The 72,089-nt window shown below is 37.1% G+C and overlaps 3 protein-coding genes and 1 non-coding gene across 4 annotated transcripts; 1 reads left to right on the top strand and 3 right to left on the bottom strand.

Moving 5' to 3' along the window:
* Window positions 1–7,516: 7,516 nt before the first annotated feature.
* TRNAR-CCG (transfer RNA arginine (anticodon CCG)) lies at window positions 7,517–7,589 on the bottom strand. The gene has a single exon. It is a non-coding gene; the product is annotated as a tRNA-Arg (tRNA).
* Window positions 7,590–15,119: 7,530 nt separating this feature from the next.
* LOC143546033 (uncharacterized) lies at window positions 15,120–18,316 on the top strand. The gene is made up of 7 exons (XM_077037805.1): window positions 15,120–15,471; window positions 15,646–15,705; window positions 15,802–16,050; window positions 17,070–17,146; window positions 17,238–17,314; window positions 17,870–18,002; window positions 18,083–18,316. Exons 1-7 carry the CDS (start codon window positions 15,120–15,122, stop codon window positions 18,236–18,238), a joined length of 1,104 nt encoding a protein of 367 aa, XP_076893920.1. The 3' UTR covers window positions 18,239–18,316.
* A 191-nt stretch (window positions 18,317–18,507) lies between these two features.
* Window positions 18,508–21,492, bottom strand: LOC143545945 (uncharacterized). The gene is made up of 3 exons (XM_077037734.1): window positions 21,109–21,492; window positions 19,802–20,203; window positions 18,508–19,152 (listed from the first exon to the last, which is right to left on the bottom strand). Exons 1-3 carry the CDS (start codon window positions 21,490–21,492, stop codon window positions 18,610–18,612), a joined length of 1,329 nt encoding a protein of 442 aa, XP_076893849.1. The 3' UTR covers window positions 18,508–18,609.
* Window positions 21,493–53,975: 32,483 nt separating this feature from the next.
* On the bottom strand, window positions 53,976–56,434 carry LOC143556042 (protein SOMBRERO-like). The gene is made up of 3 exons (XM_077045502.1): window positions 56,165–56,434; window positions 55,363–55,661; window positions 53,976–54,759 (listed from the first exon to the last, which is right to left on the bottom strand). The coding sequence occupies exons 1-3, from the start codon at window positions 56,334–56,336 to the stop codon at window positions 54,121–54,123; spliced, it is 1,110 nt and encodes a 369-aa protein (XP_076901617.1). The 5' UTR covers window positions 56,337–56,434; the 3' UTR covers window positions 53,976–54,120.
* Window positions 56,435–72,089: the final 15,655 nt, after the last annotated feature.

The raw sequence follows: 72,089 nt of genomic DNA, 5'->3' as shown, positions 1-72,089 counted from the left end.
AAAAGAAGACCTTGCGCATCCCCGGGATAGGCGCATAAAGGCCGCGCGTAAGCGACACACAACAAATGAGACAATAGTCTTATCCAAATCAGGATAAGGACAACCATGATTGTACTCATCAGACAACCTTCCAGAAGGTATCTTTTAAGGAATAAAGAATGTGCTGATGTTGACAGCTGCCAATGAAGGGTGGACAACTCAGCAAAGCCCATGTGTCACCGCGTGATGGCACGTGGGTCAGTTGAAATACCTTGGTCAGAGAATAATCAATGAAAAAGCACCAGGTGTCCTAAGTACACGTGGCGCGAAGCAATAGGAAGAGGCCAAAAAGGCCCTAATTGGGTCTAAGCCCAATCATTGGAAACCCTAATACTATAAATACCACACCACCTCCACAGTTGGAGGCAGAGGAAAATATATTCTAAGTCCTTTACCCATTTTTACATTTTGATTATCCTCTCTTACAATATCTTATTCTCACACCGGAGGGTTACCCCAAAGAGGACCCCTCTGTCCCTTTCTGAGGGGTAAGCTCACGGTGCTGTTCGTTTTGTAGGTGGAAGAACTCGTATCTCGAAAAACCATCGGTGATATAGCACACTCGTACCCGAGGAACGTTGATCGTATTCAAGTAAGTCGATCCACGCTTCTTCAGGTACTATTGTAAAGTTACTTTATTTTCTCTTTCTTTCTGACATATTTATCTTCCTCATTCAGTTGCTCTTTTCTTTCTCCCATATTCAAGAAACATTATGGTTCGGGTTGTCTCTCCCAAATTCAATTTCTCTATCCCAACTTAGAACAAAATCGTCAATCTTTCATGTTCAATTCAATTTACAATGAAGAACAAGAGCAATAATCAAATAAGGATTTTCAAGGTTCGGTTTTAGTTTTGATTCAATTTACCATGAAGAACATGAGCAACCGGCCATGGCAACGATTATGAAGTTGATTTTTTCGACACATGCAATGAACCAAAACCCATATACAAACAAAACCTCTACGAAGAATAAGCTAAAGTCTCCGTTTCAGAAACAACTTGGTGATTAAAACTCCAAATGCTAAGAATCTAGATGCGAAAAAAAAAGCCATGGGCTATGAAGATCAATTAATGATAAGGTAATAGTTTTTTTTTTTTTTTTTTTTTGAAAAAAAAAATTGTGGTTTGAGCTTCTTGATTAGGAGTGTTCACGGTTATTTTCGGTCAGTAGGCTTCAAATTGTAGTGAATGGCTTGGTTTACGATTAAAAAAAAACGAACGGAAAACACCAGACCAGTCCATGGTTTTTTTTTCTTGGGGGTTTTGGTTCTGTTTTTGTTAGGCTTTTTGGCTGGGAAAACGTGAATCGATAACCAAACCATTTAAGGTTCGGGTATTCAGTACTTTGGGTTCGAGCTAGTTTTGGTATAATCTAATTTGGGTTCGTGTTGCTTCGAATCCCTACTCTTAATGATTTAATCCAAATTGGCCAATATCAAACAATTACATCTAGGGCATCACTCTTTTGTAGCTTATATGTGTTTTTTTAGCGACAGATGTTACAATTATACTCTATTGTACATTAATAATTCTAGACTACTTATTTGTCCATGTTTAAATCCGTGACCTCCTTTCAGTAAGCAAATGCCCCATATTGGCTTTTGCACCATGTATGTATTGTGGCAGTCTTTTGTATGATGCATATTTTCAGTTTGTATTTATTTTGGTAGCTTGTAAGAAGTCCCAAAAACATAACCAAACTATAAGTAAGGGCTTTCTATTATTGAAAACCAAAACCAAATCGTTGAAAATAAAAATCAAATTGTGTAATTAAACCGTTAATAACAATTTGATTTGGTTTGATTTTTATTTTCAACGATTTGGTTTTGGTTTTCAATAATAGAAAGCCCTTACTTACAGTTTGGTTATGTTTGATCTAAGAACCGTAAAAACCAGACTGTGAACTTCCGTTGTCTTAACCTTCAAGATTTACCACCTTAAAATTAAGACAACTTTAACGAAGAAGATGAAGCTTTTCGACAAAGAAGAGGTATTATTATTATTGTTATTATTATTTATTCATTTTGTTATAAAGACTGATTTGTCTTAGCGTTTTAAAGGGAGCTAAAAGTTTAAGCTCGAGCTCGGCTTGGTTTATAACCGAGCTGGCTTAGCTCGATTTAGCTCAAAAATTTTTATTAATAAAAAATGTAATAAATTTCAAACAAATAAGTCATGTTTAAGAAAAAATAATTCATAATTTAGGTAATAATAGACAAAATTCGTAATTCACTGTTTAATTTTAAAGAAAGTGGAAAGCGAAATGAAGTATAAATTAATGTGTTTCCAACAAATAAAATAGGAGTGATTAGTGTACCTGCCAAGTACACCTCCTGTACTTTTCCCTCTTTCTTTGTCTTTCTCTTTACCTTTCCCTATATTATTAATCCACACTATAAATTACTACTCACCTCACCACCTTCATTATCGATCACAAAATGAACAAACTCTTTCGCCGTCTCGCCCGCTCTCTCACCCGCTCCTCCGCTACCGTTCCGGAGGGCTACCTGCCCGTGTACGTAGGAGAAGAGATGGAACGCTTTGTTGTAAACACAAAACTACTCAACCACCCGCTTTTCATTAATCTTTTAAACAAGTCGGCTCAGGAATACGGCTACCAACAGAAGGGTGTTCTACGTATCCCATGTCACGTCATCATTTTTCGGCGGATCATGGAAGCTTTGAGGGTGGGAGAAGAAGCTTCATATGATCTCCAACGCCTTCTGTCACAGCATGACCATGTATCTTGATTGGAGAGTGAGATTAGTTAAGTTGTATATTAAATATTAATTACTTTCTTGTGTTTAAATTTGATGACAACTTAGAATTTATGCATAAAGATGTTTGGATTGCTTGTTTTAAGTGGTTGTTATTTGTTTATCACTTCGTTGTGTTTTTCTTTCTGGTTTGTTGGTTGTTCGTTTCTTTGTACTGCTGGACTTCTTGCTTCTTGCAAGTTTTTTTTTTTTTTTTTCCGTTTATAATATTGACCTTTTCACATAAAGAAAAATCAAATTAAAACAAGGTTAAGCACGAGAGTTTGGAACAAATACAAAAGATTAAGAATTGACTTGTTTTAAACAAGCCAGACAAAACCGATGAAAAGTAGGGCAACACCAATGAAAACCATCGTATCTGCTAGTTAGAGGCGACTCACTTTATTCAATCTCTTGAATTTTCTGTTGGAATTTTTTATTTGATAGTTTTAAAATTTCATATGCAAAAAATATGTGTTGTCATATTCTCATGTGTTTTATCTTAGAACAAAAAAGGTAACGATTTTATAATCCACTTTGAGTCGGCTTCACTACTAGTAGACCATCTTTAGATATTGGCTTAACCGGTTGGATTAGTTTGGTTTTCAAAACATTAGTTTTCAATGATTGTTACGCATTAGCAAGCGACGAGTAGCTGGGCCGACGGATGAACTGATAGAGCAACCGGTACGAACAAGTGGCATGGTTGTTAAATTATGTGTTTTTAAACCGGCCTATGTTTAGAAAAATAGAAAGAAAATGTGTTACATGTCAAATATTGTAATTTGGTTGCATTTAAAACATGATTTAACTTTATTATAAAAAAAAGTAATATGAGTTGGGAAAAGGTAAGGAGGTTGAAGGCGACAAGTGTGGACGGTAGGGAGGGTGGGTCATGTGAGTCGTAGTGGAAATGAGAATTTTGTGTAAAGATCTTGCTATTTCGGTTTCTATCATTTCCTTTTAATGTTTTCATGTATTTATGTTTTACTTAAGAAAAAGTTTCACCAAAATAGTTAATAATTTAATATATGAGATGCAAATACTTGTATTTGTAAATTTTTACCGTGGTTGATTTATAGGTACAAATTGTCAGATTGTATAAAGGTAAAAGATCCAATACAATAATGTTTTATTATACATTACATACAAGACAACCTATATCTATGAAAATCAATCCATGAACTCACTTCATGATTTCCAAATCGTTAATCTATATCCAATTAGTCATTAATTCATCCAAACAAATAGATCTGGATCATCAATTGATCAATTTTTTACTAGTTCTTAAAAAATAAAACTTTTTTGAGCGTAATTATGAAAAAAAAACATATCTGGATTTGAGCGTAATTCACGTACATACTGAAAAGTGATTATTATACAGTAACCCTTTCCAAGAGAATTACATAAAACCAGATTTATGATTGTGATTTTGTTGCATTTTTAAGGTTTATAGGAAACAAATAAGAGTTTGTTACAAACACTTTCCTTGTGTAGCCAAGACCCGCTGCACGAGATATACCGAACAATTAGTTTTAGAAAAAATAATAATCTAAATCATTTTCCATTAAATGCACTAAAAATATGTACAGATAAAAACATGTCTAAAGCATGAATACATAGTCACATACAAACACAGACACAACAGTTGGAAACACGATAATAATATAGTGATCGGTTATAAATGAGAAACTTATTGAAAATATAAGTCGCAAGACACGAAATATGTGATCCACAAATTTGTGAACTTTCATCATAGTCCACGTTTTTGGGTAAAAATCTGTAATAATGGGCCCATTTTAGGTCTTTTCGCTTTCCTTCTTTTAAAAGTATATTTTTTTTTGAACGGCGACTTTCTCAGTTAAGTGATAACGCGATCGCATTCGCGGCCCCATCACTCTCGGTCCAGACTATGTTGACATTATCGGGACCCACGCTGGAACCTAAGGATCATTTGGCATTCCCAGTAAAACCCCTGCTCACCCCGCCCGAAGGCACGACATGTTTTATGCATCAGGGAAAATCCGGTCGGCATCAGGGATCGAACCCGGGTCTCCCCGTGTCTTCCCATCCTTTGTCTGACAGGTTCTTTTAAAAAGTATTAAAATGATTTTTATTGTAAGTTAATAATGATAATAATAATAATAATAAAGTTGTATTTTAATAAATTTTAGCTAAAAAAGCAAGGGGGTCTTGGAACCGGCTTGTTGATATAAACTTGAGCCTGCTTGTCGAATGATGGTGGAAGTTCAAAACACAATCGGTTTGCATTAATCGTCAGGCCTGACTCATAGGGTGGGGTAGGGAGGTCAACGGCCCAAGACTCAACTGTCATTTTTTATAATTGCATAATATTAGTAGTTAAAAAAGAATTACCATCATTAAATTATCAATAGGAGTAATTTTTATAATCGCATAATACTAGTAGTTAAAAGAAATTTTTGAACGAACAATAGGATTGGTGGTTCATTGGTAAAGACAAAACATTTAAAAACATCAAGGGGTTGAAGAGTTTTTAATTCAAGCCTCCTGCATGATAGAAATTCGTCGTTAAAAATATTAAGAATGATTTAAGTTGTAGTGTTTTTTAAAGAAATATTTATAGGATTTAATATTGATAATTACTTTACTGTCATTAACAAATAAAAATAAATAGGCGAAGGTTACATGAAATCAAATTAAAATTATAGTTGAAGTATTCAAATTATCACAATATAAATACGCATTGAGCCTTCCTTGCTTTCTTCCTATTTTATGGTGCATGGTACGTGCTTGACGGTTCTTGTAAAACGAAATGGATTTATTTATTGGATTAAAAGCTAAACATAATTAGCAAGATATAAGTTAGTAGCTTGACACCCGTGTATTAAACATGTACACGGATAAACTGTTAACGGTTAAGCAAAATACAGTAAACAATACTATTAGCATATATTATTAACAGAATTATAATTAAAATTAAAATTAAAATTATAAGAATTAAAAAACAAAGACCGTTGCAAATAAGAAAAAATTTTGTTGTAGCATTTGTTGTTGTATTAGACTATATGTTATTGTAAACAATACAACTCTCATATATTATGTATGTTAATAGAATTACAATTTACCAATAAAATTACATGAATTAAAAACATAGACTACACAAATATGTTACAAATAAGAAAAAAAGAAAAAATTTCTTGTATACTACATTTGTTGTATAAAAATTTTTCTTGTATACTAGATTTGTTGTTGTATTGGACTATTGGTTAATTTACCTTGTTTATCAGTAAGAAAAATCTTTATATCGTGTCTACTTGTAACTCTTACTAATTCCACATATAGTTGTTAATGTGAGAAAGCAGGTTCTTTCAAGAATAGGCCAATCTTCTAAAGTGATTAACCTTAGCTTTTGTTTATTGCCATTACAAAGCAATCTGCTAATGGAAAATGCTATCTTGGAAATTTAAATGCAAGTTTATTATCTGTATGTGTCAATGCTATTTTTGAGATATAACTCTATACCCAATATTAGTTTATGAAACAATCTTAGACTTCTTTAATGACACGAGGGTGGAAAGGGGTAGTGGGTTGAGCTGGGTGTGTGCCCCTCCCTCAAATTGGGTTGCATAGAGTAGAATTGAATTGAAATAGTTGGTACAATATTATTGGTTGGCTGATGAAATTAATATATGCTGTAATTTTAATGTTGAATGGTGGTCACAACTCACAATAAGACATATTTCTTTGGCGCAACTTCCAGTTTTGCAAGTTATATGTTTCTTTTCATATATACTCGCATTGTATAAGCATTGCTGATTCATTATATGGTTTTGATTATAGTTTTTCTACATTGGAATTCGAGTGAGTGGAAGTATGGAAGGGGCACAAACGCTAGAGCTAGTCAGCTACAACCTAACAAATAAAAACTATGAGATAAAAATATGCTTTGCTCTTGATGAGAGTCGAACTCAAGACCTCCCGCTTACTAAACGGGTGCTCTAACCAACTGAGTTACAACTTACAAGAGCTGTCTGCAATAAATCAATGTTCTGTATTGAAGAAATTATAGAAAGCACATGTAGAAATGGTTATATTATGAGGCTCGATAAATATTCCAGAAATTGTGTTACAAAATACCATCTCTTTGTTGGATAAGTTACTTGATTATCTATTTATGTAATGCGTCAATTTTCACAAGTTACTTGATACCGTCTCCTTTGGTGGGCTTAGGGAGTAGTGGTTTCGCGGTCGGTCAAGCCGCATTAAAAGCTGCTTCAGGTAAGGTGGCAAAACATGAAAAGGCGTGTCTTGACAACCAACATGTATTTATTCCTTTTGCTTTTGACACTTTTGGTTTCCTCGCGCCTGAAGCTGTGGAGCTACTTACCCGTGTTCAGCGGGTCATGCATAGTAACGTTATGACTCCAAGATCAGCAAATATAGTTTTTAAAAAATTGGGTTTTGCGATTCAAAAAGGGGTAGCGGCGCAGCTTGTTGCCCGCTTGCCTTCTGTTTCGATGTAATCCAATAAACAATCAATAAATTTATTATCATATTCGGATTAATACGAACTTTTTATTAGAAGTTTAACTTTCATATACTTTTTAAAAACTTTTGTAATGTCACTTATGCTTTTGAACTTACTTACATGATTACTTACTAAGAACTAAGAGTCTAAGACCACAAAAAGCAACAAAGCATCAGTAAAATGGTAGAATTAGAATAAAAATATTTAAACCGATCACGATGGGACTCGAACCCACAATCTCCCGCTCCGGAGGCGAGCGCCTTATCCATTAGGCCACGCGATCTTTTTGCTTTATTTTTCTGTTTCATTAACTAAAAGTGAGCATAATTGGAAAAGGACTAATAAAATTCAAATACTTTTGGAAAAACTGAAAAGAATTTTCATACACTGGATATCTACAAGAGAGAGTTTAAACGCTAAATAAATCAAACTGATCGAAATGTGTATGCATAATGTATTATATCTATCATATTTGAATGCAATAGAGGTTAGATCAAGAGAAAATCATGTCACGATACATTAATTTCAAGTTATAAGTTATTATATGACAATATCCATGTATATATCAAACAAATGTTACTGATAACAAATTGTATTTCATGTATATGTCGAATCGCCGTCACTAATGATGGCTGTCATCATATTAGCGTTAAGACTCGCTAGCTTCATGGCTATTGGTAGAATTCACATATGCATCTATATGCATCTACTGTTTTAACATCTCTTTATTGCTATTGTCTGAATTCACATATACACTATTCTTAACATCTAAGGTCTTCTTGAATAAAAATGCTAACAAGTTTGGCCTTATATAGGTAGTCAACTTTCAAAAATTTTAGGGGCGGTCATTAAGAATACCTATAAACTTTCATTGTATTAGCACTACTAAACTTTGTTTTTGCGTGATTAGATCTATAAACTTCTATAGCTTAAAAAAAAGAAAGGAAAAAAAAACCCTTTTAATAAAGTTTAAGATCTCAGCATGCAAAAGACTATTTCATCAACTTTTGAAAGGCTTAGGGATTTAGTTATACAAAAAAAAAGGTTTTAAATTGATAATTAAGTGCAAGAATTGAAAATTGAACTATTAACTAAAGAAGGTAAAGTGTTTCAATCAAAATATAGTCTAGGGATTATACACAAATGCAACAAAAGTTCATGGTCTTTTCAACAATTGCCTAAAAAAGCCCTTATAGATTGTACGTGTGTGGGTTAAACTACTATTGTTCAGATCACCGTTGATTCACGGTCTAGGTTGAAGCAAAAAAACAAAGAAAATGATACATAAAGAGCATATAGTGATGTAGCCTAAAGCGTCCACAAACGCATCTAGTCATCTGATATATCAACAACACCCACAAACATACATAGAAACTTTTCCCAAGTATTATTATTCCTTCCCACAAACATCCTTATAATGTCTACATCACCACCGTTTACTTCGAAACCACAAAAAAGGTTAACACACCCAAGTTCGTAGTTATCGATTGCTAGATAGACCATTACTAAAAACATCAACGACAGTGAAATGCAACAATCTATGTGGAGATTTGTCTTTTAGTACCATGTCACCAATTTATGGACTGAATAATTATGGATGGTTTTCACTAGACATGAAGATATAATCTGGTTTGTGAACCGAATTGTTTATTAACCCAAATCGAATCCAGTCCTGGTTTCAAATGGGACCATCTGTTTGAGAACTCCTCCGTTGAAACTAGTTAAAAATAACCCGAACTAGTTTCAAGTCGAATTAATACTTTATACAAGTTGCAAGCAAGGATAATAATTTGGGTACGAGTGGTAACTTTGCTAATAAAATAAGTCGGGGTTTAGTTATACTCGGGCTGTTCAGGGGCCAAATGCCTAAACGAACATATTTGAAGTGCTCTACGCTCCCGTTTGTGCGGTTAATTGGGCTGTTGATCTTTCAGGGCCGGCTTTGAGAAAGCAAAAAAAAATTTGGGCCGAAGATGAATTTTTTTTTGTGCCTTAAATAAATGAGTATTTTGTTGGGTTTAAAAAATTTAATTTTGATATGGACTTACTTGGTTATAATTTAGGTTGTGTAAAAAACATTTGTATAAAAATAGGATCAAACATGTCTCAAATGAGACTAGAACCCATAACCTTTTGGTTGGACGTAACAACCCTTTGCCACTAGACCAAGCTAGTGGTTATGTAATTGAGTTTAAACACTAAATATACATATTACTTTAATAAAAATACATATAATGAAAAAAATAGCAACTATGAACTTCTCCTCGTTAAGCGGTTCACCGAAGATAAACGAATCATTCCTGATCAATCTTCTGTATCGATCATGATCATAGATCTCGGCTGTAGTGCTTGTTGGGTTAATACCAAATCTACTGTATAGTGAGTTCATCAGGGTCTTGTACACATAGGATAAAGCTTCATTACCAGCTTTCTTAGCTTCTAACCTACTTGAATATAGTGAGCTAACAAACTCCTTGAAAGGGCTTTCCCTTTCCTCATAGATGTAGCCTGAGAGTGGGAGCACGGTGTAGCCAAGATCTCTTGCATACTTTAATTCTTCGCTATAGTAAACACCTAGAAATTCACCTGTTGGAAAGACCAGTGTCTCGTTCTTTTCCCGATAGGGAAGAAAGGGTTTATTGATTGTCTTCGGACAGACCACATAAGCCTCTATAAAGCCACACAAACTATCTAAATCCTTGTCTTTTAGATCTCCACGGGTCTAACGGAGTGTCGGGCCTGTGGCTGTCGACCACCCAGCCACACCTTATGGTCGGCCTTGCCATATTTTTTGGGAATGAACTTCAATTTGAGTGTTAAACATAATAAATTGGTGGTTGAAAATGTCAAAATTAAACGGTCGGATCCTATGGCAGTGGAGGAGATTATTGATGATCATAATTCATATGATTGAAGAACATCTCCGAGATGATGGGCTTGATGATTCGGAGGGTGTTGTTAAGGATTGTCCTACGGCATGTGACAACACACCAAGGAGGTTGATGCTATGATTAGGCATGTGACAGCGTGGAGATGAACTTTAAGGGCATGGAAGATCTTATTTGCAAGGTTATAAAAGACGTATAAAGCTCTAGACTGATGTTTAGTTAACAAGGTCACTTTGCTTTTGTTGGTTGTTTGTCTTGGGGTTTTTGCTAGTTTTCCACTAGCTTTTTATGAAATATGTCGTTCAAAAAATAAATAAATAAATAAATAAAGGTAAGAGGATATTTATCAAATAATAAGCACATAATGTCAAATAAAAATACTTCCAAAATGATATTTCATTCAAACCATGCAATAACCACACATATTAACTAAAAATGTCATATGAAATAAGCACATAATCAATCCATATATTAAATAAAAAATGTCATCTATACGGGAAGACAAGCAAAATATACATGCATGCATGCGTATATACATACGTACGTACATAAAAATAAAAAACACCATCTTGTTCATGACAAAAACAAAACTTATAAGAGGAAAACTGGACTTTTTTGATCAATGTACATTCACGATAAGCAGATTAACCTTTGTTTAAACTAATTAGGCCTGCAAACGAAGCAAACGTTTAGCAAACTGTTCGTGAACCTTTCAGTAGGAAGTTCGTTTATGCTCGTTTATTTAATAAATGAATGAACATGAATAAAAAATTCGTGTTCGTTTAATTAGTTTAACGAACATGAACGTTCATTTATGTTCGTTTACATATTAATAGAAATTAGTTATTTATTATCTAGATGAGTTATCTACTTAATGGTTATACATTTGTTGGCTAAACATTTTTGTTTTAAAATATTGTTTTACTAAAGAATCTATAAATTTATTACTCAAATAATACAAATTATAAATACTATCTTATTAAAACATAAATTTGTATGTTGTGACTTGTGAGTACTTGCGCATGTATTGCTTCAGTGATATAAAATATTGTTGGCTAAACATTTTTGTTTTAAAATATTGTTTTACTAAAGAATCTATAAATTTATTACTCAAATAATACAAATTATAAATACTATCTTATTAAAACATAAATTTGTGTGTTGTGACTTGTGAGTACTTGAGCATGTATTGCTTCAGTGATTTATTATGTTTTACCACTTGTACTTGTGTGATTAGTTTGCAACCATTGACCGTAAGAGCTATGATGATCAATTAAGACCATGCCCGAAAATGAGGGGTGTAGGTAAAGGAAAAGATAAAGGGCATACATTACGTTTGGCTGCTTGGAACGTAGGATCCCTAAATGGTAAGTTGCTAGAGTTGGTAGATGTGCTTAAAAGGCGTAGGATTCATATAGCATGCCTTCAAGAGACTAGATGGAAAAGGAATAAAGGAATGGAGTGTAACGGGTATAAGTTGTGGTACTCGGGTTCTGAAGGAGCTAAGAATGGGGTGGGGTATAGTGGCTAAGGAACTTCACACTAGTGTGGTAGAGGTGATAAGGCATAATGATAGGATTATGGTGCTAAGATTAGTACTAGGGGAGGAAGTAGTCAGTAGTTTTCGCTTATGCACCACATGTCGGACTAGGGGATCAGGAAAAGAGAGAATTTTGGGATTGCTTAGACGTAGTTGTGAGGGGAATACCTAGAGATGAGAAGATTTGTATAGGAGGTGATTTCAATGGACACATTGGCAAGGATAGCAATGGCTTTCAAGCCATACATGGGGGTTTCGGTTTTGGTGATAGGAATGAGACTAGGCTAGATCTTCTAGACTTTGCGGTGCCTCATAATCTAGGTATTGTAAACCCGTTCTTTAAGAAAAGAGAATCTCATTTGATAGCCTTTAGTAATGGGGGATGCAACACGCCAATCGACTATATATTGTTAAGGTAAGGAGACCGGCGTTAGTGGAAGGACTGCAAGGTGATACCAGGGGAGATATTCGTGATTCAGCATCGACTGTTGGTGGCAGATATAGGCTTCAAAAATAATTTGACGAAACGAGAGAGGAAATGCGCTCCGAGGATTAAATAGGGAAACTTCAAGGATGACATGCTTCCGTTGTTTAAGGGTAGGCTTATCTCGTCGAACTTGTTTAGACTAGATGGGGACTCGAATCAGATGTGGGAGACTATGGAGACAAAGATTACTCACGTGGCGAAGGAGACTCTCGGGGTTACAACAGGAAAGAAAGGTGGGCATAAGGAGTCTTGGTGGTGGAATGAGGTTGTACGAGACAAGATTAAGGAATAACAAGAAAGCTTTAGGGAGTTTATGAGTTACACGAATGAGTTACACGGATACTTGTTAAGGAACAAGACATCAAGCTTAGATGACAAACTTATTTCCATAACCTTTTCAACAATGGGAGGGCCTGACAAGAAGAATACGATAGCACAACCACACAACAACAAAATAACTGCTACTGTCGACGTATCACACAGGAAGAGGTAAGGACTGCACTTAAGAGGATGGGAAGGGCTAAGGCAGTTGGCTTAGATAATATACCCATTGAGGTGTGGAAATTCCTGGGAGAGGAAGGGGTCGCGTGATTAACTAGATTGTTCAATATTATCTTCAAATCTGGTAAGATGCCAGATCATTGGAGGAGCAGCGTCGTAGTCCCTATTTATAAAAACAAATGAGATGCCCAATGTTGTGGGAACTATAGAGGTATCAAGCTACTAAGCCATACCATGAAGCTATGGGAAAGAGTTATTGAGGTTAGAGTTAGAAGGGAAAATCAAGTCACGGTTAACCAATTTGGTTTCATGCTAGGGCTGTCTACTACGGAGGAAATACGCATCCTTAGAAGGCTGATGGAAAAGTATAGGGAGAAGAAACATGATCTACATATGGTATTCATAGATTTAGAAAAGGCGTACGACAGTGTGCCACGCCAACTGCTTTGTGAAAGCCTAGAGGGTAGAGGGATTCTGGGGAAATACATAGAGATAATCATGGATATGTATGCCAAGACTGCAACTAGTGTCCGTGCGCCCCACGGGGGGATACTGAGAAATGACATAGTTCGGGAGAGATTAGGGGTGACTTGCATATCAAATAAGATAAAGGAGGGGATATTGGACATGTGAAGAGAAGACAGATGACGGCTCCTGTTAGATTGGTAGAAAATATTACTATAGAGGGGAGGAGGGGTAGGGGTAGACCCAAACTAAAGGTGCGTTTTTTATCCGTACCCGAATAACAAACCCAAATCGAAACGACCCGAGACCCAAATAACTCAACCCGAATTCACCCGAACCAATTAAACTCCTAACCCGAACCCGAGATAAAATATTCGGGTCAGTATTTGGGTTGAAATACCCAGATTTGGGTTGACCCGAATAACCCGAAGTATAATACATCAATGCATGTATCTCTAATTTTATAGGGTAGTTTAGCGGTGAAGTAGCACAGTGACCTTATGTATTCTTGTTCGGTTGTTCTCAAGACTCCAATTAATATTGGATCTATCACATCCCAATGTATTAATAACCATAAAGCATGTAGAGAATGTATATTCAATTTAAAAACTTAAATAGTATAGTATTTAAACCAATATTTATTGGGCATGTTTCTTCAATCTACACAAATATTAATCCACATGCTACAACACTCCATCTCGTCTAATGCATTCTTGTATGATAAATTTCATGTTTTGCTAAATAATATATGCTATTGTTGAATATGGTTGTATATTATGGTTTTATAACAGATTGGAATATGGTTTTTTAATTTATGATATTTTAAAGGTGGATTTTTTTTTAATTTGTTAAACCCGAAACCCAACCCGAATTTACCCAACCCGTATAACCCGAAACCCGAACAAACCGAACTTATTTGGGTCGGTTCTTGGGTCAAATGGTTTTGAGCTCAACCCGAACAACCCGACCCAAACAACCCGAAACCCGAATAAATAACCCGAAGAACACCCCTAACCCAAACTGACTTGGGATGAGAGGATTAGACATGATTTGATAGATATGCACCTCTCCGAGGATATGGTTGAGGATAGAAATTCTTGAAGATATATGATTAAGGTTAAAGACCTCTAGGGCAATGCATAGTTTTCTGTTAGAAATGTATTTTAGGGTTTTTCTTTCCCTTTTTATGTTTTGTGTTGCTTTGTTTTTTGGTCATGTTTTCTTCTTGCTTTTAATTCAATCTAATGTAATATGTTTAAGTATTCATCTATTTATTTGCAAGGTCCGAATGATATACTATTATAATATTTTATTTTTTTACCTTATTTTATAGTGTTTCAATATCTATCACTATTATCAACTTTTTCATGTATTTATTTAATACTAGACTACTATTATTAGTATTATTATAACATATTAATTTGTTAATTTTTTCCTTTCCTATATAGGGGTCTAGTGCTACACTTATGTTTCCTTTTATACGGCTTCATACATTTACTTTTAGAGCTGGAGGTCTCTCTGGAAGCAACATTTCTATTCTTTGGATAGAGGCACGGTTCGTCTACATCCTACCCTCCCAGACCCTGTTAATAGCTTTGCTATTGGTGAGATTTTTACTGGGTACATTGTTGTTGTTTGTTTATATTTATTTGTGTTTAATTACACTTCGTCATATATGCTCATTTACGTTTGTTTATTTTTATTCAATTATGTTAATTTATGTTTGTAAACTGTTCGTTTAGTATTTATACAAACGAACATAAGCGAACACGAATACAAACACAAAATATGTGCTCGATTGAGTATTTGTTTAAAGTTAAATAACGAACTTGTTCGTGTCCGTTCGGTTCGCTCTCCATGGTTCGGGTTTGGGTAAAAAGCAGCATAAACCTTGAAATGATTTATTTATCCACCACACAGGTCTCTCCTTGAATGGCGATGATTTATCTCCGGTGTAGTCCATTTTCCGGCCCATACAACTCCTTCCACTGGAATCAACTTCCGTTGAAACTCCGGCAACGTTCACGGCCCAGAGCCCTGACGGAATGGAGAGAGTACGAAGAGGCCGTTAAGGAGAAAGACCTGGGCAGAGCTCTTCGTTTCCTCCAGGACATCCCGCAGCCGCCTACTGATGATAACCCCTTGGGATTGGTGGAGCTGCAGAGAGATTGGGAGGTGCTGGATACATGCTTAAATGCCGATGATTTGAGGCTTGTTGCTGCTGCTTATGCTTTCCTCAAGGATAAGGGCTTCTTAAATCATTTCGCAAAGTACCGCAGCATCGGTAATAATATTATTTCCCAACATTCCATTTAATCATCGTCTCTTAGCTTCTAAACAAGTTCCCAGTTGTAGCTCTTGTTCTATAAAGAGTTTAGATAGAATGCTTTATATACAATCATGCATATCTCCATTACCCATAGAATTTAAGACTTTGTTTTAAACTTGAGAGAATCAGTTCTTGAGGGACCAAGAGATGTTACTCCAACTGTTTTGAAGTCTTCAACTGGGTTGGAAGGTATGCAATCCCTTTGAAACTTGCATGATCTGTGTCATTGTTTGTTCATCTCTTAACTGCAATAGATTGAAACAAGTTTTATACTTGATGGTACAGTTTCCAAACTTTCACCAAAGAAATGGGGTCTTTCTACAAGCTCTAGTGTTGTTCTGGCTGCATTTTTTGCTGGATTATCATATCTGGTTGACCATGGAGTTGACCTCCGACCACAGCTGGCGGCAATATTGGGTTTAGCAATGGCAGACTCCATATTTCTTGGTGGCACATGTTTAGCCCAGATAACAAGTTATTGGCCTCCATACAAGCGGCGTATTCTTGTACATGAAGCAGGACATCTTCTTGTTGGTGAGTATTAATCTGTAATATTATTATTTTCTAATGTTAAAGAATTGTGTTATGTTAATGATTAAAGAATTGTGTTATGTTAAAGAATTTTCTATATTAAAGAATTATTTTCTAGATAGTGATGTGGCCCATCGAGTTTAGGTAGGATGGTGTAGATGGAGAGCAGCCACAGGTGTATTGTACGATAGGAGATTCCCAACTAAACTAAAGGGAAAATTTTATAGGGTCGCAGTTAGATCTGCAATGCTATATGGAACAGATTGCTGGGCCATCAAGAAGGCACAAGTGCGGAAGATGGAGGTAGCAGAGATGAGAATGCTACGCTGGATGTGTGGGTAGACAAGGTTAGACTGTATAAGAAACGATGTGTTTCGGGAGAGATTAGGGGTAGCTAACAAATCAAACAAGATAAGAGAAGGGAGACTGAGATGGTTTGGACATGTGAAGAGAAGATAGACGACGAATCTTGTTAGATCCATAGAAAACATTACTATAGAGGGGGAGGAAGGGTAGAGGCCGACCTAAATTGACTTGGGATGAGAGGATTAGGCATGATTTGCTAGATCTAAACCTCTCCCAGGACATGGTTGAGGATAGGAATTCTTGGAGATGTAGAATTAAGGTTAAGGACTTTTAGAGAGAAAGTAATACCTTAGGAGCTTCTCTTTACCTTATTTTTGTCACACGCCATTATGTTATTTTCTTGTCATATTATGTATTTCTTATTTGCATTTTATTCTTATTATTTCTATCTATTTATGCGTTATTATGTGTTATTTGTATTACTATTGTTATATTATTGTTGAACTTTGATTTCCTTTTATACTCCCTCATACATATGGTTTTTAGAGCTGAGTGTCTCTGGAAGCCACCTCTCTATTCTATTGGATAGAGGTACGGTGTGTCTACATCCCACCCTCCCCGGACCCTACTTATAGCTTTGCTATTGGTGGGATTCCACTGGGTATGATTGATTGATTGATTGATAATGATTAATTTCCTGTTTTTGGAAATTGTAGCTTATCTAATGGGATGCCCCATTCGAGGGGTAATTTTAGATCCAATTGTTGCAATGCAGATGGGGATTCAAGGGCAGGTATTCTAATATTAGAATTTTACCTGCAATTTTTTTTTTGTAAGAAGTTAATTGGAGCGTTGATGGCATAATTGTAATTTCAACTGTGCAGGCAGGAACACAGTTTTGGGATGAGAACCTTCAAAACGAGCTTGCTGAGGGCCGACTCACCGGTGTTGCCTTTGACAGGTGCTTCTTTATTTATGTAATTAATGTTTCAACATTGACACATATACACACGCTCATACATATAATCATTTAAGTATCAAAATTAACGCAATAGGTACAAGTGTTCATTGGTTCTTGTGGGTTTCCACATAAAATTGGTTGAATGACCCTCTATATCTATGTGTATGTGTCTAGAAATCTCTCTATATACACACACACATATGTATATGCATAATATTATGTATATATACACATACACACATATCAACATATGTAAAAGGGCAAACCAACATATAATTTATCACCAAATTTATTAATTACTTGTAAATTAATGATTTGGTACTGGTTGATGCTATATAGATGTCACGTAAGTGAAAATTATTAAAAACAAATTTATTTACAAGTTTGAAAAAAATTATCTTTTTTTTTGTTGGAAGAGTTCGTATTTTAAAATGAATTATTAAATGTCGCATCAGATGCCACAAGGCGTATACGTATACATAATATAATGTAACTTGCTTGCTAAAACTGAATGACTGATAATATAATTAGTTATCGTTTGCAAATTTTATTCAGATACTGCATGGTGCTATTTGGCGGGATAGCAGCCGAAGCTCTCGTTTATGGTGAAGCTGAGGGTGGAGAAAATGATGAAAATTTATTTAGAAGCATTTGTTTGCTTTTGGAACCACCATTATCTGTTGCTGAGGTAACCATTTGATCATTTCGGTCGTTTGCTCTTTGTAGATGATGATAATTGATTATGGTTTTGTTATTGTGTTGAAACAGATGTCGAATCAAGCAAGGTGGTCTGTTTTACAGTCGTATAATCTGTTGAAATGGCATAAACATGCACATAAAGCTGCTGTAAAAGCCCTTGAAAATGGCGGTAGTTTGAGTGTAGTTATTAGAAGTATTGAAGAAGCAATGGCTTCCAAAAGATGATTTGTTTTATAGAAAAGGGTATTAATATAAAAATATATAGTCTTAACATGTTTGTAAATAATTTAACACCCAAGTGGGTGGATTGTAGACAATTTTCTAAATCTGTAAATACGAGATATGTTTTAATCAGTTGAAATATTCAATCAGAAAGGCTTAATTGATCTCAATGCAGATTCTAAGTTCTGGGCGACTCGTCATTGGATGCGTTGGGTACTAATGCAACCCGGTTCGAATTAGCATAAAATAAACTTTTGAAAATAGTAACAATAGATGTAAAGTTGGATACATTTCCTTAAACTTAAATGAAAATAATAACATTCCCTATATATTAAACAAAGTTAAATGGATATAAATTCTGAGCTTCATACAATTTATTGGGAGGGCGGGAGGAACGAATGAGGCGATAGACCATGGATATTAAACGCAATATCATCAATGTTCCATAACTCTTCAAACCGAGTCCTATAAACATACGGTTGTTGGTCTTGTAAGCACAAGTCCGGAAACCGAAACACCGTGGCTACAGACCGTCCTTGGTGCGCCACCATCAAACCCTCTACCTCCTTATAATCTCCAATACTACTACCAATACTCGTTTCCCAATACATTACTTCTTCGATCATTTGATCATCAGAAAAGATGTTAGCATTGTTAATATTATCATACCCGACTATGGCTCGAGTGAGTTGTGAGTCCTCCATGTATACAAGAAGCCCGCTTTTTTGGCTGAAGTAACCATAAAGTACATGTCTTAACACCTCTACCATGATAGGGCCCGGTTCATGGTTTCGTGCAATTAAATCCTCTGTCGATGCACAGACTTTCAACACGAAACATTCTTCTTCTCCTATTTTCTTGTCCCCTAAACGTTCCGCCTTTGCAAATAACATAGCTGTGCTCTTTGGATCCAGCCCCTACAAGTTTTCATGATTTCATTAAACTCGTTAGTGAACTTATTGTCACACAAGACTGTGCACACAATTTAGAAGAAAACATTATATTTCTAAAATGGTTTCTTGCCATCTCGGCATATAAGGAAGGTCGAGTTTGGAACATTTTAGAAGGGTAAAATTGACATTTAGCTATTTTTAATCGTTTATAACAGTAGGATTAATCAAGTATGCCTAAATAGTTAAATAGCAAATGTTTCACCTCATTTGTGACACGATTAACATTATGAATGAAATAACAGAAAACCGTGAATATTCTAATTTGGGAAAGCCAAAACCAGACCCAAAATGATGAAATTTGGACACAAGTAATGCCCACTAAAAAGATGATTTTGTCATTGTTTACAGAACTAGACTGTACAGTAAGGTCCACTAATCGGACCGATGACATTGTAAATAATTTAAATAAATATTTACACTTTTGTTAAGTTAAATAAATAAAATATGAAGTCTAAGTAGTAAATAAGATTTTGGGGATAATTTTTTTAAGCCGGTTCACGGTTCACCCCTAACCAGAAAGGCAGAAACTAGTTACTAGTCCAATGCCCATTATGAAAACATTGGTTTTTCCATCTAGAATAACAATATGATCTCAATTGTGTAAAGAAGTGACCTGAATAATACGTCGTAAGGGGCGTTTTGGACCTTTCGCGATCTGTTTCCCAAGGGAAGGAGTGTGACTCCAAACAGTATCCCCATCACTGCCAGCCAAGACCTTATTGCCCGAAGAAAGTACGAGCTCAAGAGACCACATTCCGGGCACCATATGCCACAGAACAAAACAACCATTGACATTGTCAGTTTCATGTGACCGGCTGCCACTTTTGGTGACACTTTGTCCACGTATTGATGAAATCTCGGTTTCACAACATGTCATTTTAATGGTCCCTGTTGTGTACATGTTTTTATAGTAACCCGATTGCTGCGGATGATTGTGGGCCCCGGTTGACATCATCTTTAAGCACCCTGTTGCTGCTAAGTATTGCTGTATTATGTATTGTGCAGTAGACCTCTCCTACAAACATATATTGGGTTAGGACTTAGAAGTATGGACACTCCTTGAAACCCAAAATGAATAATAATTTATTAAACAACTTGCTTTCGAGTGGATATGTTTAACCCGCTTAATTGAACCGGTTATGTTTTATTTAACCTGTTTTCATTAGACATATCGACTGTCAACCTAAGTCAAACCATACAATCAACTCGTTTAAGTTTATAATAATAAAAAATTTACCACGGTCAACTTGTTAAGTCGCTTAAAACCAAAATAAACACATATTTTATCAGGGTCAATTTGTTTAATTTAAAATAAATAATATATTTTATAGGGTCAAGTTGGTAAACCGGTTTAAAAACTAGAATAAAAGATATACACTTTATCAGGGTCAATCAGTTTAACCCGTTTATTACAACTCAACTACCCGTTCAACCTATTTATTACAACTAGACAACCCGTTTAACTCATTATTACAACCCGGCAACCCACTTAACCCATTTACTACAATCCAACAACCCGTTCAACCCATCCACTTCAACAAGACAACCGTTTAACCCCATTTTAAACAACCAGACAATCAACTTAACCTGTTTACTACAACCCGTCTAACCCATTTACTACAAGAAGACAAGTGGTAACCCATTTAACCCATACATTACTATGCAACGACCCATATATTACAACCCACTTACAACATAACAAACCTATTTACATTTTACAACCCGTTTGATCAGTAGTTCATATTCAGGATAAGCTACAAAGAATATTATATTATAAGCTAATAATCTAATATGTATCAGTTAACATCTATAACCGACACACCAGTCATTTATAAAAACACTACTTTTTTTTAATTAATTATTATTTATATAAACTTGCATAAAGGAATGAGTAATATTTGTCAGAAAGATAGAACATACAAATGGAATATCTTTGATGCTGTACTGAAAATCATTGCTGCTGCTGCTGCAACAATTATTATCAACTGAAATAGGTGCAAGCGGGCATCCCAATACTCCCAGCAACAAAACCCTTGGATTATTATTATTATTATTATCATTCTGGTACTTTTCACTGACACCAATACCATTATCTTCTTGATCAGAATCATGACACTTTACTTTCGATGTTTTTGCGAGTCCTAACAGCGTTCTCCTCCGGCGGCTTTTTCTTTTGATCTCCTGCGGCTGATGGTTGCGGTACTGCGGCCATTCTGTTAAGGGAGACAGTGGTATGGGTATGGGTATCTGCTGCTGTTGTTGTTGTGTTGATCTTCTTTCGTTTGATTTAGTTGCAGCATCCATGTTGGTAAGTGTATCTATCTGGTTTGGAATGTGAAATCATGTGATTCTGAATGAAGAATAAAGATCATGTGTTGATCATTCAATGATTTGCTTTACGGGGAACAACAAAAGAGTAAAGCATCTGCTCAGCTCCCGAGGGACTGCGACTGCTCCCTCTCAATGGATTTCAAAACCCATCTCATGATGAAATATAGAGAAAATCCCCTAAATAGCCTATCAACGTACTAAAATTTCAACATTTTCTCCTAAACTTAATATTTTTTAAAATGGTTCTCTTTAACTCATCTTTGATCATGTATTAGGAAATCTAACACGTCTTTGACGACTTGTTAGCATAACACGTCGTCAAAGACACGTTGGATTTCTTAACACATGGTTAAAGACGCTAACACGTCGTCAAAGACGCGTTAGATTTTCTATCACATGGTTAAAGATGAGTTAGGCCTCCAAACACGTAGTCAAAGATATGTTAGCATCAAACGCGTAGTCGAAGATATGTTAGTTCTTTTGTTTGTTTTTTTAATATTATATTTTTATAACTAGTTTTACTTATATTTGTTTTTCTTTTATAACTTTTAATAAATAAAATTTATATTATTTCGAATATAACGACGAGAAATGTTTACTTTTATCTACGGACCGACATAAATTTTATTTAAAACCGAGCGGGGTCAAATTTTATTGAATATTTCGATATTGATTTGGCACGGCTCAAGTTTGAGTTGGTTTATGTCGGTCAGTAGGTAAAAGTAAGCATGTCTCGTCGGTATATTCGAAATAATATAAAACTTTTATATATTAAAAGTTATAAAAGAAAAACAAATGTAAGTTAAACTAGTTCTAAAAATATAATATTAATAAAACAAACAAAAAAGCTAACATATCTTCGACTACGCGTTTGATGCTAACATATCTTTGACTACGTGTTTGGAGGCCTAACTCATCTTTAACCATGTGTTAGGAAATCTAACGCGTCTTTAACGACATGTTAGCGTCTTTAACCATGTGTTAGGGTATCCAACGCGTCTTTGACGACATGTTAGCAATACATGGTCAAATGGTCAAAGATGAGTCAAAGAGGGCCATTTTTAGAAATATTAAGTTTAGGGGACAAAGTTGGAATCTCATTTTGTAGATGGGCTATTTAGGGGATTTTCCCAAAAAACAAACAAAAAGGCTAACATATCTTCGACTACGCGTTTGATGCTAACATATCTTTGACTACGTGTTTGGAGGCGTAACTCGTCTTTAACCATGTGTTAGGAAATCCAACGTGTCTTTGACGATGTGTTGGCGTCTTTAACCATGTGTTAGGAAATCCAACGCGTCTTTGACGACGTGTTATGCTAACATGTCGTTAAAGACGCGTTAGATTTCCTAGTATATGGTCAAAGATGTGTTAGAGAGGGCTATTTTTGGAAATATTAAATTTAGGGGACAAAGTTGGAATCTCATTTTGTAGATGGAAATATTAAGTCCTAACCCAATATATGTTTGGAATCTCTTAAATAAAGTGTGTGTTTTTATGAAACTTTATGTCGGATAAGAATTTATTTATTTACAAACTAGGAAGATTCCCGTCGCGTTGCGCCGGGTTGATGTATTGACAGTCGTATCCGTACAGCTTATCAAATCATGCAGTACGTCTGTGAGTCGAGGTGAATTCGATCGGTGTCAGGTTACTAAACCAGTAATAACCCCCCACCCCACCCGAAAAAAAAAATAAAAAATTTAACTTTGTTAATGCAAAAAACCAACACATTAACATAACAAAACAAAACATGCGTTGCGGTTACGAACCGATAACACTTTGGTTGGTATCTACTTACGAAGCCCAAAATAAAGCAAACCACCACATCCAAATATAACAATTTAACATATTTAAAATATATTAAAAATGTGGCGAACAAAAAAACATGAGCGTTGTAGTTGCGAAATGATACGAATTCGTTGATTCTGGAATCGAGGGACAAAAAAAAGTGATAAAAAACATGCACGTTGCGTTTGCGAACTAACGCGAATTCAATCGGAATTGAAGTTGTCGGCACTAAGCGTACGCAGAGAACCATGTGTTGTGGTGGTGAACCGACACGAGTTCGGATGGTATCAGGTTACGACACCGAAATTAAAGCAATAAGTTAATTAATCAACACTCAAAATATATCAAATTAACATAATTACATAAAAAAGACCGTGGCGAAAACCAAAAATATATGCGCGTTGTGGCCATGACCTGACGCGAATTCATCTAGAATTTATGGACAAAAAAAACTCGTGGGTAAAAAAAACCTTAGGTTGCGATCGTGAGCTGACGTGAATTTGACAGGAACAATTTGACGGTATCAATGGTAAAAAAATCCCATATTTTAAGGCAGTGAATCGACACGAATTTAAAATCAAAAAACAAATAAAAAGGCCGACAAACCACATGAGACAACGTTTACGTCGCCAAACTTCTTAATTATTACTAGGCGGGTGCCCGCGCGATGCAGCGGGAAACACGTACTTTTGTAATCACATAACAAATTTATGGGTGCTTATTATTTCACTTGAAACTATGAAACCGTTCGCTGGTTCGGTTTCACGGTTAAACTGAAGCTAACTATAAATATTAAAGGCATTTTGAAATTTTAATTATTTACTTATGTGGTATTAGATATGTTCTATTATATATATATATATTAGATATAGTTAAAATAGTTAAAATACAACTGAGCAAATTTTATTTAATACGAGTAAGCCTGTTTATTATAACTTTAGTTTAGCCTAAATTTTAGTATGATTTTTTGTCGGTTTTGTTCTTGTTATGATTTTTGTCTTCTATTTATTACAATAAGGTTTATCATTTACGTGACCAAAATTATCTTTGTTTATATTATGAGTCTCTTAAATAGTTTATTAGTTAGTGCTTAATTTGAAATGAATGTTTAGATAGATTAATAATTCTTATTTTAAACTCAATTTATTATCAAAGTACAAACCAAATCGGAACCTAACTATTGGTAATGGTTTGCCTTGATCGGGTTTCAATTTCAACGGTTCAATTTCGATTTTTGATGAGAAAAAATGTTACTAACATTTTGGCTCATGGTTTAATTTAAAACCATCAAAACCGGACCGCAACACTCCAATGCAATTTTTGTTAACTTCGAAAACGATAGCAATATGGTAATCAAATTAAAGAGAATAAAATACTCGTTTTTATGGTATAAATTTTAAAAAAAAAATATTGACATATGAAACAGTTACGACCGTTTATAATCGTGGGGGGGGGGGGGGGGAGTTGGGTTAAAAATGAAATTATAAGAATATATAGGTAAAAGATAAAGGACCACTGTTGTAACTATTATTTAAATTTACAAAATTTGAAGGATTAATAATCGTGGTGATGGCAGTTGTCTCTTATGGTTGCTGATTATTCATCGTCTATAGTTGAGCGGACGGTGATGGTGAGTCTGTGTTTTGTGATGTTCAATTATCTAAGCCTGTGTGTTTAAATGGTTTATTGTTTAAATCTGAATCTGATGAAAGAGTATTTGTGATGCTCTTGGCGGTGTATTGAGTCGGTTTAGATGATAAAGGCTACGATGATAATGCACCAACCTATTTGTGTTTACTTTATCATACATGGTTTCCACTAAATATCATCATAAACATTGGTACATAGTATTGTGTGACATGATTGTTTGATTTTTGAAATGCATGTGAATTGTTTGGATTGATTTTGTTTGTTTGAGCAGTGGTGCCATGGCTGAAGGAAGGATCAAAGGGCTGTTGAACCATTTATTAGATCAGTTGTATGAAAAAATGTTTCTGGTCCATCTAAAAGGTTCGAGTTAAAAATGCTTTTCAAGACAAGTCATGTAAAGACTTTGAGCCAGCATTATCTATGGTACAAGAATTCGATGTCGAGCTCCTGTACAACAGATGTGGTTGGCAATGTAAAGATTCCACTTTTCTTTATTCAAGTAATAAATAATATTTGTTAGCTATATATATTGAAATTAGGTTGGCAGTGCGAAGACATAATTAAATCTAGTAACAAGTCTTAGAATGATCATTTTAAGGTATCAAATTAAAAAGACAAATATTATGATCATATGATCAAAGAAGGGTGGTTTGAGGGTAAAAATTGATGAAGCATAACCGTTAGATTGAAAGAAACATGTTTCTTTATACTATATGCATTAAATGTTTTACATAATCAACAACTTGTACATTGATGTATAGTAGACTTGTATATTATGATTGATAAGTCGGTATTGAGCAAAATTTTCAAAATGTCGACAAAAATATGTGCGTCGCAACTGTAAGTCGGTTATATATATTAAAACGTATGTAAATAGTAAGATTTTAAAATTGAGGGTTAAAGATGATGGGTGCAATCATGTAAAATTTTTTAAAATTTACAAAAATTAATTAAAGTTAAAAGGTAAAAATTGTAACTAATTTAAATAAAATGAAAAGACACATGAAATTAAAGTCACAATTATCCTTTCCCCTCTATAAGCTTGTACTATGTTCTTTATAAGTAGTAAAATTATTAAAATCAACACTCTTACTTTTGCCTATCACTTCCGCATTATATATACTAACTGGGTGTGGTATGCGTGCAAACATGACATCAAACGTGTAGCCGGTAATTAGTACACGCCTGACCTTGCATTGGCATGCGTGTAACCCAACGATGGTGTACGTGTAACGTAACATCGAGCGTGCATCCAGCGTCGGTACGCGCGTAACCAGTCTCAACCAGACCTGAATCAGATTAACTTTTTTTGTATCACATGTTTTGTTCGTAACCATTTCGACCCATGACCCGAACCCCCCTCGACCTGGCCCGTTTGCCGGTCTTAACAGGTAATCACATAACTAAGTTTCTAAAATTAAAAAAATATAGCAATACCATACTCAAATTAAAGAGCATAAAATGCTCGTTTCTATGGTGTATCTTTTTCTGAAGAAATATTAACATGGTAAAAGTTATGGCCGCTTAAAAGTCTTAGGGGTAGTTAATTTAGAATAAAGGGTAAATGTGTAACTATTATATATATTGACAAATATGATTAAATTTAAAGGACTATAGTTGTAAATATTTTTGAATCAAATATTGCTAAGATGTGGGAAAGTCCATATTACCCCTAAAATCTCATAAATTTATGCATTTTGTGTTGTATCTTGTGTATGGTTTTATGTACCTCTTAAAATTTAAGAGGTTCCTAACTTATGCTTTATATATAGTATAGATAAACTTTTTAAAAAGTTAATAAGGTGTATAAGGTGTTTGGTAAACCATAAGACTTTATGGATTTTAACTTATGGAGAAAGCTAAATAAAGGGGTTTTGAAAAGTTAGGAATACGCAACTTATTAACGTAACGAGTTTGATTTACCTATTACACCCCTATAACCCTCAAAACTCATTACACTCATTTTAAAAAAGAGTGTTCTTTTTAGTCATTTTGGTTTTCCACAACACATAAGCTAATCCGAATATTTTTTTTTTAAAACTTCTTTTAAAAAATTCATAAGTTAATAATTCCTTTTAGCAAAAAGTCCTTTTTCGTTTAAATAAGCAATCCCAAACACACCCTAAGTTAGTAACACATGTGTTAGAGCATTCTCAATCCATTCTCCATCTCCGTCTCCATCTCTATAATTACACTAAAAACACTATCCTTTCTCTGTTATTTTCAATTAACTAATATTTTTTTTATACTTTTATCATTACATTTTCTCTCTCATTCACTTACAACCATTTTAAAAAAACATTAAAAATTATAGAGGTTAACAATGCGTTTCTCCAAATTTAACCATGAACAGTAACATTTTTCTCTCTTCTGCTCTCACAATTACTTTTAACCATCTCTAAAAAATGGAGAACCGCCTAAAATAATTTGAAGAATGGATTGGGAATGCTCTTACACCCAAGTCCTTAAACAATATATGTTGAATACTCAACTCGACGTATCGTATGTGGTAACGCTTATGATTTAACCAGACTAGCATATGAACTAGCGTATGGAAGCACCCATTCGGTATACTCATGTAGACTGGCGTATGATACCCTGGTGGCGTTGTGTATGCTAGTTATCGATCACCATCTTCATTAGTTGTGGCAAGGAGAGATTAAAGGTTCACAACAAATGCTTTGTCTTAAATATCAACAACATTTTGGACTCAATTTGTAACACCCCGACCAAAGGCGGATTATACATCGGGGCGCCACATATTGCTTCATTACTCGCGACACTATTGGTGTCAATATTTATTAATACACATTTTATCGCGCACGCGCAGCGGGGAAAATAAAGAACATAAATCAAACATAAATCAATATATTATAAATTATAACATTCAAACAACATTAACTTGTCCTGATACATTTTAATTCTAGGTCCAAAAGTAAAAACGTCCTACGTGTCCACAAGCTCCAAAACAGCTACTGCAAACCTGAACATGTGTTAAAATAAACGTCAAACACTTGCGTGTTGGTGAGAAATCAAGTTTAATAGATAATCATAGATAATCACAGTAAATCTGCGCGCAACACGTGTATGTCTAGAGTTTAACAAGGGTGTAATCAGATTGTGATCAAGCCTAAGATAGTTCATAGATCATAGTTCAATCCATGCTCCCAATTGAGCATAAAAACGAGAAAACATCTGTGCAAGTGTAAACAAAGAAAACCGTAAACGATAGGTCTCCCGTGTTCAACTAATGGTACCAACGGAACTGCGGAATAGGCCGAACAAAGCGGTTAATGATACACACATACAAATAAACAGCCAAGTAAACGTCCTCAACACATGGGATACTGCGCGACTAAAGTTCAAAAACAAGTTTAAGACTCAAGTTTTGTATGAACACATGAACATCCCAAAGCGTTTAAAATAAAAAGGGATTAGATACGAGATAACTCACTTGGTGATAGATATGCAAGAATCAACTCTTAAACAAGCAAAGTTAACCTATAATTAAAGATTATTGTTTTAACGATTGGTTTTAAGTCTTGATTATAAGTTAGCATAATTAATAAGTAAACTATTATATATAATATATATTACCGGAAAAGCAGGAAGAACAAGGAGGAAGACGGAGGCAGAGAGGAAGACGGCAGAGAGAGCAAGGAGCAAGAGAACCGGAGAGATTAAGTGTTTTGTGTGTGATGTGTTAGGAAAAATAATGCTATTATTTATAGAGAAACCCTAGGAGACACAATCCTAGAAAAGGGGAAAAGATCTCAAAAAGCAAAAGATATCAAAAAGCATAAGAATCCAAAAGAAAAAGATATCAAAAGATATGGCAGCTGCAGGGGGCAAGATAAAAGCTGACAGGGAACAGTAACAGGCATGGACGGTTCAGATAAAGGTACTGGTCAAGCATGGCAAAAGCAGATCTCAAAAGATAATGTCAGTCACTTTTTCTGCCAACCAATGGGGTTGGTGCGCATGCTGCGCCGAAAGTAACTTTTCAGACAAAGCAGATTAGGTCAACAGCTCAAAAGATAAGACAACACAAAAGCAAACGGCTAGATTTAAACAGAAGAAAACTCAAAGGGTTTAGCGCGAGAAGGCTGAGTGCGCGAGCGCGAAGGCTGGCACAACAATCCTTAGCGCACTGCGGGAAGAATCACAAATCCTTAGCGTGCTGCGTGAAGAACAAGAATTCTAAGCGCATCGCGGGAAGAACATACATTCTTAGCGCATTGCGGGAAGAACATGCATTCTTAGCGCGCTGCGAGAAGAGTTCTCTTCACGCATCGCAGGAACAAGATGTCTTCACGCAGGCTTCCATGTAAGGAGTCTGGCGCGTGGAGCTGCAGACATCCTTAGGCGGGAAGAACCAAAGGAAAAGCAAAGAGGAGGGAAACAAGGCGTAAGGGTGGGACGGCGACAAGAGGGAAAAGGAGGCGGAAAGAGAGAAGGAGAGGGACGGGACGGCGGAAAGAAAGAGAGAGAAAGAGGCGGGAAGGAAAATATATATTATTATTAAAAGTAAAATATAAGTATAAATATTAATTAATAAAAGAGAGATCGGGTCAGAGAAACGGGTACCTGGGTCGGGTCGGATCGGGTCAGATGTCACAGTCTCCCCTACTTTAAGAAATTTCGTCCCGAAATTTATCTCGAAGTAGGTTGCGCAGAGAACAGGTGCGGGTACTTGATCTTCATTTGATCTTCCCTTTCCCATGTAAACTCGGCTCCGCGCTTGGACTCCCAGCGAACTTTCACGATAGGGATACGACTGCGCTTGGTTTGCTTAACCTCGCGATCCATAATCTCAACAGGCTTCTCAACGAAATGCATGGATTCATCAACTTGTACTTCATCAAGTGGAATGTGAAGGTTCTCGTCAGCTAAACACTTCTTGAGATTGGAAACATGGAACGTTGGATGCACATTACTGAGCGCGAGCGGCAGGTCAAGTCTGTAGGCAACTTTTCCCACACGCGCGAGAATCTTGAATGGACCAACATAACGAGGAGCAAGCTTACCCTTCTTCCCAAAGCGGACAACACCTTTCCAAGGCGACACTTTGAGGAGAACAAGATCACCAACTTGAAATTCGAGAGGCTTTCGCCTACGATCTGCGTAACTCTTCTGTCGGCTTCTGGCAGTCAGCAAATGATCACGGATCTTGGCGATTTTATCGGTTGTCTCTTGAACAAGTTCGGGTCCTGTGATTTGAGTTTCACCCACTTCGCTCCAACAAATCGGGGAGCGGAATTTACGACCGTAAAGTGCTTCAAATGGGGCCATACCGATACTGGAATGATAGCTGTTGTTATAAGAAAACTCGATCAAAGGCAGGTGTGAATCCCAATTACCTCCAAAATCAAGAACACAAGATCGGAGCATATCCTCAAGAGTTTGAATAGTTCGCTCAGACTGACCGTCAGTCTGAGGATGATATGCCGTACTCATGTCCAAGCGAGTTCCTAGCGCAGATTGGAGAGATTTCCAAAAGCGAGATATAAAACGGCCATCGCGATCGGATATGATGCTCAAAGGAGTACCATGGCGGCAGACAATTTCCTTGACATAAAGCTGCGCGAGATGCTCAACACGGTAGTTTTCACGAATGGGCAGAAAGTGAGCAGATTTAGTCAATCGATCCACTACTACCCAGATGCTATCATGTTTGCTTGCTGTCAAAGGTAACTTGGTAATAAAGTCCATCGCTATACCTTCCCATTTCCACGTAGGAATTTCTGGTTGTTCGAGCAAACCAGATGGGCGCTGGTGTTCAGCTTTAACTTTAGAACAAGTCAGGCACTTAGCTACGAACACAGCAATATCCTTTTTCATACCGGGCCACCAATAAGTTATGCGCAAATCCTTGTACATCTTATCAGCGCCGGGATGAATAGAATACCGAGATTTGTGCGCTTCACTCAGGATATCAGCGCGAAGATTCTCATCACAAGGGATCCAGATGCGATTGAGATAGCAGAGAATTCCACTCAGATTAGGGACAAAGAGTGCTTCCGCGCCACACGCTAACTCGGCGCGAAGGTTACCATTACTGATGGATGCGCGCTGCGCGTCACGAATACGCGATTCAAGGTTGCTTTGAATCGGCGCGAAGTGAAGCTGGGTGCGCGGCAAGATACAGTTAAGTTGGCAGGGTTTTCGGCTGAGCGCATCGGCTACCACATTAGCCTTACCAGGATGATACCGGATCTCACAATCGTAATCGCTGATGAGTTCGTTCCATCGGCGTTGCCTCATGTTAAGTTCCTTTTGATCAAAGATATGCTGAAGGCTTTTATGGTCAGTGTAAAGGATACACTTAGTACCATAAAGGTAGTGTCTCCAGATCTTCAAGGCAAAAACAACTGCACCAAGCTCGAGGTCGTGAGTTGTATAATTCTTTTCATGAACCTTAAGTTGCCTTGATGCGTAAGCGATAACCTTGCCTCGTTGCATAAGAACACAACCGAGACCTTGGTTGGATGCATCGCAATACACGACAAAATCATCATTACCCTCAGGTAGCGCAAGAACAGGAGCTTCACACAACAAACGCTTGAGCGTTAGAAAGGCTTCTTCTTGCTTCGAGCCCCAAATATACGGTTTACCTTTGTGCGTCAGAGCTGTTAAAGGCAAAGCGATCTTTGAGAAGTTCGAAATGAAACGCCGGTAATAACCAGCTAAGCCCAGAAAGGAACGGATCTCAGAAGGAGAGGATGGCGTAACCCAGTTCTTGATTGCTTCAATCTTGGATGGGTCGACATGAATACCCATCTTGTTTACAACATGACCAAGAAACTGTACTTCATCAGCCCAAAATTCACACTTGGAAAGCTTAGCATAGAGTTGCTCGGCTCTAAGCTTTTGCAATACTAATCGGAGATGTTGCTCATGCTCGGTCTTGGTCTTAGAATACACCAGAACATCATCGATAAACACGATCACGAATTTATCCAAGAAAGGCCTACACACCCGATTCATAAGATCCATGAAAACGGCGGGTGCGTTGGTTAGACCGAAGGACATGACCAAGAATTCAAAATGGCCATAACGAGTACGAAAAGCAGTCTTCGGAACATCTTCATCGCGGATGCGCAACTGGTGATAGCCAGAGCGGAGATCAATCTTCGAGAAACAAGAGGCACCTTGGAGTTGATCAAAGAGGTCGTCAATACGCGGTAAGGGATACCGGTTCTTAATGGTGAGTTTGTTCAACTCGCGGTAATCAATACACATGCGAAACGATCCATCTTTCTTTTTAACGAACAACACCGGAGCACCCCAGGGCGAAGAGCTAGGGCGAATGAATCCTTTAGCAGTCAACTCTTGGAGTTGGCTGGCCAATTCTTGCATCTCAGCGGGTGCAAGACGGTAAGGAGATTTAGCAACGGGGGAAGCACCAGGGACAAGATCAACACGAAACTCGACTTCACGAGCGGGAGGGATACCAGGAAGATCATCAGGAAAAACTTCAGGAAAATCACGCACAACAGGGATATCGCGAAGCTTCTTTCCTTCATCGGGTTTAACCACATGGGCTAGAAATGCAATACACTTCTTCCGCATGAGTCTTTGGGCTTCGGCGCAAGACATAAGTTTAAGACCACTGGAGGGTTTTTCGCCGTAGATATGAAGATCACCATTTTCTCGAGGTATGCGAATCAATTTCTTGGCGCAAATAACTTCGGCGCGATTCTTCGAGAGCCAGTCCATACCAATGATAACATCAAAGCTTCCAAGAGGCATAGGGATGAGGTCGATCAGAAAATCGTTTTCGTTAAGGTTAAGCGTGCAATCTTTAATTACCGAGTTTATTAAAACAGTTTCGCCATTAGCCAATTCAACTGAAAAATCTTCTTTTAAGTCATCGCGCGGTCGCGCAAGCTTCTGCTCGAAGGCGCGAGAGATAAAACTTCGATCGGCGCCAGTATCAAAAAGCATAGATGCATAAAATCCGTTAAGCAAAAATGTACCATTAACTACGTCGTTATTCGCTTGCGCTTGGTGCGCGGTTATGTTAAAAGCTCGGCCACGCGTCACTTGGTTCGAAATTTGGTTCACCGGATTCGCTTGAGTAATCTGAACTTGTAGCCTTGGGCACGCGTTCCGGAAATGACTTGGATCACCGCAGTTAAAGCACGATCTGGGTCGTGGGTTTTGGTAAGTTGGCTGTGGGTTCTGCGGGTAAGCTGGTGGTGTTGGCGCAATCGGATTGGAGGGAGGGGTTCTACAGTACTCAACGGAGTGACCTACGCGGCCACATCGGTTACATTGTCGACACGGGACTTGAGGTGGGTGATGAAGTCTACAGGTTGGGCAAAAGGGTTGGTTTCCTGTGTAAGGTTTCTTAGTTGGCGGGGCAGGGAGTGCGGGATTGGTTATGGCATAGTTGTGGCCTATAGGAGGCGCTGGGTAGGTTGACAGTGGGTTAGGCGCGTAAACTGGGGGTTGATAAATGGGTTGTTGGACAATGGGCGGGTTGGTAAGCGCATAGGCTTGTCTGCGCCTACGTTTCTGGTTATGGTTTGAGGGTTCTGGTTTGGTTTCTGTTGGTTCAGGGACAGTCTTGGGTTTGGTCTTCTCAGTTCCCCGCAGGAACAAGGTTCCTGCTCTGACATGGTTGTCGCTGAGCACAGCGGCCAATTCGATGGCGTCAGAGAGGGTAACTGGGTTTCTGGCCCATACAGAATCTTGAATTTCCATGGGGAGACCCCCAAGGAATTTCTCGATGGCTCGGCGGGAAGGGGTAACAAGGTGAGGGACCAGTAAGCTTAGCTCGTGGAAGCGCGTCGCGTACTCGCGCGCTTCACCGCTGTATTGCTTCAAGTTCCAGAATTCTTCCTCCAGGCGCTTAACTTCGTTGGGAGGGCAGAATTCTCGCGTAAGAATTTCCTTGAATTCCTCCCATGTCATGCTAGAAGCAGCCTCTGCGCCACGCGCATGAGCTACTCCATTCCACCATGTAAGCGCTCTGGATTCCAGGACACTGGAAGCATATAGGGTTCGTCTTTCTGAGGGGCATTGGGTATGGAGGAAAGTGTTTTCTATTTTCTCAAGCCACTGGAGCATCACGGTGGCTCCTTCAAGACCTGTGAACTTTGGAGGGTTACCCGCGTTAAAGGATTTAATGTTATAACTCGAGGTGTTGGTATTGTTTTGGCTCAAAGCTTGGGCTATTGCGGCGGCCATTTCCTGGGAACGTTGCTGTCTACGCATGCGCGAGGCTTCTCTTCTCTGAAATCGGCGAGATAGCGGAGGCATTCTATAAAAATTTTAATTTTAGTTAATATCTTGGTTTTAGCGCAAAGTTTTAATCTTATAAAGCTTGGTTTCACGGAGTTAGATACTATCAAAAGTTAAAGTAAAATAAATGATCCTAAATGCAGACTTAATAAAGGTAACAAATTCGAATCAAGAACCGACAATTCACGTATCACCAGGACTTTCCGAATTCCCAATTTAAAATATACGAGTAAACGAGTATTGGAGATTGACGATTCATGTATCACCATGACTTTCCAATCTTCAATATAAAATATACGAGTAAACGAGTATTGGAGATTGACGATTCATGTATCACCATGACTTTCCAATCTTCAATATAAAATATACAAGAAAATGAGTATTGGAGGTTGACAATTCATGTATCACCATGACTTTTCAAGTCTCCAACCTCAGAACATAATCGTAAATGGAAATTGAAAATCAACTATTCATGTATCACCATGACTTTTCGGATTTTCAATCCCAACAAACGAATATGTAAGTAAAATCAATAAAAATCGAAATTCACAAAAATCGAAATATCGCGGAATAAAACATAAAACCATATACTGCGCAAGTGCGAGCATATTCATAAATAACGAGTAATTAACAATAAGCGCGCAAACATGAGATTTCTCTCATGCGCGAGAAGGGACTCTTAGGTATTCTAGGCCGTTACGTCTAACCACCTATCCTAAAGTCAACGAGCTCTGATACCAATCTGTAACACCCCGACCAAAGGCGGATTATACATCGGGGCGCCACATATTGCTTCATTACTCGCGACACTATTGGTGTCAATATTTATTAATACACATTTTATCGCGCACGCGCAGCGGGGAAAATAAAGAACATAAATCAAACATAAATCAATATATTATAAATTATAACATTCAAACAACATTAACTTGTCCTGATACATTTTAATTCTAGGTCCAAAAGTAAAAACGTCCTACGTGTCCACAAGCTCCAAAACAGCTACTGCAAACCTGAACATGTGTTAAAATAAACGTCAAACACTTGCGTGTTGGTGAGAAATCAAGTTTAATAGATAATCATAGATAATCACAGTAAATCTGCGCGCAACACGTGTATGTCTAGAGTTTAACAAGGGTGTAATCAGATTGTGATCAAGCCTAAGATAGTTCATAGATCATAGTTCAATCCATGCTCCCAATTGAGCATAAAAACGAGAAAACATCTGTGCAAGTGTAAACAAAGAAAACCGTAAACGATAGGTCTCCCGTGTTCAACTAATGGTACCAACGGAACTGCGGAATAGGCCGAACAAAGCGGTTAATGATACACACATACAAATAAACAGCCAAGTAAACGTCCTCAACACATGGGATACTGCGCGACTAAAGTTCAAAAACAAGTTTAAGACTCAAGTTTTGTATGAACACATGAACATCCCAAAGCGTTTAAAATAAAAAGGGATTAGATACGAGATAACTCACTTGGTGATAGATATGCAAGAATCAACTCTTAAACAAGCAAAGTTAACCTATAATTAAAGATTATTGTTTTAACGATTGGTTTTAAGTCTTGATTATAAGTTAGCATAATTAATAAGTAAACTATTATATATAATATATATTACCGGAAAAGCAGGAAGAACAATGAGGAAGACGGAGGCAGAGAGGAAGACGGCAGAGAGAGCAAGGAGCAAGAGAACCGGAGAGATTAAGTGTTTTGTGTGTGATGTGTTAGGAAAAATAATGCTATTATTTATAGAGAAACCCTAGGAGACACAATCCTAGAAAAGGGGAAAAGATCTCAAAAAGCAAAAGATATCAAAAAGCATAAGAATCCAAAAGAAAAAGATATCAAAAGATATGGCAGCTGCAGGGGGCAAGATAAAAGCTGACAGGGAACAGTAACAGGCATGGACGGTTCAGATAAAGGTACTGGTCAAGCATGGCAAAAGCAGATCTCAAAAGATAATGTCAGTCACTTTTTCTGCCAACCAATGGGGTTGGTGCGCATGTTGCGCCGAAAGTAACTTTTCAGACAAAGCAGATTAGGTCAACAGCTCAAAAGATAAGACAACACAAAAGCAAACGGCTAGATTTAAACAGAAGAAAACTCAAAGGGTTTAGCGCGAGAAGGCTGAGTGCGCGAGCGCGAAGGCTGGCACAACAATCCTTAGCGCACTGCGGGAAGAATCACAAATCCTTAGCGTGCTGCGTGAAGAACAAGAATTCTAAGCGCATCGCGGGAAGAACATACATTCTTAGCGCATTGCGGGAAGAACATGCATTCTTAGCGCGCTGCGAGAAGAGTTCTCTTCACGCATCGCAGGAACAAGATGTCTTCACGCAGGCTTCCATGTAAGGAGTCTGGCGCGTGGAGCTGCAGACATCCTTAGGCGGGAAGAACCAAAGGAAAAGCAAAGAGGAGGGAAACAAGGCGTAAGGGTGGGACGGCGACAAGAGGGAAAAGGAGGCGGAAAGAGAGAAGGAGAGGGACGGGACGGCGGAAAGAAAGAGAGAGAAAGAGGCGGGAAGGAAAATATATATTATTATTAAAAGTAAAATATAAGTATAAATATTAATTAATAAAAGAGAGATCGGGTCAGAGAAACGGGTACCTGGGTCGGGTCGGATCGGGTCAGATGTCACACAATTGACCATGGAACATATCAAAAGTTCAAAACTGTATACTTTAAGCATGCTTAGGTGAGCAGGGTGGTCTTTTGTTTGGGCCAAACGGGGCTGTGGCCCCACCATCTTTTTTGTTTAGTAGTGTATTTTTACCAGAAAAATCCTAAAAAAATATATTTATTAAGTATGGTCCAGCCATGTTATTTGAGTCCGGCCCATCCATATTATTTGAGTCCGGACCAGCCGCGAAAGGTTAAAAAATAAAGCCTAGTTACAAATGAATTATTTTTTAACAGCCAAGCTCAATTGAACCCTATTACCCTAACATTTGATCTTAATCGAGATATTTTAGTTTTAGACTTTTAGAGTCTTGAATTCAATTAGCAATTGAGGTTTGGCTTTAAGGAGGCATTCGACAATCAGCAGGGACGGTTTGTCATGGTGAGGTTCACAATTGCATTTCATCATTTGTTTTTTTTTTGTTTTCAATTTTGTAGGTTAGGGTTTGGATTTATAGGTTATTTACGGGATACGTTGACTCATTGAGTGTGTTGATATGTCATAACTCATAAATGTTACTATGTCAGGTTAATTTGTTGAATGTTTCTTGTGGTTATGTGTTAGGTTAAATCATGGTAAAGTCGAAAAGAATTGACTCTTTTTTCAAAAGAAAGGTTGCTGATAGTTTTGATTTAACATCCGTAGTTTATGAGTTCAAAGAGCTTAAAGGTCGCCGGACTTAGTTGTGATTCTTTTAATCTTGTTTTTGTTTGTTTAAACTATTGACTTCTTTTGTGTGTAAGAACAGTAATTTAAATGACTGAATTTAAATTTAAATTATTTAATTGGTATTTGAGTTGATTAACTGAATATAGATTTTATTGTTTGACCCATCCCGAACCGGATTATTGACCCGAAACATGAAGCATGGGAAAATTTTTTTTGGCTCTCATGAATTTCGGCCCATCCGTCACTGTAGGTAAGAGTAGTAACATGACAAGTGATCAATAGGAAAGTCTCTGCTGGGGCAACCAAACACAAATTCATGATTTTCTAGATATACAATCCAAACAGATAATGTTAGAAGTACGAAAGGCTGGATGTTACACAATTCTTTCACTACAATCCGCCACAAACTAGAAAGAACGTGACTTGAGTTAACAATAGTTGCCACTACTTGTCATTTAATAAAATAGTACAAGTTTCTTTGGTCGTCGATATATCCATCACAAGACACATTGAAATAACTTGCCATCATGTTAGAATTTTAACAACCGAATCCTCCAATAAGAGTTGTTATTAAGTTCCATTCCCATTTGCACAGGTTAAGCAATCATCCATTTTTAACAATATCATATTATACACTTGTTTAACGTTAGCCAACACATAATTATTAGTGGATCACATTTCAAGAATATATTTTTATATATTGTGAACTAGGTAGTTTGAAAAATCAAATCTTATTAATTATCTTATTATATGATTTTAGTTCTTTAAGTTGCAATAATTATATACAAAGTACACATCAAAACTCTTAAAAAATCAGAAGGGCTGAAAAATATAAACAAACTGTTTGTAAGTATATTGTTCTGTTAGTTTTAATATATCTTGCTATTAAACTAACAATTGCAAGCGTTTCTATCGGTAAAAAAAAATTTACCAAAGGATTCAAATCAAGGGTTAAATGATATTGAATTATTAATCATCCATAACCAATAAAAAACAAACTTGCGTGGCTTACTTCATGTCTTTTTTTTTCTAATTCATGCCTTAAGTTACTAAACTTTTAATTTTAGACGACATTGACACATTTTATTCAATTCCAACATACAAGAAACTAAACTGTTATAGTGAGTTTTATATTTGTGTGTAGAAGTAAAAACAAAAAAGTGTAAAGAAAACATGTTCATAACCAAATGTAATATTTTTCTTAAAATAGCCGGTTTTGACCCTAACTTGTACCGACCAAACTGGTTCTTATGTGTTGCGCCGATTGACACGACCCGTCCGTTTTGCTAGTTATAAGAGAACACAAGTAGCAAATTTGACATGTTTACTTAAAGGGTCGAATACAAGTTGAACTTACCTGGAATGCTCCAAGTTATACTAAAAGTGGGCCTGTTTCAAGTGGAACTTGGTGACCCATTACGTAAATCAGAGTAAAAACACTGTGAGAAATGTTTTATTTACAACAAGTATCTCATTGAAAACCAAACCATCATTCCTCTCATATATCAAACAATTTTGAGATTATTGTATAGAAGATAGAACACAAACAAATCATAATAATAAACAACCAATTTAAAAGAAACAAATTAGTATTTTGAACACCTTGCTCATTATTTTACTTCTTACAATGATTTTGTATAATATCGGTTTGCAACACTGATAATTAAAACTATTTTTCTATCATTTATAATAGTCAAGTATACTTTATGGCCTTAACCTGCAAGATTTGAAACAAAAAAAAATGTGCGTTGTGGTTATAACTGACAGCACAATCTCTTGCTTCATGAAAATAAATGGATATAAACATATTATCAAGGAAACAAAACTCACCATGACACCACTCTATTCATTTTCTATATCAGCTTGGCTCGAAACTCTAGTTGATGCAAGTTGTGACAATGAATAAGCACGATTAATTTCACTATCAGTTAACATGTTACAAAAAAAAATGCACATAATTATTAGATCCGCAAGAAAGAGTATTGATATGCATCATCATCAATCTGCTATTATCCATGAGTGCTAAATTATGTCACTTTAGCAAAAGTTATCAATACAAATAAAAGAGTTTATTATATATAATTAATAGTAAAAAAATAATCAACTGAGATGAACCATTTTCGTATTGCTCAAAGTAAAGACAAATTGTGGCACCTTCTGAACCGGTCACTAATAAACTAAAAATATACAACACAAATTTACACACATTAAAATGAGTTTCAAAAGTTCTTTTATTCTAATTTTTTTACTTTATTTACTACTAAAAATTTATAGATAATATCATTAATATAGAATTTATAAAATATTTATTTGTTGTTTTAATTAGATAGTTATGACTTTCAAAAAAGAACAATAATGATGCCACTTGACAAAAAAATAGATCAATTAGGTGCCATATGACACAACAATGGTTTTTGTTTATTTTATACAGTTAGGATGATATTGTTTCCTATTTGATTGACATATCCTTCTGTTTAATGAGAAGACATCGAAGCATTCACGTTAATATGGTATCTTGCCTAGTTTTTCTTTTTCTCTCTAACATTAGCCAGACCTACCCTGCTTACTTGCTGTCAAACCTCTGTCACCATCACCGTCCATGTTACTCCCTCTCAACCATGGCCGGTGATGATGCAACACCTCCGGCAGATAATAAATCTCCATCCCTTCATCCTGTTTATACGACTACAAACATTCAGAACAAGGTTCGTGTTCTCAACGGCAAATTTGTTACTTACTCTTCGTGGGTGAAGTTGTTTCGGCTTAACGTCAAGGGATATAAAGTAATGTCCCACATTGATGTCACACCTGCTTCTACTGCTACCGATCCTAATTACCCCACTTGGTCTGAAATCAACGCCATCGTCCTTCAGTAGATATATGGCACGATATCATACGACCTAATGGAGCGTATTCTTGAATCTAAATCTATGGCCTACGTGGCGTGGAAACATATTGAAGCAGTCTTCTTGAACAGTAAAGCCTCTCGTGCGGTGTAGGGATGACAATGAAACCCGAACCCAATGGGAAAACCCGATACCCGACATAAATGGGACGGCCGGACGAGTAATACCCGACCCGTTAGCGTTTGGGACGGGTTTGGGATTTCTAATATATCCTATTACCCAACACGATTACCCGATAACATAGACCCATTTACCTGATATAGCTTATTATATATATATATGTATATATATATATATATTGATATACTATATTCCAAATATATAACTTGTTTATGTCAATTATTTGAGATATTTTACCTTTATGGAACCATCTTTGTAATCGATTAGTTATATCTTGTCAAAAACCCAGGTAGAAACTTGACAAGTTTTGAGTCCGGTATACCCGACGGGTATTTTGTCAAAACCCGATAGGAAACTCAAAACCTGATGGGAAAACCTAAAACCCGACGGGTAATTACCTGATTAAAACCCAACGGGTTTGGGACGGGTTTGGGATGGACTTTTATAACCGGGTATGTGTTTGGAATACCTAAACCCGACCCAAACCCGACCCATTGCCATCCCTAGTGCGGTGGCTCTTGAGAATGAGTTCACCAATTTAACAATCAATGTTATGCCGTCTCTCGATGCCTACTATCAACGTCTCAAAGAACTTGCCAACCAGCTTGCAGATGTTGACCAGCCCGTCTCTGAGAAATGACTTGTTACTCAGTTGGTACGGGGGTTACTGATTGAGTGATGTTACTGCTTCATTAATTAATAATTCGGCTCCATCGTGGGAAAAAGCTCGCAACATGATTGACCAAGAGTTTCATCGACAAAGTGTTCTAGGAAACCGTAGCTCACATGGCTCAACCATAACCTGCTTTAGCAGCTTCCACTACAAATCCTCCTGCTCAACGATTTGGTAGCACTAACAACAATGGGTCTCGAACTAATAATTTTGTAACAGGGGCCAAAACAATTCTAGAGGGGGTTATAATAATAGGGGATGCGAAAATCAAAGATGGTCTAATAAAACTAACCGACCAAACTGTGGTTCAAATTCATATGAAAATCCTAGGAATAATAATAAGCGAAAAGTTAAAATACAAAGGGAGACAAAAATAAGAAGGGTGAGAAGTATTTGTGGCCACACAAAAACCAAAAAAAAAAATTCCAAAAAATTAATAAAAAAAATCATAACTCAAAATATAAATAAAAATTAAAAAAATGAAAAAAACAAAAATGTTCCCCTCATCATTCTCGTTCAAAAAGAAAAAAAACCCTCTGAAAAGACACAATGCAGAGACATAAGACACAATGACAAAAATGAACAAAAGACACAATTATAACTAAAAAAGACACAATAAATCGCAAAATATAACACAATGCCGAACAAAATATAACATAATGTTGAGTATTATAACACAATATCAAGAAAAAAAGACACAATGTCAAGAAAAAAAAAGACACAATCAATGACGAAAATAAACACAAAACACAATAATAAACAAAAAGACATAATGGTATTTTTCACTCAACATTGTGTCTTTTTCGAGTATTTTTTTTAAGAAACGAGGAAGACGGTGGAAACATTTTTGTGTTTTTACTTTTTTGTTTTTTTATTAAATTTTGAGTTATGATTTTTTATTTATTATTTTTGAAAGTTTTTTTTTTTTTTTGCTATAAATCCTTCTCATACTTCTTATTTTTGTCTCATTTTATAGAATAACTTGAATTTAATAATAATGACCCAAATTATTATGGCAATAATGTTCCAGCAAGAAATTCGCAGCCTAACTATTGGCCCAACTGGTGGGGCATGCCACTACCCCATGTCCATTCCCAGCTCAACAAGGTTGGGCCCAAGACTTGTTATGGATTTTTTAGTCTCCAGTAAATTTATTTCTTGTAATAAACTTTGTTCATCTTTCATTTGTCTTCATTTAATGTGCCTAAACTAAGAACTTACATTTCTTTGATTCGGATTCGACTACTTTATTACTTTTCGATGTTATTCATTATGATTTATGGACACCCCCTATGCTTAGTCATGCCAGTTATAAATATTATATGGTACTTTTTGATGATTTAACGCAATTTTCCTAGGTATACTCGTTAAAATTCAAATATGAGGTGTTAACCAAAATTTACCCAATTTCATGATTGTATTAAAACCTAATTTCATACCTCCATTAAATCTTTTTCAAAGTGATAATGGACGAGATGTTTAACAATCATCAATTCAAATAATCTGCTACCACCAACGACCTTCAATTTCGATTTTCATGTCCTTACACCTCACAACAAAACAACAAATCTGAACGTATGATTCGGCATCTAAATGAAATCATGCTCACTCTCTTGGCTCGTGCTTCTTTACTTAGCCACTTTTGGGTTGAAGCACTTCACACCTCAGCCTATCTTTATACATCCTCCTGACCGCGCTACTTAAAAAGCTCACACCCACTGCAACACTTTATCACCGACATCCAACCTATGATCATCTTAGCACATTTGGTTGCGCATGTTACCAAATACCACAGCCACTCGACCACATAAATTGCACCTCGGTCCTCCTTGTGTATTTTTCTTGGTTATCCGGCTAACCATAGGGGCTAATGGTGTGTTGATCTTGCCACTGACTAGGTCATCCTCTCATGTCATGTAACATCTGATGAATAAAAATTCCCTATGTTTCATCTAATAATACCACTCCTTGCCACTCTTTCCTTCCCCACTCGTCTTCAACCATCCTAATACATTTTACCCACCTTCATTGACCCCGCCTCAGCCTACTGACCATTCGTTACACACTGCTCCCTCCCAAACCATGGCTCAAGCATCTACCACCCACCTACCATCCCAATCACCCAACAACCCAACTCACTCCTTATATCTAGCCCACCCTCAACCCACTACATCCCAGTCTTCGGCTCATTCACCTCTACCCACTGTTACACAACAAACAATACCTCCTAGCCCATCGACCAACACCCACCACATAACAACTCGTTCTAAACATGGCATATACAAACCACCTGTCGTGTTAGACTTACACACTCACCCCGATTCCTCTATATCTCCTATACTCACGCCCTTACCAACCCAAACTGGAAACATGCCATGCTTGATGAATATGGTGCTTTATTGAACATTGAGACTTCGGAACTTGTACCTAGACCGCTTGATGCTCATATAATTTGTTGTATGTGGTTATTGCGTCAAAATTTTCATGCTAACGGTTCTTTGCAGCGCTATAAAGCACGGTTAGTTGTTAACTGTAAAACACAGTATGTCGGTGTTGATTGCGACAAGAAATTTAGTCCGGTAGTTAAACCTACTGTCACACCCCGACTCAGGGCCTGGGTGCGACACCCGTTAGTTGGTATCTGGTTTTGAAAATATATCAGAGTTGCGGGTTTGTTTTAGCGGAAGTCTTTAAAATATAATATTATTATATTGAAAACTCAGGAGTTGAATACCCGTTTTGATATTTCAAATACCTGTAATTTTGAAAAATATAATTCTTTATAATATTTTAAATAAAACATCTGAGCCATCAGATCACCTCTAATGACTATGTCCCCAATTTTTTTATCAATCTTGCCTGTCAGTTCTATTCTGTACAGTTTCCTTAACATGTGGAGGAAAAATACGTCAGCACACAGCCGGTGAATGACGCTGACTCAGTTTAATACCATTGTGTAAACAACAACAATACCTTTTTGACAATACTCATTAGGCACCTAACTCAATTGGGTTAAAATTACCCTAAATACATGTACAGTTAATCATATACACAATATCATTTCTCTGAATAGTCCATAGACTTCCAGAGGCGTGTTTGATGATATGCGTGGCCTCGGGGAACTCCGAGTCACCACGTATGAATGGATCCAGACACATGTATACTCTTAATATGAGTATGCCCATTTCTCATTATTGTAACACAAAGTTTTAAGGATTCGTAAATCGCATGCAAACAGTTTAGACTCTAAGTTTAAGGCGTATTCTCCATTTATGATTGTAATCAGTTTCTGACACTGATTCCTGTATATTGATCAGCTTGATTACTGACCCCGGTCTGTAAATCAGTTTCTGTTACTGATTCCTGTTTCGGTTTTCAGATTTCTGATTGATTGACTATTATCTCGGACCTATAGTATGAGAATAACATGTGTATAAATATCTAGATCAACGATCTAGCTTCAGACCCCGTAGTCTGTTTTGTATAGCTTTAACCTTGAAAAATCATTTGTTTGTATAAAACATTTGGACCTATAGTCCTTTTGTATATTTATCAATTTTATGTCAGGTTTCTTTTTCAGGAAGAAACATTTATACAAGGTTTTTTCTTCAAGAAGAAACATCTAAACCAGGTTTATTCTTCAAGAAGAAACATTATTTTAACTACAACATGTGTGAATGAATAGTATATTTCTTAATCATTAAGAATGACTATTTTAACTATACTTCTTGCGTTTCTTAATCTTGAAGAAACTAAATTAACTATAACCTTTGCTTATGAAAAGTTATATTATACTTAACAATGATCAAGGTTTGGGTTATACCCCCGACTATGGTCTAAGCTATTATTATAATAATAAAATAATAATTTAATTAGAACCCCTACCTCGTACGGGTATTTGGAGTTAGTTGGCTAAGACTGATCAAGCGGCACTGCTACTCTATATCGCGTACTACGGCTTAAACCGTCAGAGATTCGGAGCTTGGCATGTTCCACGAGACCGGCACGCAAACCTAGGCTAACTATGTGAAAATGTGTGTGTTGAGGTGTGAGTTGTGAATGCTATGAACCCTCCCTTTTATAGCCGAAATTGGGTACCATCGCGTAGCGCGATGGTCCCTTGTCTTAAGCCATCGCGTAGCGCGATGGCAGGGGATTGACGCGTGGCTACTGACTCAGCCCAAGAATCTGCCACGTGTCCCCCTCTCGCGACACCTGTTGCTGTGTCATCATAGACCATCGCGTAGCGTGATGGGCTTGTGCTTGGGCTCATCGCGTAGCGTGATGGGTTCCAGAATTCAGAATTTTAATTTTAGTCCCTCGTCTTTGATAACTTGTTACTTCTTGATCATACTTCCGTTTTCCAAAAATACTAAAGCGGCCCTTATGCGGCGATGCGAGATGGCAGGGGATTGACGCGTGGCTACTGACTCAGCCTAGCGTCTGCCACGTGTCCCCCTGTCGCGACACGTGTTGCTGCGTCATCATAGACCATCGCGTAGCGTGATGGCCTTGTGCTTGGGCTCACCGCGTAGGGCGATGGGTTCCAGAATTCAGAATTTTGATTTTAGTCCCTCGTCTTTAATAACTTGTTACTTCTTGATCATACTTCCGGTTTTCAAAAATACTAAAACGGCCCTTATGCGGCGATGCGAGCGTGCGAAGTGCAAAGTGCGCCATCAAAACTCCATATTACGCCCATCGCCCGAGTCCGAGTCCGTGTCCGTGCGCGTCGCCCTCAGTCTAATCTGATTTCGTGTTTAACTTTCAATGCAGAATGATGAAAATTTTCGGACCTGTTGCTAACTTTACATCTAGATTGATGTAATCAGTCAATAGTTAAGAAAATCATAAGTAATTGTAAATTGCTAAACACAGTGGCCAGTTGTGTTTAATTATTTACCTTACCTTTTGTTTTCTAAACATTTACCAATGTTAGCTCTATTGCTTCGTGGATTCGATCTGTCGAATCAATTCCATATCGTATCTTTGTACTCTTGAGCAATCAATTCCTTACCTTTTGTTTTCTAAACATTTACCAATGTTTGTTATGCTATCAATTGCCTTTTTGAATACTCTAGAGTTCTTTTCCTTTGACTTTTTGATCAATCCATGTTGATAGTTCATTAACAGTATTCCTTGAATACCTTGCGATCGAGCAAAGATTTCTTTCAATTGATATGCTGCCTTTATATATTTTGATGTCACCCGACATCTAATTTATCTTTTCTCAGTGATTTTCAGAATCTTTTCCCTCATTATGTTATTAACCTGTATTTGTAATAGGCCTGCATAAGTATCTAAATGGTATTTGTTAATTAATCAGCAAACTTTCAGTATGTTTTAGTTCAGCAAACTCGTGGCGGCAGACTCGTGGTCTGATCAGCAAACTTTTAAGTTTGATTTAATTCAGCAGACTCTCAGTCTGATCAGCAAACTTTTAGTCTGATTTAGTTCAGCAGACTCTTAGGTTTGACCTAACCTTAATAGAGTTTTTATAGTTATGTTATATTTTGTATTTACATATGATATTTAGTATGGCACGTCTTGGCTTAATAGAGTTAGTCCATTCAACTGGATGAATCTGTCAGATGATAAACCAAATCAGCATGTTATTGGTTTTGAGCGTTAGCTTTAAATTAAAATGCTCAATTATCTTTCTTTTTAGAAACACTGAATATGAGCATTTTTGTGTATTGACAAAATCTGTATGCTAATATTTCATTTATAACTTAGGGAATTAAAAACCCTTTCTTGGTTTACAAAACTTCTCGTTTCAAAACGAGTTACAACTTAATATCCAAAAGTTACTGTTTTATTTGACATTCTTTTGATATAATCTTGTTTATTCTTTTCTTGGTTGTTTGTCGGATATCTCTGATTTTCTTCAGACATTAGTGTCAGTCTTGATTAGCTTTTCTTTTCGGGAAATTTGTCATGAAGTGACCCGTTTCTCCACATATGAAATATACTCCTGATTTCTTCCTGCATTCTTGCATTGAATGTCCTTCTCTAGTGCAGTATGCACACTTATCTGTGCCTTCACGTCGACATTTCCCAGAATGTTTTCTTCCACAAGTTTTACAAGTGGATTTTGAAGTATTTATTTTTCTTTCTATCTTCTCAGAATCTTTCGGTTTCTTGATTTATTTTTCTTCTTTCTTTTCTTCCTCTTCTAAGTTTCTATCATACTACTGCGCCATCAAAATGCCACATTACGCCCATCGCCGAGTCCGAGTCCGAGTCCGTGCGCGTCGAGTGCTTCGCACCCTCCGCTAGGACTATGGAGAGTGGTTAGTCACATTAAAACATTTCTATGGAAACTTGCTTCCTTATAAAGAACTTCCATTTCTTTTCTTGTTTCCATGTGGGATGAAACTTTTCTTCCTTATTTATACCTATGGGGAATGCTTCCCTTTCTTTTCATATTTCCATGTGAGATGGATTTTTCTTATTTTCTTAACATAAGATATTTTATTTTTCTTATCTCATTTTTCCCATGACTTATCTTGAGAATATTTTTAATCCTTCAACTTTTCAAAGTTGACAACTTTAACCCAAAATAAATATGGGTTTTTCCGAGATGTTACACCTACTACCATTCAGACTGTTTAAGCTTGGTCGTCTCTCGAGCATGGTCGATTAACCAACTAGATGTAAAAAATGCATTTCTTCATGGTGACCTTAATGAAATTTTTTATATGTTCCAACCACCAGGTTTCACCGACCCGGATCATCCTGACTTTGTCTGTAAGCTGAAAAAGTCTTTATTTGGTCTTAAGCCGGCATCCATAGCGTGGTATCATCGGTTTGCTTCATATATTACCAGATGTGGTTGCACGAGCTGTACTAGTGACACATCTCTATTTATTTATCTTCAAGGCAACAATGTTGCTTATTTGTTATTATTTGTAGACTTGCTTCAGACGATTATTCGTACTTTGTCACAGGAAATTTCCATGACCGATTTGGGTGATTTACATTATTTCTTGGGAATTATGTTGAAAAGAAAAACAGGGGTCTATTTTTATCTCAAACATCTTATGTGATGGATATTTTATCTCGGGCCGGTCAACACACAGTCTAAATTAAGTGCGAATAGTGGTCTACCAATTGTTGATCGATATCTATATCGTAGTCTGGCTGGGGCTCTTCAATAATTAACTTTCACGCGTCCGGATATCTCTTACGCTGTTCAGTAGGCTTGTCTTTTCATGGCATGATCCCCAGGAATCTCACATGGCTTTTCTTTTGCGTATCCTTCCGTATTTGAAAGGTACGGTCAGTTTTGGTCTTCACATTTCTCCCTCCAAATCTCTATACCTCACTGTGTACTCTTAAACGAATTGGGAGCTAGGGTGTCCGGATTCTCGTCGCTCTCAGCATCCAATTTTTTTGTTTATCTTGGTGATAATTTGATTTCTTGGTCATCTAAGCATCAAGCGACTATTTTAATATTTAGCATCTAACTCATACTCAAATGTCAAGATTCCTTAGTTTGATCAATAACTCTTAACAAGAAATAGTAATTTATTATCATCAGTACTGGAATTCACATTCAACTAAGATTTTTCTTTACCGCCTACACATTTATTCAATTCTTTTACTTACTCCTCAAAACACCCATGTGCCAAATTTTCTCATTTAGGCATTCCAAATTCAACCACCCTAGAATGATTTATTGTTACAAAATGTGTTGTCCCAAACACGCAAACCGGCCCACGCTAGATCTAGTGATTAGGATTTAGGCTAAGTTACTTATCCTATTCGATTTTTCAAATTTAGACCATCAGCACCATTATGGGCTATCTGCATAAAAACTTACCTTATTCACCCCCAATGATTTTTTTCAAATTTATTAAACTCTGGAACAATTTTATATATATACATTTACTTGAGGTTGTGTGTAGTGTTGGTTGTATAGTATGAAGGTAATTTTGTACCATGAAGTTTTAATTCAGAGATTAGCCCTTTACCCTTTTGTGATCTACATCTTCCCTCTTTTCGTGAAGTATCCAAGTACGTGTCAGTTTCTTTACAATTTGCATGGTGCGTATCCGTCTTAAAGATCAGATCAATATCATCAAACGCCTCGCCAATTTCAACACCACAACAGATTTAACCACCGATAACAACGATGTTAGAATTATCGAACACTACGCATCGGTTCTCCACGGTGGCTAATAGCGGTTGAGGTAGGTGCCATCGATCGGTAGTGCGATAATTCCCGGTTATCCTATGACGAACCAGATGGCGTTCAGTGGAGAGGTAAAGAGATCAATAACCAACCGAAAATTTAATCAATTGTTGATTTCAGAGACCCCAAATTACCAGCGTTTGAAGGATGCATTAAATTTCAAAGGCAAACAAGGTCAAGATTATTTCTTTGCTTGGATGGAGTTACAATGTAACACCACGGCCAGGATAGGGCTGACGTGTCACTCGATACATTAATTATAGTCATTAAAAACTTTTTCATTAAAGTCTTAACTCTAATATTAAAACCGCACAACGGTCAAAAAACATTCAAATTAAAGTGGTCGACAAAATGACAATAAAATAAAGTTGTTTAACTCAAAAGAAATTTTATTAAGTTCCCTCATTTTCAAGTGTCTAGCCTTTTTCTTTTACTCTCTTATCACACATTTCCCCGGTTCCCTTGAGTACCTGTAACAAATACAAGGAAACACAAAAAAAAGAAACACGACTGAGCCAAAAATTGCCCAGTAACGGAGGAAACAATAGCAATAACAATAGACGATTAAGAACAATACGATACAATGAACGATCAAATGAGAAACCAATAAAGTACGCGAGCCAGTAACAGTAACAATACGCTGAACGATCAATTTTGAATCAGTACAATAATAATATATCTATGTAAATACCCATGTGAGCCAGTAACAATAACAGTAACAGTAACAGTGCAGTATGTACATTAGCTGCAGACTAATGCACCAGTAATTAAGTGAGATAGGAATGTGGGCACACACACCTAACCATCTCACTCCAGTAACAATTTACCTAGGATCGATCCATACGCCTCTCAGTAATCAGTAAGTGCTCTCATCACACAATAAAATAGAGACGCTGTGGACTAATCGCTCCGCCACAGATAGAGAACGTCAAAGGTGCCTCGATTGACGCCCTATGTCCCCATAGGTGGATAAATGCTCGGGTATTGAGGTCAAATAAAAGTCAATAACAATAGTCAATATCGATATAATATGTCTCAATAACAATAACCCAATATACAATGGTCTATTCGGAACATGCGATAATGAGTGCAATAAAATATATTCTATCGCATGCATTTCAGTTATCAATTTAACAATAACAATCTAACAATTTGCAATATATAATGAAATGACTTAATAAGGGTGACAATGACCCGATACTATGAAACGATCAAAAACTATGACTAACAACTCAAGAACCGGTATATTACGAGAACAAGGACACAATATGACGCTACCAGTGCAAGGCCACGAAACCCGTACACTATGAGATCGATGAAAACAATATTTACGCTATAATTTAAATACTACAGAATCCGTACCTTAAATGATAAGCAAAAACACACCAAGTAAAAATCCTCCTTTAACTCTTGCGTTAACCTACAATATTTGTGGTAACTTAGATTATGTTTGTTTATTTATTTATTTATGTTAAGTGGTTAACCCGTTTAAATTAGCAAACATAGTTTGTATCTTTTAATATATACCAACTCAAGTTTCAAAGGCCTTTAAGCCATGGCGATATCAAATTCATAAATATAAGTAAATACATGTTTTTATCGGTTTACAAAATATATTGGTTAAAAAAGTTTCTATCACCTTCACAAAATAATATATTTATTATAAAAGAAATCTTCTATTCAAAATGTATTTTTGTGATTAAAAGTAGAATTATGTGATATCAACTTGTAAAATTCTTTTTAAATAAAACTTGGCAGGGCAGCTTCAATCCAATTCAAAACCTGTACATAAAAAATACTAATGTTGTCATCTCCATGTTACCTCAACAGTTTACTCTAAGTTCCATTGTATTACCTCAACAATTTAATAAGTTCCATTGTATTATTATAAGCGAATGCATATGGTCAAGTTTCAGTTACCTGAAGCCGATGAACTTGCGAATCAGATAGTTGGTGGTGGTGACTGGCTATCCCCGGGAACAACAGAAAAACGGTGGCGGCAGTTTTTCTTCCACAACCAACGACGGTCGGCGGTACTTAATCGTGATTTCGGTGGCAGCGGTCTAATGCGTGATAGCAAGAAGTGGCGGCGGAGCGGCGTGTGGTGTTCGGCGTTTGCGATTTCCGGTTACTACCGGGGCGGCGGTGGTGGTAGAGAAAACGTGATTTTTAGGGTTCTTCGACCGCCGTCCTTTTATTTAAGCAAATCGAGATCTCCATAATTTTTGGTTTAATTGATTTCATTTAGGAAAACTCAAATTTTGCCGTAAAGTCAGTTCGTATCTTTCCAAGTATTTCAAATTCACTTTCACATAATGGCATAACTGGTCCCTGGACTTACTATAACTAAATATGAGTTTTTGCAAATCAAACCTCTAAGTTTGTAATGTTATTTATTTGATACGATCATTAACATAAATAAAATGACATGGCTAACTATAGAATTAGATTTATTATTAAAATGCTTGATTAATCGTCATTGATATTCTATCGGTTTAACAAGGTATTAACTCTTTTAGAAATCAAAACTTATTATCACGCTCGGTAGTCAACATTATTATTTGGTCGGTTTTAATAATCACTATATCATTAACATATTAATTCGATATTTAATATTTTAGGGTTTTGATTTTCGTATATTACATACAATGACCAAATTTTGTAGTTCTATGCCGGCGATCCAAATGCAATCCTGACTAGAGAGGCTTGGGCGCTTTATCCATTTCAAATATGTATCGTTTTCTCATAAGTTTGTTACCTCTATAATCTGATTTACAATTTGGATATCTTGCATGTTGACTTAATTTCATATCTGCATATGGTTGTGTATATTTTGATGATTTAATCTCAAAACCTTAACTTTTTTTTACCTTTTCAAATCTACATTCATTTTAATCTCAAGTAAGTTGCGTTTATTAGTGTTTAATTGATTGTGATGGTGTGGTTTCAGCTTGCAATTTGACTGAAGAGGAAAGAAGGGCACATAGAGAAATCTCTTGGGATATATGTGGCTTTTACATGATGAAGTTTTGATCTCACAATTTGTTCGTGGATAATCTCTTAAGTTTCTTGGTGATTGTTGTATTAGTTTACTTATTATAACATTTGTTTAATTTGTATGATACAAGCAATTCTTGATCCAAAGTAAGTTTATTTTAGTTTGACTTGGCCCAGGTTTCGGGCAGTGTTTTGGGTGATTCGGGCACATGACAGAACAAAATGGGTTAGGTCAAATCAAATTTGGGTCGGAGTTAGTTACAAATCAGAAGGCTTAGCATGTAACGAGTTGGTCGTGCAAATAATACCAACAAAAATAGCATAGGCGTTGTTTGGGATTATTTTTGGTATTCTGACTTTCTTAGCAACATATAGATCATAACTTCATTAGTGTTGAATTCATTTCTATTATTTTTAATAAAGTTACACTTTGGAGTTTAGATGATTATGTTAAAAGTTAAATGGTGTTAGCATAAAAGTTTGGTTTTAATAATGTTAATATCAAACTAAAGCATGTTTCTTTATAAATCTAACAAGAATATGTGGTGTTTAGTTTAAGCTGATCATTGATGGTTGCCATACTCATTTAACACGTAAGTTGTGGTTCATAGGAGTTGTTTGGTTGAAGTAACTTTCTTTTCGAGTAGCCTTCATGTTACAACTAAGGCCAATGGTCTCTTTGATATCTTTTTTATATTTCTTATGTTTTTATAATGTACACTTGGTTATGTGTGTGTCTTAGTATGTAGCAGATAGCTGTCAAACTATCTTAACAGCTAGCAAAAGGCCGCCTAAGCAGCACGTACAACACCACCAACTCCTGCAATGCCACCCGCCAGACAAACAGATGCAGAGGTAGGCAAGAAGAAGGGGAGAGCATAACTACATTATCTAACTCTTTCGTAACCCAACTATATGGTAGCTAGATAAACCGAGACTACTCTTTTGTAAGTATGGCAGCGCGACATGTAAAACACAACCTTTTGTAACTATGCAAATTAAATAGGAATACCCTATCACAACACGTTAGTACCACTCTACAGCTGCCTATGGTGGCAATGGACAATTGACATTTGTTATGCACCCCTGCAACGAGGGGGTTCTCCTTACTAGTAAGGTTAAATGGTTGGGAGCAAAATCCTTACGTAAAGGTCATCCTATCAAACTTTCAGGCATTAAGATAAGTTTCAATGTGGATAAATTATCATAAGGGATTCCCAACTATCATAAGATTCCCGTTTTACATCATAGGCACTTGGGAGGAGAGAGAATTATAACCAAATACATATAAAATGACAATAATGAAGTGTCAATCTCTGAGTTTGTTCTAATTGTGTAATTGTTTACTCGATCTATACCGTTATTGCTCTACACTAATTTATAACTTAAAATATAATAAGTTAATTAAAAGGTTATTTTGAGTGTGTTTAAATCATTATTAAAATTATACTAATGATTTATTTGTATTATTTTAGAACATAAATCAAATACCAAAATTACTAGATCATGAATATGTATCACTATATATGATTGAAAATTTAAGTAGATTCATACCTAGCTAGGCTGAAAAGCTCAAGTAATTAACAAGATTGTTGATATGAAATACAGATTACACCACATTGATTTCATATTTTATAAGAAACTATGGTAGCCTCCTCAATCTACTTGGAGAACTTCAAAAGATCGGTTTCATAACCAGGGTAATTATGAATAGGAAATATAATAGATGGATGGCTCACATCAGGAGGATGATCGTGTTGAGAAGATGAAGGATCATTACATGTTCCTTGTTGATTGCGATGATCAAAGGTAAACCCAGGATGATGTTGGCTTGAGGCTAGAAGTTTGTCCAAGAAAGACCAGTCGGCAGGCACGTTACTAGTTGTGAAAAACGGTTTGTCATGACCACCGTGACTCATTGACACTAAGCTCAACAAGTTCTTGGAACAATCCATATCATTTACCATCCTGGTATCGGTCTCGTTATTGATGTTGTTATTGACCATGTGCCGGCTTTGATGTTGTGCTGGAAAATATGGGATGTACTGTTCGAGAGGAGTAGTTAAGAGCTGAGGAAGATGCATGGGACCATCGAATAATGGCGGATTACTAGTAATGTTGCAGTTGTAGCTATGTCGAGTGTGCATACTACTACCATGCTTGTTCATGTCTTGATCAACTAAGTGAGGTTGATGATCTTCTTCGGCATAAAGAGGATGATCTTGATGATCTTCGGCTTGATACGGGCTTCGATTATGGTTCTTTTTCTTGAAAACTCGACATACAACCCAACCGTCTTCCTGTTTCCAAAATTAATAGTTCACTTGTTAAAACTTAATAAAAGTAGCAAGAGGTGGCGATGATAATTATATAATACTTTAACTTATTAAAATGAATGCATATAAAACCGAACGTGGTAAAGATTTCACTAACGAATCACACTAAAATTAAAGTTACTAGCATACCACTGACCATTTTTAGTAATCAGAACAACCATGGTTATCACATATAGATGCCAACCGTGTCACCAATGGATCAAGACGACAACATTTTCACCGACAAACGACTATGTACTTCCGTCACTAGTTAATTTCAACATAGACATTCACTGATGAATTGTCATCGCAATCTGTCTATATTTTTTGTTTTTTCATATAAAAAAATAAAGTTTTATTTACAATTTTCTAAGAATAAACACACATTATTTTTTAGATCGATCCCTCGGTAATCACCAACTGGCGGATTCTAAAAAACTTTAACTATATTTCATTTGGATTTTGACCAATCCAATGGTGATTCGTTGGTCATTAACGGATCCTTTTGTTAATGAAAATGACTTTTCTTTTAGTGTAAACGTATATTATTGATAATGATATGATATTAATTTTTGTATATTAATGTACCTGGACCTTTACCTCTGATGGTGTCCCGGCGTTGGAATATTCATCGTCTAAGCGATACTCGTGCATGATCCAATCGGTCTTCTGGCCATGAGGGGCTCGTCCCGTGTAAAATACTAGGGTCTTCCGCAATCCTATTCTCTTGGAATTGCTATGAAGGTGGATGGTCTTGTCCCTCCCGGTTGCTTTCCAAAATCCAGCAGTTGTGGCCCGGTTTGTTCGTGTTCCAGTTGGATACTTTTTATCCTTGTGGCTAAAGAAGTACCATTCGTTTTCTGAACCTGACCCGATTCTACACTTGTCTACATGAAAATTCATCAAGTTCATTACAATCTAAGATGCATAAGTCGGCACAAAACATATTTCAAAGGCTACCAACTAGCTAGATTAACTGTATGTTAATCAGGTAATATTGGCAAACTAACATGCATAAATCGACACGGATTATATTTCAAGGGTGAGTTATTACTAAAAGATAAGGTGAAGCTTTGAGTCTTTATATTTATGAGCCTTCAAATTTTTAGTGTTTTAACTTTGTTTAAGTTAAAAGATTTGACAAGAAGAACAAAATATTCGTTTCCATAGAGCTCATAACAACTCTAACATATGCGGTTATATGCAACTTATACATAGTATAAAAAACATGCATGCTACTAAAGAGAAAAGAAAATTTACATTAAAAGTCACGATTCTTAAAATTCGCTTTAGATCACCAAAAGGTTAAATAGACTCCTATATTTTATGTCAATTATGAGAATACAAATGATTTATCTTCCTAAAGTTTATCTTAAAATTCTTGTAATACCTTTTAAGTCCCAAGGCTCAAGCTTGTTGAGGTCTATTTCTCTTATAACTTCAAGGTCAATTGCCTCGTAAGAAACCTTCTTCCGCAAGTAATAGTAGAGTAACTCCTCATCCGTAGGGTGGAACCGGAATCCTGGTGGAACAGACAGTTGACCGTCGCCTGCACTCATCATGCTCTAATTTAGCTACCTTGAGAATGTTATAAATCTATTGAAATTAGTTGCGTGTTAGTGAATTATCAGAAACAAGAAACATCAAGTCCATGTTCTTGTAAACGTTCGTTGCATAATTCTTGTGGATCATGGTCGGTCAGTCTAGTGTGATTTTTAAAACTTCTGAAGAATCAAGTTAGTTTAGGAACGAGCCTGATATGTCTGAAACCTTTTGTACTTTAGACATAAGCAAACTCATAGTGTTTTCACAAAATTAAAAGTTTTTTCACCACACTAAGGGCAGCTACTTGCAATGATGGATCCAAGAAATTTTCTCACAGGGGTCGGAAATTTTTTGGATCGGTACTCAGTTATATATAAAAAAAATCGTTCCGGTTCGGACGTTCGGGTCAGGTTAAATATGTATTTTTTTTTCATACCCGGTTTTGCCATTTGGGTCAGGCCAAGTCATGTATGTGCGTGTGTGTATAGAATATAAGTCCTACTCACATAAATGTATATAAAATATATATTTTTCTGATTGATATATAACCACTTGACCGATTTTAAGTTGACAAATCTAAGCTACACATTTATTCCGATCAATATTTGGTTTAAGGTTATATTAAGGAAGTAAGTTATAAAAAAAGTAACCAGAAAAGTTAATAAGTGAATTTAAATAAAATTTAAAAAGTAAAAAATCATAAGAATTTATATGCTATAATAGTAATCGAACAAATCAATATATAAATTAATAAATGAACTACAGCCACATATTTCTTATATATTATTTTCTTTCCTTATATAATTTCTAAGCTTGCGCAAGATGAAAGCTTTTAACTAGGCTATAGCCCACAAAGTCCGTTTAAAAAGCCCAAGTAAAAAATGTATTAGGACATCAGTTGTACTCCTGCCTCTTTCTTCTCCATCATTCAAACAACTGCAACATTATCAAAGGATGGTGTCATGGTGAAAAGGTAGCCACATCGGTGAAAGAATTTCTTTCTTCTAGTTTTCTTTCATCACCATCGGATTTCGAAATCCACAGGGATCGGTGTTAAAATTTTACAGGGGTCGGCCAAAATTTCAACACTATAACAACAGTAAATATTTTTTTTTCATAGGGGTCGGCCGACCCCCGTAGCATAGGGGTGGTCGGCCGACCCTGGCTACTTGTCTAAAAGTAAAAATAAGTTTCAAAATACTGTTAAAGTACTGATCTCATTCCTAAACCACATGCTAATACAATAAAATTCATGATTTGGTTAACACATATAGTATTTGTTTTGGGGACTTCTTTCCAACAAAATCCATATTGATATTGCCATTGAACATTTTTTTCCTTCTATATCTTACCATAGTATTGTGATTGCATGTTTTGAACATTCCTTCTCTATGGTTTAAGAATCTGATTGATATATATACACATACACACGCACATAAAAAAGTTATAGAACACCACTTAATTTACCTTGATTCATTTTCTATTCTTAACTTTTCTTCCTTTGATTGGATTCAGGTACTGCTTCCCTCCTGTCTGTTTTTTATTTTATAAACTGGCCAACTTGTTTGCTTTCTGTCAACTTTTCTTTCAGCTCATCATCATCCTCCAGGCTTCAGTTAGTGACATATATATATCAATTTTGAGAGAGAGAGAGAGTCACAGAGAAGGATAGATGTTTAATTCGGAAGTATTAAATAACTATAAGATGAGTGTAAAATTATTCTTATAATTAATAAATAATTTAAAACGATTTATAATTTAGTAATTAACTGTCATAGTTTAAACACACTACATGTATGAAATATATCATTGCATGGTTTTGTACATGGTTTAAACACATATAATCTTCTGTCAATTTTTTTTCAATTAGATACATGTAAAAAATATATCTAGGCCGAGTACTCAGCGAGTAATTCCCGTGCACTCCATGCCTATGCCGAATACTCACAATTCCCTAGCTAGTCGACTGATCTTGCAGTGTCTAGATACTTTCAGAACCATAATTATATGTGTAAACTATTTTATTCATCATTAACTCTTTTAAAATCTTCAAACATATTTTGATAAGATGTTAACAATCTTTATAATTTGGATCATTGGATCAATAAAAGAAAAAGGAAATAAAATATCTAAAAACCAATGTTGTAAAACTCGCTAGGGCGGCTGACCCCCTTGTAGGGAGTACTCGGACAAAATAAATATAACATAAAATAATTATTGGATATTATATATATGTTAAGACAAGCATAATTCACGTCAAAATAAACATAATTCATACGAAAAAAAAACGTACTTTCAAAAAATTCATGTTCTGTTATTATATTTAACTTTTTACCTAAAAAAATGATATATTGGTTTTTAATGATCCCAACTATTGCCTTTTGGTCACTGCTGGTCTCAACTAATGAATTAGCTACTAATGGTATTTGTTCCTAACGGTCCGTGACTAACAGAATCCTAACTTCGTTAGTTTCAGGTCATCGAAAAAACGGTTTTGGCTGGAAAACTCAATTTTTTTCCCGAAAACTCAACATTTTCGTCCCAAACATCTTGGTAACTTCGTATCGGACCTTTAGGAACCTTTTTCTAGTAAAAGCCCCAATTATTGAGGTCGACGGAAACCCTAGAATCATCGTCGGAATCGGTTGATGGTGCTCAAGTGGTGGTAGTTGGTTAGCGGTGAGTCAATTGGCGGTGGTTGTGGTGTTCAGGTGGTGTTTTCCGGAAACAAATTAAATTTTTTTGGCCAAAAACGTTTTCCCGATGACCTGAAATTAACGGCGTCAGGATTCTGTTAGTCGCGGACTATTAAGAACAAATACTTTAAAAGTTGAGACCATTAGTAGCCAATTCATTAGTTGAGACCGGCATTGACCAAAAGGCAATAGTTGGGATCATTAAAAACCAATATACCAAAAAAATATTGGTGGCCGAGTTGACCTTAGAGGCCGAGTAATCCCGAGACTCCGACTTTTGGCCGAGTTGGACTTTGGCGAGTAATAGTGGCCAAGTTGGGAAAATGCGACAAGGTTGATGTCCGAGGACCTTGGAATCCGATTTTTACAACACTGCTAAAAACTTAGAAGTTACCTTGATTATTTCATTTCAAACTAATTAATTTACATTAGAAGATCTATACGGGTCTATTCATCCGTCAGTAATCTTTAGCGAATATTACAACCATTGATAATCCATTGCTTTAGTTCTTGAAGAAAGAGACATGATCACGGATCATCGACAGTTTTTACCGGCATGACTACTGTGGCACTATTTAAAATGTCACCTTAGAAAACTATGATATTTTCATCAATTTAATTGTTTATTTCATCAGACCGTGTTATTGATTTGGTTATACATCAAATTTATCTTAATAAAGTTGGTCAATAAAAGCAAAATAAGATGAGTAGAAAAAGATTTATAATCTGTCTTACTCTCCCTTGATATACGGTCCCATGTTTAAAGAAGAAAAGGAATGAATTAGGATTGATTTGGAGTGAGCAAAATCCTGAAAGTCCGTCGGATCTACGTTGCTAGTCTTAAGGTATAATAAAATAATGAAACTTTTATTGTTCTATCTTCAATTTAACATGCAGCTAAAGTTAACTATTTGTCAAGGCACGGCGTTATAAATAAATAAACTATTTAAAAAATCAACTAAATCATATTATACATCTCTCTCTCTCTTCACTTTATTCTCATACACATGGATAGTTAATACCAGTATCTTGAGAGTTACACCACTATCGAACCGGCAGCTTCTGTACGGATGACAAATGAAGAAGATCGATAAGCATCCGTGGTTTTCACCGCTTTGTTGATCTAATCAAAATCGGTTAGCTTATTTTATTAACTTACCGGTATGAATATGATCTGATTTTTAAAAAATGGCTTCCATATATACAAAATGAATGACTTTCTCTGACAGCTAGATCCGTCAGTAAAGGTGATTATCTACGGTAATCCGTTGGTGATATATATCTCGTCCAAGCTATTCTTTCGAAAATCCTAGGGGTGGACATTAGATTTTTGACAGATGACCAATGATCGGTGTTACTGTTGGTATGAGTATGCAGAAATTAACACAACAATTGAATAATCAAGGAACAAGATAACTCAAATGCTTGAAAGTTTTTTTAATGATTGAAAAGTGAATACTGAACTTGGAAAACACAAATAACTTAAATAGCCAAAGAAGATAACATAAACCACAAAATAAGCAAAAAACTAGGACTTCTACACCAGAATGTAATCGTCTTTATTCAACTTAGTTAGCTGGAAAGTAGGAGCTGCAACCACTTCTAATTTGAATTATATTTCAATATCCTCCCTTAATTCAAATTCTTGGACACCCATCATGTGTCTAAAATACACGAACTTTTCACGAGATAGTGCCTTCGTCAGCCCGTCTGCAACTTGCTCATCAGTTTTACAAAATTCTAGGGACACTTCCTTTTGAGCCACCATTTCCCTTATAAAGTGATGCTTCAATTCAATGTGCTTCGAACGACCATTTAACACAGGATTTTTAGATAAACAAATTGCTGACGTATTATCACAATATATAACTGTAGGATGCTCTTGCTCCACACATAAGTCCTTTAAAATTCTCCTCAATCAAATGGCTTGACAAGTAGCACCCGTAGAATCAATATACTCGGCTTCCGTACTAGATAATGAAACAGTATGTTGCTTCTTTGAGCACCAGCTGATTGCTCCACTTCCCAATCCGAACATATTGGCAGAAACACTTTTCCTATCATCGACATATCCAGCCCAATCACTGTCACTATACCCCAATAGTCTTATCTTGCACCCTTTCTCATACCATATTCCAAACTTCAATGCACCTACAACATATCTTAGAACTCTTCTGGCTGCTCCGAAATGTATTTTGGAAGGTACTTGCATAAACCGGGCCAGCAACCCAACTGCAAATGAGAGATCAGGTCTCGTGTGTGTCAGATACATGAGACCCCCAATCAAACTTCTGTACATCGTAGCATCTACTTTATCTGCATCATCTTCTACCTGCAACTTCTCACTTGAGTTCATGGGAGTATCTTCGGTGTTACAACCTTCCATACCAAATTTACTAAGCAGATTGGAAGCATATTTTTCTTGATTAACAAAAAATCCCTTCTTCGTTTGTCTTACTTCCAAACCCAGGAAGTACTTTAGCAGCCCCATATCAGTCATTTGAAACTCCAATATCATCCCTCTTTTAAATTCATCAATGAGCTTCATATTAGATCTTGTACAGATTATGTCATCTACATAGAGACAAAACATAAATGACATCATCGGTATTAACCCTCTTTACATACAAAGTAGGTTCATTGTAGCTTCTTAAGAACCCATTTGAAGTAAAATAGCCATCAATACAAGAGTACCACGCACGGGGTGCTTGTTTTAACCCATACAAGGCCTTCTTCAACAGGTAGACCTTCTCTTCATGCCCCTTAACTTCGAACCCTTGAGGTTGATGAACATAAATTTCTTCTTCAAGTTCACCATTAAGAAAAGCGGATTTCACGTCTAGTTGATGGAGAGGCCATCCTAGTTGAGCAGCAGTAGCTAGGACGGTTCTAATGGTTTCGAAACGAGCTACTGGAGCAAAGGTTTCACTAAAGTCTATTCCCTTTTGCTGGGAGTAGCCTTTAGCAACGAGCCTAGCCTTATGCTTCAAGATTTCACCTTTAGGACCGAGTTTGGTTTTAAACAACCACTTCAGACCAACCACATTCTTGTTGAGAGGTCGTGGAACTAGACTCCATGTTTGATTCTTTTCAATCGATTCCAACTCAGTTTTCATAGCCTCCCTCCATTCTTTGAACTTGGCAGCTTCATTATAGGAACTTGGATCTGTAACATTTAGTGCAAATTGGCAAACCATATACTCTTCCATAGGAGCGCCTTCATCATAACAATCATTTAGATCTCTTAGCTTTCTTGGGGTTGTACTTGAGTCAAGCATTGCTGAATCATAACTTTGTGGGCTAACTTGGTTTGCACTTTGACTCGTCGCTGGAGTAACCGGTTCGGCATCCTAAGATCTGGAGGTAGAGGCTTGATTAGAATTATTAAAAGAGTTTTTCTGAGAAGAGTTACCTGGTTCAACAGCTGCCGGTTCAGCAACTTGTGGAATCACTTCATCAAACCCGCTTAAATCCCACATGTACTGGTACTTACTCTTGACCTCTTCATTCCATTCCCACTTCTCACTTTCATTGAATATAACATCTCTTCTGGTGAGGAATTGCTCGGTTATAGGATTATAAATCCTATATCCTTTTGACTGTTGTGAATAGCCTAGGAATATACATTTTTCTGATTTATTATCCAACTTATTTCTCCTTTGAGCTGGAGTGTGCCTATAAACAACAGACCCAAAAACTTTTAAATAATCAACACTTGGCTTCCTACCATACCATGCTAGAAAGAGTGTCTTGTTACCCAATGTTTTGGTGGGTGATAAATTAATATTATGAACAACTGTAGCGGCTGCCTCAGCCCAAAAATAAGTTGGAAGAGCCTTTGCTTTGATAATACATTTAAGCATTTCAACAATTGTTTGATTTTTTCTTTCCGACACACCATTTTGCTCAAGTGCGTAAGGAACAGTTAATTCTCTTTTAATTCCATTATCTTCACAGAACTTATTGAATTCATTAGAGGTGTATTCCCCACCTCTATCAGATCTTAACATCTTGATAGGTTTCCCAATCTCTTTTTCAACCATTGACTTGAAAACTTTAGATTTAGAGAATACTTATGATTTTTGTTTTATAAAGTATATCCAAGTCATACGGGTGAAGTCATCAATGAATAGAAGAAAATACTTACTTCCTCAAAGGCTTGACACTGGCATTGGCCCACACACGTCCGAGTGAACAAGCTCTAGTTGTTGAGTTGTTCTTTATTTGCTAGAGTGAAACGACTTTCTAGTAGTGTTTGCCAAGAGCACAACCTTCACAGCTACTTAGCTCCTTCATAGGTGGCAGACCACTAACCATTCCTTTGTTGTGTAACTGTTGCAGCCCTTGGGTATGCAAGTGTCCATATCGGAGATGCCATAACTTGGTTGTAACATGCTCATTTGAGGGACATGATAGCAACTTGGTGGCATCTAATGGAAACATGTTGTTGTTTGCCAACATAACCTTCATAAGCACATTACCGGATTGTTTATGTGTGATAGTGCACATATCATCATCAAACAAAAGTGAGTAGCCTTTCCTGATAAGTTGTCCCACACTTAGAAGATTGTACTCCAATTTAGGAGCATAAACACATCTTCAAGTAACTTGTAGGAACCATCTTTCATAGGCACTTTCACAGACCCCTTTCCTTCTACCTTTATTTGATTTTTATCACCCATATGAACAAGTAACTTGAATGAATTGTCAAGATTTGTGAAACTACCTCGGCTGCCAGTCATGTGGTTGGAACAACCTGAGTCAACAAACCACATATGAGTAGTGATTCCCTTTGGTTCTTCAGTGATTGCCATAAAGAAACGTGGAACTTCGTGATTGTTTTCTTCCTCTTCAACGTGGCCATTCATGGCTACATTTGCTTGTTGTTCTTCGTTAAACCAACAGTCTCTCTTAACATGCCCAAACCGATTACAAAGATGACATTGAGGTCCCCTGTATTGATCACCGGGTCTTCTTCTACCTCTACCTCTACCTCTAGCAGCCCCACGACCCCTACCTCTGCCATAGGGGTTAATTTCAGCTCTGGCATTGTTTTGCATGAGTTGAAGGGCTTGCTCATCCTATCTCTCACTATTCTTTATCTCACCGGACCGTCCCAGTAGTCGTTCTTCTTGTGACTGCAGAGATCCCATTAGCTTAACAGGTGTTAAGGTTGTGAGATCAAATGCAACCTCAATTGATGGAACGACAAAATCGAATTTTGGAGAGAGACTTCTTAGTATTTTCTCAACAATGGTTTGATCGGCCACTTCTTCACCGAAAGCTCGACGCTGACTAACGTTTCCCATAACACGTGAGAAGTAATCACCGACCAACTCGCCTTCCTTCATGATGAGATTCTCAAATTCCCTTCAAAGTCCTTGTAACTTAACGGATTGGACTTGAGTGTCACCTTGAAACTCCATTCGAAGAGTTTCCCATGTTTCTTTTGCCGTGTTTGCTGCTGCTATTCTTGAAAATAGTTGATCATGAATACCCTGTTGAATGACTGCCATGGCCTTAGCATCTTTCTTCACTGCCGCTTTATAAGTTTCTAGGGTTTCATCGGTATTGGGGAGTCCTTCGTTCACAAGACCCCACAGATCCCGTGAACGCAGAATGGTCTTCATCCTTATACTCCAATGTTCGTAGCCCTCCCCCTTGAATACCGGAATGGGAGATTGAGGCTGAGATGAACTGGAACTGGCCCTGGCTTTTGTTACTGGATCGATTCACCTTGCTCTGATACCAAGTGTTGGTATGAGCATGCAGAAATTAACACAACAATTGAATAATCAAGGAACAAGATAACTCAAATGCTTGAAAGTTTTTTTAATGATTGAAAAGTGAATATTGAACTTGGAAAACACAAATAACTTAAATAGCCAAAGAAGATAACGTAAACCACAAAATAAGAAAAAAAACTAGGACTTCTACACCAGAATGTAAACGTCTTTATTCAACTTAGTTAGCTGGAAAGTAGAAGCTGCAACCACTTCTAATTTGAATTATATTTCAATAGTTACCGATTAACGAGATACTCAACTACGAATTACCTATAATTCCTACAACGTCTCATTTAGACGTTTTCCAATAGACCACCGACAAACATCTTCTAATAGATTATCGGCAAACTTTTTACTACGACAGTTACTTTAAACTAGGGATTTAATCGCGCGTTACACGACAAAATTGGTCGATAAACCAGGGGTTTGGTACCGGCATGTCAACACGAATTCAGTCGTTATTGCCTACATCCATTACGGTACTGGAATTAAATCTTAAAAATAAAATTGTCAAATTAACATGTTTAAATTAAAACAAAAAAAGAAGTAGCAGCACTTGTATAGCGTATTATAAAAAAAATTAACATAATATTCGGTTAGTAAAACTGGGCCGTTGGTTCCCCGGCATTGTTATAACTCGAGCGTTATGACAGTAACATGAATTCGGTTAGTATTGGTTATGTTCTTTACAGTATAAACGTCGGTTAAACCCAAGAGTTAAAACGCAAAAAAATAAATGTGCCAAATTAAAATACAAAAATAACATTAAAAAATGAAATATTTAAAAGTACATTTATTCGAACGGTAAAGTCCGGGAGGTGGTAAAACCCCAAGTGTTGTTATTCTCGGGCTTGTGCTAATTTGACGTGAATTTGGTCGGTTCGGTTACATTTGTTACGATACCGGAATTAATAAAACAAAAAAATATAAAAATTGAAGTTGATCAATGGGGTGATGTCGGTCGGTAAAACTCTGACACTGGTAAAACTCAGACATTTCCGTCATGCTTGTTATGGTTTCTGTGACACACTCACGTTAGTTATGATACCAAAACTAAAAAAAATGAAACTGGTATTCGGTCAATTATTGTTATAGTACTGAAATTAAACAAAAAAAGTAAAAACAAAATTACTTGACCAATGTGGTGCCGCTACTTAGCCCAATCAAGAGCTTGCGACACCAACATTGTACTTTACTATATATAGATAATATTTATCGTTGATGATCATGATATGTGCATGGTGATACTAAGTATAAGTGTAAATATAGTACACCTATATAAGAGCCTCAAGACGCTATGTTATTTTTAAGTATATCGATGTGTTGTGTGTGTATTACGTGTTCTTTGTACGTTCAACGTATGCTATGTGTTTTGGGTATGTAGACTACGTAACAAACAACACCGTTTTCTATAAATTTTTGGATATATTGTACGTACTCATATCTATACATGATTTGATTTATGTTTGTTCTAACCATAAATCCATAATAAATAAACTAGTTAAAAATAAATCAATGAGCTTATAGTCTAATGATAATCAAGGTGGGGTCACTTCCAAATGGCCCGGGCTCAAAATGTAGTGGACAAAATGGTGTAATAACTAGACGTTAGAAAAAATGCTTGAAAAATCTTCAAGTGACATTCAAATTAAAGTTACCCAATATATATATATTTTTAATGAATGTGTTTAAAATAGGTGATTTGCAAATAAAAATTTATACTTTCATGAATAAAAATTAATCTGAATATTTTCTAATCCCTTTATTTTATAGTGTCTGCAGTCTGATAATTACCTATAATATATATAAACAAAAGTCTTTAAAAGCTTTCTGGTTGCTTCATAAATTTTCTCAAGCCATCAGATTGTTTTATTTGTAAATTGAGGCTTCTCATGCATTTAACCCGAATTCACGTACGAGTCTCACCAAACACAGATAGCTCTTAAACGTGTTATAATATCTCATTAAATTAAAAATTAATCTTACCAAATATTTGATGTAAAAATCCTGTAAAATAAGAATATACTAAAAATTAATATCTGATTTAAAAAAAAGATATTATTTATAATTAAGATACAATTTTATAGTATGAAAATAAGCGGGTCATGGGTCACCAAACCCAGATAGTTTTTGAACCATTTTATAACATCACATTTATTTGTGCAACCCTTTTATTATCAAACCTCTGTATATTATTAACTTGCCTACAATAAATAAAATTCAAATAAATATATAAATATTATAAACGAATAACGTAAAACAATCCCCCCGTATATAAACGAAACCTTTAAAAGCTCTCTGGTTACTCCCTAAATTCTCTTAAGCCACCATATTATTTTATTTGTAAATGGAGGCTTCTCATGCATTTAACCCGAATTAACGGCTATGAGTCTCACCAAACTCAGATAGCTCTTAAACGAGTTATAACATCTCAATAATTTAAATATTGATCTTACCAAAATTTTATATGAAAATCCTATAAAATAGAGATATACTAAAAATTAATAACTGGTTTTCTTTAAAAAAATATTATTTATAATTAAGAAACATATTTATAATAAAAAAAGCAGTTCATGGGTCGCCAAATCCAGATTGCTTTTAAGTGGGTTATAACATATCATTTATATGTGAAACCCTTTAATTATCAAACCCTAAGTATATTATTATCTTTCTTGCAATAAAGAAAATTAAAATACAAAAAATAAATGTGAAAAAACAAAAAAAAGTAAAACAACCCCCGTATTATGGGAGATAAAACCTAGTATATAATATTCGTTACCACATTTCATTTCATTCCATTTTATGGATCTCGTGTTTCTCAAATCGTTATTTCATGACAATTATGAACTGTATGTACTGCAATATCAAATCAAAATGAGTAAACAATATATAGAACGCCGTGTACCAGCCTTGGATGCACCTCCAGGAGTAGAAGGTCATCAGGCGGTCGACGTGGGGATCCACGCCAAGAATGAGGCACACCCACTCAAAATGGCGGATCTTGGCGATCGCCATTGGGTGTACCTCCGTCAGGTGCACACCGTGTCTATCCAGAACACGGTATGCAAACTACGTCAACGGGAACCTAAGATTCCCATAGACGAAGAAGGCGGCATATACCCCTATTTTGCCCATGGGGGCATCGTACACCGTCTGGTGTGGCTCCGGAAACTCAGGCTCGAACGGCTCGAGCATGAACTTCCGGACGATGTACCGGTAAAGCTCGATGGGAAGAGCACACTGGCATTCGCCAGCAGTGCTCTTATCGTCCTTATCGGACGTAGACGTTGGGTTCTCGACATACAAGTCAGAATCCTCGACGGTAGCTTCTGGATCATGAGTAGACGACATGTTTTGGAGGTAAAGAACGATTTCAGGAGAATGCTCGACAGAAAGTTAAGAGTATTCGCCGGAAATCGCTTAGAAGAAGAGAGAAGTGAAAGTGTGGATTACCGTGAACCCTCTCCCCCTTTATATACTCATCGCAATGAATGCAATGAATTTAATGCGGAGGAGAGAGAAAAGAGCTGGTGCAATGAAACTATGACACGTGAAAAAGCAAGCTGGCAACAGCTGTTGACGAGACGCGCGCCGTAAAATCCGCACCCACGCGCCCGAAAAATCGCGCCCACGCGCCTGAAAAAGCGTCTGGAATGACCATATACTGTCACGTCGCCATAACTTCCTGCACGTCCTGACACTGTCAGAATAAACCGTCGGACGACGTTTCAACAGTTTGGACTGTTCTTATCCTTTCACCAACTCTTCGAATTTCAAAAAGATTCAAAAAGATTCAAAAGTAAGCGGGACTATACCCCTTACCTTGGCAACCAAGTAACTATAAGACAGGTGCGAGTACAGTGTCAAGGCAAAACCCTTCACATACTTAGCACCCGCAGGGAATGGACGCCAAGAATACCTTGGAAGTAAGATAACCATAAGACGAGTGCGGGTACAGTGTCAAGGCGAAACCCTTCACATACTTAGCACTCGCAGGGAATTGAAACCAAGAAGGATCTTCTAGGCCATGCTTGCGGAAATGGAAATAACATCCCCGCATAGCGGGAACGTTGAGAACTAGATTGTTTGAAGCTCCAGGATGGAATTGGTTCTTTAACATAATTGATCACTATGTTTAAAACTACCAAAACCTCGTGGAGAATCTACACAAGTGAAACTCAACGCTCCTGACTTGCGAGGAGGTTACACACCTACCCGCATCATACCCAAAGATCAAGCAGAAAAGTCGGGAATTTCTGCACGTGACATTAGGGAAACCGCGGGAAGAATCCCCATGGACAACCTTAAAACTAAATCCTTTTCAAAACCCCTTGCTTAAGTCCAAAATTCACCTCACTTATTAACAATTCATGAGAAGAACATTGGACTGGGGGGGCTTGAAGAGGTAGGTCCCAGCAGAGCCCAGTTGGACCCGCAAGACTCACTTTGAAGAGGGACGTCTGCGCAAGGACCAACTGGTTCCGCAGGACCCACCATGCTCAGAGATGAAGACCTTACGCGCAGTACGCCAGCTGTTCCCGCAGGGAAAGCCTCCCAATGGTGAAGTACCCCGCCTGTCCCCGCAGCTGCGGATACAAGCCATCAGGGAAGGCTACCCGCACTAATAGCAAGGCTACACGCATAAAGCACTAACTCTCAATAATTCAGTGTCACCTGAAGGAATGAGCAAGGCGGGAACACACCCGCCCAAATGAGCCAGTCCGTATGCTTCTGGAAGATCTTTTATACTATACCTGCCAAGGTATGGACAAAATAGACAAGATCTGACCAAAGCAGCCCATGAACCAATCACAGGGTGACAGCTCACCGACAACAGTACTAGGAGGAGCATGCTCTAGTACTGTTTCACTATTAGCCGCTGCCTACTCACCAACCCTTGTCGTGGCACGCACATAGCCTGCAGTTGGTGGAAAGGGAACAGTACACAGCCGGCCTTGTCACTATCAGCCGCTGCCTACCCACCAACCAGCATGGCACGTGCGTAGCCCATAGTTGGTAGAACAGGAATATTATACAGCTGGCTGTACCTGCTTTAAAACCTACCTTCGGCTATAAATACTCCAACACCTTGGAACGGTAGGATCATCTTGTTTCTTACCTTCACTAGCTATTTCTTTCAATATATACTTATATTCAGAGCAATCTAGTCTGATTCTCACGCCGGAGGGTGGTCACAAGGAGGAACCCCCCCTTCTCAGTGACGAGCTCAGGGTGTCTGTTTTGCAGGTCATCTGAAGAACATCCTTCTTTGCCGGACCTAACCCTCGTGGGAAACATTACTTAACCCCCAGATTATCCATAATCTGCCCGGGGTCACTTAGTGTTTCTTCATTGGCGCCATCCGTGCATAAAAGCTAGAACTAATTCTCAGTTTTTTCAAAACTTCTGAAAAAATGGTTAACGTTACTCCGGTCCCAAGGCCAGTAAGTGACCAAGAAACCCCGGTAACCACAACCCCAGCTACTGGGGGGAACACCGGCGGTTACACAAATTTTACGAACACTACCCCGGTTACCCAAGCCGGGGCAAGTGCAGTAAACAATATTTCACTGGGGTTCACTGATGCCCAGTTGGAGAAACAGACGAGGCTCCCTCGCCAAACACTCGATCAAGTTAAGGCGTGGGCCGAAGCACGTCAGAAGGAATTCCAAGCTGAGTTGGTTGAACGCTTGCGTTCCCTCCAACAGGCTGACGAATTCGGAAGCACTCGACAACAGCTCAACATGAACAGTGAGTGCGAGTACTCGGACGATGATCGGGAGGAATCCGACACTGACGCGAACCCTCGCCATAGGGCGAAAGGGAAGCGTAAAGAAACGGACTTCCAACCAAGAAGGAATTTCGGAGAAACCTTCAAACCAAGGAACGCGGGGGGAAACCCACGCGACTTCTCCAAAACCTTTAGACCAACTGCTGCAAATGCGGGAACATCCAAGTTTCCAAGGGACATTGCGGAAGCAATCGCTCCGAGAAGTGCCAAACAGATGTCCAACATCGGCACTTATGATGGTCTATCCGACCCAGATGATCACTTGAACAGATTCATAGCGGGGGCAACCGTCAGTAACTGGACGGAACCCACGTGGTGTTATATGTTCCAGATGACGCTGGTTGGAGCGGCCAGGGCGTGGTTTGATCGTTTACCGGTCCACCACATATATGATTGGGCGGACTTTCAACACAAGTTCAGCCAACACTTCAGTCAACAGAGGAAATATACTGAAGAACAGTGGACGATCCTCAACTGCGTTAGAGAGGAGGATGAATCTTTACTAGACTTCATCACTCGCTTCAACTCCAAAAAGCTGAGTCTGGGCAACATAAGTGAAGATCTTGTTCGCGCCGCTTTCATCCAGGGTGCCGAATACCCAGAGCTTATCCGCACGTTGACGGGTAAGGACGGCATGCCATCCACATGGGATGCCATCATGACGGCGGCCAAGCGCTTTGCCGAGACAGAGAAGCAACTGGGTAGGGATCTTCCCCAGAGTACACACCTCTACACGCAGAGGACCAGAGAAAACAATGTTCGGATCGCCCGGCAGAACAAAAAGAGGAAGCTAGGTATTTGGCAGTCAAGGGTAAACTTTGACACCTCATCCAGCTCTCGCCCTCTTGTTGGCGGAAGGGATAACACGCACCCTTCAAGCCGAAAACACCGGTGGACGCCACTCACCAAAAGCGTCACGGAGATATTTTCCACCGAGAAACTCCCATGGCCAAAAGCTCCAATGATCCGGCAGCGACCTAATGCGGATCAGAGCAAATCCTGTGACTTCCACGGGACAAAGGGTCACAATACAGAGGAGTGTACATCCTTGAAGGATATTGTTGAAACATTCGTCAAGGATGGAAGACTTGCACACCTTGTGGCATCAATCAAGAATGGAGGAAGGAATGATAACCGGTATAAAGGCAACGGACGAAAGCCCGTTGACATCAGCATCCACATGGTTCATGGCAACATCAGAGGAAGAAAAAGACGAACGACAGAACCATGCGCATGGAAGGAAGCTGAGGTGCGCTTCCCGCGAGTGCCAGGAGGACACAGCAAGGAAGGCCCTATCGTCATCAAAAGCCAGCTGGGGCATTACATAACTTCCCGCACTCTTGCTGACAACGGCGCCTCGTCAACGGTTATGTACAGGCAGTTCTTTGACAAGCTAGACGACGAAGACAAAGAACGCCTGGAGACGGTTTGCACCTCAATGGAAGGGTTCGACGGCAGCACAAACACCCCCTGGGTATCCTATCTTTCCCCGTCATT

The sequence above is a fragment of the Bidens hawaiensis genome, unplaced genomic scaffold, assembly GCF_021521415.1.
Source record: "Bidens hawaiensis isolate Kalapana, Puna unplaced genomic scaffold, B.hawaiensis_p1.1 tig00000055_1, whole genome shotgun sequence".
Lineage (NCBI taxonomy): Eukaryota > Viridiplantae > Streptophyta > Magnoliopsida > Asterales > Asteraceae > Bidens > Bidens hawaiensis.
Note: the sequence above shows the minus strand (reverse complement) of the source record. Positions and strands in the feature narration are given on the sequence as shown.

Excerpts from the sequence above, each read along its gene's own strand:
- LOC143546033 (XM_077037805.1), top strand. The coding sequence starts at position 15,120 with ATGGCGATGATTTATCTCCGGTGTAGTCCATTTTCCGGCCCATACAAC. Across the intron at positions 17,147-17,237 it reads AGATGGGGATTCAAGGGCAG|GCAGGAACACAGTTTTGGGA; the intron begins GTATTCTAATAT and ends TCAACTGTGCAG. Across the intron at positions 18,003-18,082 it reads CACCATTATCTGTTGCTGAG|ATGTCGAATCAAGCAAGGTG; the intron begins GTAACCATTTGA and ends GTGTTGAAACAG.
- LOC143545945 (XM_077037734.1), bottom strand. The coding sequence starts at position 21,492 with ATGGATGCTGCAACTAAATCAAACGAAAGAAGATCAACACAACAACAA. Across the intron at positions 20,204-21,108 it reads GCATCAAAGATATTCCATTT|GAGAGGTCTACTGCACAATA; the intron begins GTATGTTCTATC and ends ATATGTTTGTAG. Across the intron at positions 19,153-19,801 it reads CCTTACGACGTATTATTCAG|GGGCTGGATCCAAAGAGCAC; the intron begins GTCACTTCTTTA and ends GAAAACTTGTAG.
- LOC143556042 (XM_077045502.1), bottom strand. The coding sequence starts at position 56,336 with ATGATGAGTGCAGGCGACGGTCAACTGTCTGTTCCACCAGGATTCCGG. Across the intron at positions 55,662-56,164 it reads TGAGCCTTGGGACTTAAAAG|ACAAGTGTAGAATCGGGTCA; the intron begins GTATTACAAGAA and ends ATTTTCATGTAG. Across the intron at positions 54,760-55,362 it reads CATCAGAGGTAAAGGTCCAG|GAAGACGGTTGGGTTGTATG; the intron begins GTACATTAATAT and ends TTTTGGAAACAG.